The following is a 72,089-nucleotide window of genomic DNA, read 5'->3' on the forward strand; positions in this document are numbered from 1 at the left end:
TCTGTGTAAACAGCCTCTCCTGTCCTCTCCCCTCAGCTCTGTGTAAACAGCCTCTCCTGTCCTCTCCTCTCAGCTCTGTGTAAACAGCCTCTCCTGACCTCTCCCCTCTGCTCTGTGTAAACAGCCTCTCCTGTCCTCTCCTCTCAGCTCTGTGTAAACAGCCTCTCCTGACCTCTCCTCTCTGCTCTGTGTAAACAGCCTCTCCTGTCCTCTCCTCTCTGCTCTGTGTAAACAGCCTCTCCTGTCCTCTCCTCTCAGCTCTGTGTAAACGGCCTCTCCTGTCCTCTCCTCTCTGCTCTGTGTAAAACTCAATGATAATACTTGTTTTTACAGTTTCTTTCTATGATAAAATGGATTTTTGGCGTTTTCTTGAAATAAAGAATTTGTGTTTAACGACTTTAGAAACTGAGAGAAAAAGTGGAACGAGTTGAGAATAAAAAAGAAAAGGTTCCGTGTGAGAAGGAGAGTCTGGAGGAACAAAGAGGCTCTGGAGGTTCTATGGAGGATGATTCATTTCTGGTTGCTACAATAAGTGAGAGGCTGATTAATCAGAACAAAGTGTTAGAGACGTTAATGAGCTGATTGTATTAAACTACAACATGACTCTTTGTTTATGATTCATTAATAATGCTGCAGTGGGATTTCTATAGAGGAGGAAGTCTGGAAGCATTTAGAGTCTCTGACACTGAAAACACTCGGAAACACTGAAACACTCCAGAAACTAAGAAACAAACGGTCTAATAAAGCAGATGTTGGAGAAAAAAGAAAAAATAACTCCAGCTAAGAAAGAAAGAGAAAGTAGAAAAGTAAGAAAGAAAGAAAGAAAAGACCGAAAATGATTAAAAAAGAAAGAAAGAAAAGTGAGAAAAAATAAAAGGAAAATGGGACGTACGAATTAAAAAATGAAATAATAAAATAGAAAACAAGAAAAAAATGAAAGAAAACAAAATAAGAAACAAATAAAAAATAAAGAGAATAGGAAATAAGTAAAAAGAAAGAAAGAAAAAACATAAATTGAAAATAAAGGAAGAAAATACTAGAGAAAGAAAGAAAAAACTAATAAAAGAAAAAGATATAAGAAATAAAAAAATGTAATAAGAAAAAAAGAAAAAAAATGAAAGAAAGAAAATAGGTAATAAGTCAGAAAAAGAAAGAAAATAAAAAAGAAAGAAAAACATTAAATAGAAAAGAAAAGAAAAGAAAAGAAAGAAAACAAGAAAAAACAAAGAATTGACAGAAAGGAAGAAACCAGTAAAAAAGAAAGGAAATAAAAATAAATAAATAAATAAAAACATTAAATAGAAAATAGGAAAAATAAAAACTAATAAAAAAGAAAGAAAGAAAAAACTAATAATGATAATAAAATAAGTAAAATGGGAAATAAAGACATAACTAATAAAATAGAAAACAATAAAATAAGAGACCAATAAAGAAAAAGAAAAAGAAAAACATTAAATAGAAAATAAAGGAAGAAAATAGGAAAAATAAAAACTAATAAAAAATAAAGAAAGAAAAAACTAATAATGATAATAAAAATAAAAATAAGGAAAATGGGAAATAAAGACATAACTAAAAACATTAAATAGAAAATAAAGGAAGAAAAAAGGAAAAATAGAAATCGTTAAAAATAAAAATAATAAAAAAGAAAGACAGAAAGCTGTTGGTGACCTCCTCTGTTGAATCTGGTGAAATGCATTGTGGGTTCTTGTTCAGACGCTGATAGCATAAATAAATAAATAAATAATACATAAAATGTCCCCACTGAGATAAATAAAGTCTGATCTTATATTCAGAGAGCTGCGACTGTAACAGGTCAGTCATGTTTCAACAGAAATATTGTATTTTCTGAAAATGTACTGAATTTTTTGTCTTGAATTCAGTATTTTTTATTTTAAATTCAGTATTTTCTGCCTTAAATTCAGTATTTTGTCCTAAATTCTGTATTTTTTGTATTGAATTCAGTATTTTCTTTCTTAAATTCAGCATATTTGTCCTAAATTCAGTATTGTCTCCCTTAAATTCAGTATTTTTTTTTATCAAAAAATCTGTATTTTTGTCTTAAGTTCAGTATTTCATCCTACAAAAAATGTGTTATTCCTCACCCAGCCTTTTCCTTTCCTCTTTTTTAAATATTCCTTCTTCTTCCCTTTCTTCTCCTCTTCTTCCTCTTCATCCTCTTATGTCCCCTCATTTGTTTTCCTCCTTTCCTTTCCTCTCCTTTCCTTTCCTTGATGGAAAATATACCATATAACTGATCACTGTTCAACAGTTCTAACTATGTAACAGAGACATAAACATCATTCCTGTGAAAGTGTCTCAGGGATGAAACTCTTCACTTCAGACGGTAAAAACTTCAACAAAACTTCAGAGAGATGTTTGTTTTTATCTCCACTGGACACTGACTTTTGTCCCGTCTCCATGGTAACAGCAGCATCAGACTTCCTCATCATTACTCATCTCCATGTGCTCCTCCAGCAGCTCTCTGGGGGTTTCTAACCTGTGACCCTCTGGGTGAGGACCCACGGACCCTCCAACAGGTTGATCACAGTGAGGATTAAACCTGAAACAGCCTGGTTTACAGCCAAGGAGACAGGAGAAACAAGCCACCCAAACTCAACCAAACTCCATAGGTAAACTTACTAATTTTATGTTTTTGAGCTCACCGGCAAAACTACCAAGGTTGTGCAACAAATTAAACCATTTGTGTCGATTAAGTAAAGGCAAGTCTACTGTTCGGCATGTAAATAAATGTTATATCACCCCGTGATTTAATAAAATATTTCATTTTAGACCGAACTACTCCCCAGAACGGTGGATTCGGCGATAGAGAGAGTGATAGGAAAAGCTGTAATATTGTTAAAATGAGAACAGCTTGGTGGATGTGACTCAAGCCGAATTTGTTGGTAGATAATAAAGAGTCAAAGTGAAGTTTTAAAATGTGTCCAGACGCGACACAGAGTTGACAGGAGCCCAAAACAAACCAAACTCCATTGGTAAACTTTCTAATTTTATGTTTTTGTGGCTCACTGGTCAAATTACCAAGGTTGTGAAACAAATAAAACATTTTGTCTTGATTAAGTAAGGGCAAGTCTACAGTTCGGCATGAAAATAAATGTTATATCACCCCGTGATTTAATAAAATATCTGATATTAGACCGAACTACTCCCCAGAGCGGCGCATTCAGCGGAGGAGAGAATGATAGGAAAGTTAGCCGGAGAGGCAAAAAAAGCTGTAATATTGTTAAAATGAGAGCAGCTCGGTGGATGTGAATCAAGCCGAATGTGTTGGTAGATGATAAAGAGTCAAAGTTAAGTTTTAAAACGGGTCCATAAGCGACACAGAGTTGACAGGAGCCCAAAACCGAGAATTAGTGGTTTTCCTAAGGGAGTCCGGCATGGCGGAGCATCGTTCCTCCACTTCCTGGCACTCAGCGTGGTCTCCTAAAAACAAAAGCTAACCCGGCTAACAGAGCCTCTGAGGGGACTTACAGATGTGAGGAGCGGTCTCATCTGCTCGCTGTGGTCCTCCTCCATCCCTCCGTCAACGTGATGAACTCCTCTTGCTCCTTTTCTCCTCCAGGAGCAGTTACTTCATCCAGACTAGCCTCTAGTCTAAAGATAACCGTCTCCTTCTTCTCCTCCACTACTTTCTAACTGCCTGGAATATATTAACTCCAGCTGCAGGCCACGCCCCCTTTTTGACTGACAGCTAAGTCGTCCATTGACGTGGCAGGGATCATTTAGCTTCCACCAATCATCGAGCCGGAAAGTCTGATGGGCGGGGCCAACCGTTAACAAGGCTTTAGAGCTTTTTATTTCTTTATAATTTTTGTTCTATAATTACAGTATTTGAAATGAAGTGAAGCAGACATATACTTTTATTTTTTTATTTTTATTTATAATTTTTGTTCTATAATAACAGCATTTGAACCAAAGTGAGGCAAACATATACTTTTATTTATTTATTTATTTTTATTTATAATTTTTGTTCTATAATAACAGCATTTGAAACAAAGTGAAGCAAACATATACTTTTATTTATTTATTTATTTTTATTTATAATTTTTGTTCTATAATAGCAGTATTTGAAACGAAGTGAAGCAGACATACATTTTTTTATTTATTTATTTATTTTATTTATAATTTTTGTTGTATAATAACAGTATTTGAAATGAAGTGAAGCAAACATATACTTTTATTTATTTATTTATTTATTTTTATTTATAATTTTTGTTCTATAATAACAGCATTTGAAACAAAGTGAAGCAAACATATACTTTTATTTATTTATTTATTTTTATTTATAATTTTTGTTCTATAATAACAGTATTTGAAACGAAGTGAAGCAGACATACATTTTTATTTATTTATTTTTATTTATTTATAATTTTTGTTCTATAATAACAGTATTTGAAATGAAGTGAAGCAAACATATACTTTTATTTATTTATTTATTATTTTTGTTCTATAATAACAGTATTTGAAATGAAGTGAAGCAGACATACATTTTTATTTATTTATTTATTTTTATTTATAATTTTTGTTCTATAATAACAGTATTTGAAACGAAGTGAAGCAGACATACATTTTTATTTATTTATTTTTATTTATTTATAATTTTTGTTCTATAATAACAGTATTTGAAATGAAGTGAAGCAGACATACATTTTTATTTATTTATTTATTTTTATTTATTTATAATTTTTGTTCTATAATAACAGTATTTGAAATGAAGTGAAGCAGACATACATTTTTATTCATTTATTTTTATGTATTTATGTTTCTTAATTCTGCTGTTTCACTTTTTCGTTTTTATTTATTTATTATTATAATAATATTATTTTTAAACAGCAACAAAGTGAAGCAGATGTACATTTTAATTTATTTATCTATTTTTATTTATTTTTCTATTTTTATTTATTTATATTTTTGGCCTATAATACCAGTATTTGAAAAACAAATTGTAGCAGATGTAAATTTTATTTCTTTATTTTTATTTATTTATTTTTGTTTATTCATTTATTATATTTGGCCTGTGTTATAACAATATTAAAAACGAAGTGAAGCAGACGTGTATTTTTATTCATTTATTTTTATGTATCTATGTTTCTAAATTCTGCTGCTGAACTTTGTCATTTTTATTTTTTATTTATTGCTCTGGCTGAAAATCAAAGCAGCATTGTGGGACATTGTGTAAAAGATGAATATCGTATTATTGGTGGATGAGGAGCAGGAAGCTGCTTCGTCCCACTCTGAGAGGGCCCTGAACGCCCCTCTGTGGGAACTCTCAGAGGCTTTTTGTCTGATGATGGAAAACTGAATAATAATTGTTGAAAATGGGTGTAAATCATGTGAAGGAGGCTCATGGAGAGTTTGGGAGCTTTTGAAGAGCTTATCGCTGATTAACAGCTTCTTGTTTCTCCTGCTGAGACAATAATCCTCCAATAATCACTCAGATTATTATTTCATTACACTGGATCATTGTTGTTTCAGAGCAGACCTCCAGACTCTGGCTGCCCCCCAACACTGCTAATAACACGTCAGGAGGGTTATTAACGTTATACAGACAGCTATAACTACATCATCTCTCAAATATATATAATATATGACATTCTGGTCAGGAGATTATTACACATATGGAATGAAAGTTTGAGAATATGGACTTAAAACCTGAGAATATGGATTTAAAAGTTGAAAATATGGATTTAAAACCTGAGAATATGGTCTTAAACCTGATCTACACCACCAGGATCTACAGCTGATCATAAACAAACCAGCATGGCTAATTATGCACAGCGTCTCCGCTGATCATAAACATAGTGATGGTGAATTAGATAGATAGATAGATAGATAGCACATACACACTGTACTGCTACAGAGCTAACTGTTAGCTTGTTAGCACATACACACTGTACTGCTACAGAGCTAACTGTTAGCCTGTTAGCACATACACACTGTACTGCTACAGAGCTAACTGTAAGCCTGTTAGCACATACACACTGTACTGCTACAGAGCTAACTGTTAGCCTGTTAGCACATACACACTGTACTGCTACAGAGCTAACTGTTAGCTTGTTAGCACATACACACTGTACTGCTACAGAGCTAACTGTTAGCCTGTTAGCACATACACACTGTACTGCTACAGAGCTAACTGTTAGCCTGTTAGCACATACACACTGTACTGCTACAGAGCTAACTGTTAGCCTGTTAGCACATACACACTGTACTGCTACAGAGCTAACTGTTAGCTTGTTAGCACATACACACTGTACTGCTACAGAGCTAACTGTTAGCCTGTTAGCACATACACACTGTACTGCTACAGAGCTAACTGTTAGCTTGTTAGCACATACACACTGTACTGCTACAGAGCTAACTGTTAGCCTGTTAGCACATACACACTGTACTGCTACAGAGCTAACTGTTAGCCTGTTAGCACATACACACTGTACTGCTACAGAGCTAACTGTTAGCCTGTTAGCACATACACACTGTACTGCTACAGAGCTAACTGTTAGCCTGTTAGCACATACACACTGTACTGCTACAGAGCTAACTGTTAGCTTGTTAGCACATACACACTGTACTGCTACAGAGCTAACTGTTAGCCTGTTAGCACATACACACTGTACTGCTACAGAGCTAACTGTTAGCTTGTTAGCACATACACACTGTACTGCTACAGAGCTAACTGTTAGCCTGTTAGCACATACACACTGTACTGCTACAGAGCTAACTGTTAGCCTGTTAGCACATACACACTGTACTGCTACAGAGCTAACTGTTAGCCTGTTAGCACATACACACTGTACTGCTACAGAGATAACTGTTAGCCTGTTAGCACATACACACTGTACTGCTACAGAGCTAACTGTTAGCCTGTTAGCACATACACACTGTACTGCTACAGAGCTAACTGTTAGCCTGTTAGCACATACACACTGTACTGCTACAGAGCTAACTGTTAGCCTCTTAGCACATACACACTCTACTGCTACAGAGCTAACTGTTAGCCTGTTAGCACATACACACTCTACTGCTACAGAGCTAACTGTTTGCCTGTTAGCACATACACACTGTACTGTTACAGAGCTAACTGTTAGCCTGTTAGCACATACACACTGTACTGTTACAGAGCTAACTGTTAGCCTGTTAGCACATACACACTGTACTGCTACAGAGCTAACTGTTAGCCTGTTAGCACATACACACTGTACTGCTACAGAGCTAACTGTTAGCCTGTTAGCACATACACACTGTACTGCTACAGAGCTAACTGTTAGCCTGTTAGCACATACACACTGTACTGCTACAGAGCTAACTGCTAGCCTGTTACCACATACACACTGTACTGCTACAGAGCTAACTGTTAGCCTGTTAGCACATACACACTGTACTGCTACAGAGCTAACTGTTAGCCTGTTAGCACATACACACTGTACTGCTACAGAGCTAACTGTTAGCCTGTTAGCACATACACACTGTACTGCTACAGAGCTAACTGTTAGCCTGTTAGCACATACACACTGTACTGCTACAGAGATAACTGTTAGCCTGTTAGCACATACACACTGTACTGCTACAGAGCTAACTGTTAGCCTGTTAGCACATACACACTGTACTGCTACAGAGCTAACTGTTAGCCTGTTAGCACATACACACTGTACTGCTACAGAGCTAACTGTTAGCTTGTTAGCACATACACACTGTACTGTTACAGAGCTAACTGTTAGCCTGTTAGCAATTTGTAGACTGGACGCTGAGGGGTTAAAATCCCCTCTGGCTCTGCAGCTGGGAGAGACTGCTGCAGGAGGACTGGGCCGATTTGACTCGTTCGTTGAGAAGAGTAAGAACGAGTCTCCAAAAGTCTCCAATAACACCAGAAAAAGTGCTGGATTTGTCTCCAGTCGCTTTAAAAAAATAGTCTCTAAGGTGGTCGGAAAAGTCGCTAAATATAGCAACAAAGTCACTAAGTTGGCAACACTGCTTCACCAGCTTTTACAAATAGTGCGTGTTGCGGTGTAGAGTATACGTCACATCCTGCTTAGCGTTCTATCCAATCAGCTACCAGGCTGTTTTCAGGGGAGAAAAACGGCCCTGCTCTTCTGCAGGGACGAAAAAAGTATTTTTTAGCCTGGTTGCTGATTGGATAGAACGCTAAGCAGGATGTGACGTAATACTCTACATGACAACAACTTAGCGACTTTGTTGCTGAGTTTAGTGGTCGACTGATACGGTTTTTTAAGGCCGATGCCGACATCAGTCTTAACTGATCCCTGATATGTGCTGCCGATTTTTTTGGGCCGATTCTTGAAGCCGATATTTCCTTTTCTCCTCCATTTACATGATAAAAATCCCACAATGATAACAAATGTTACACAAGTCTCAATTTAAACAACAAAATCAACATTTATTGACAAAACAAACAAAGCATATAAACAGTTGGATAGTAAACAATGTGTATGTTGCACGCACGTATCGGCCGATTCTGATACAAGTAAAAGATATATATATATCTGTGAATATATATATATATATATATATATATATATATGAGTATAATTCAATTGTTTAATGGTCTTGAATGTTAAATTACAGTGAATTTTATGTAAAAATACAAAAAATACACATCATGTTGTTTTCTGACAGTAAAACTTTAAATCTTAAAGTCCAAAAGCAAAAAGTTGCAGCATCATGAAGACATGAGTCAGTGTGTGTGTGTGTGTGTGTGTGTGTGTGTCTGTGTGTCTGTGTGTGTGTGTGTGTGTGTGTGAGTGTGTGTGTGTGTGTGTGTGTGTGTGTGTGTCTGTGTGTGTGTGTGTGTGTCTGTGTGTCTGTGTGTCTGTGTGTCTGTGTGTATGTGTGTGTATGTGTGTGTGTGTGTGAGTGTGTGTGTGTGTGTGTGTGTGTGTGTGTGTGTGTGTGTGTGTGTGAGTGTGTGTGTGTGTGTGTGTGTGTGTGTGTGTGTTTCATTAACAGCAGATTAAACTCTGATCCGTCAGCAGGAGACGAGGATCTAATTAATATTTCAGACGACCTTTGACCTCTCTTACATAACGTTAATATCTGCTCGACGTGTTTCTCTTTAATCTAAACTTCAGACAACAAACTCACACATTTATTACTAATTATATTCAATCATTCATAATCTGATTTATGAACATTTTCTTCCTAAAAACATGAAGAAAATTAACCTTTTTAATGTCTTTTCACTGTATTTTCTGATTTATGAAATGATAAAATGAGACATACAAATTTCTTTCTGTCACTTTTTTTAAATTTAATATATCAACAAAATAAAATAATAACTTTATAATTTACTTTATCCAATATTTGGACAGTTTATGTCCTGGAAATATCTGCAAATTAATAATCACAGCGTCAAAACTGCACAAATTAAAAATAAATAAAAATACAAGAAAACAAGAAAACAAATAGAAACAATATGATGCAGAGAAATCAGATGCCAGACAAAACTGCTGCATCAATATGTGATAAATAAATAAATAAAACCAGAAAAAATATAAAATAATAATAATAATAAATAAATAAAAGTTGAAATATTCTAGTTAAATAAATATTTAAAAAGATAAATAACAAAAATATGTAGAAACATCAATCAGTGCCAATAAATGAAGAATAAAGAAATAAAAAATAAAAATAAAAACTGAAATAATATGAAATGAAAATAGATGAATAAATAAAGACAGAAATATTAAAATAAAATAAGATACAAAAATTAATAACAGAAGAAAATGCAAAAAAATAAAGATCGATATGATATGACTTAATAAAAATATTTATTAAAATATGATAGCAATAAAACTATGAAACAATAATAATACTGTATCTATGATAAAATACATAATAAAATAATACATCTTTGTTAATTTGAAGATTGCAATAATATATTATGAATGAATAAAATATTAATGAATCGATTCATAATAAAATACATTTATAAACTTGAAAAACAAAACAGATAAGTAATAAAAAATTAATACATTAAAAAAACTGAGAAATACCATAATAATAGTTCTTACAAACATGAATCATCTTTTTTTTTATTACAAAGTTTTTGTTAAATAACTTTTTTACTTTAAATGAATACCTCTATTATAATTTATTTACCTTTGTATTAACTGCTTGTTTAAATGCAAGAATAAATGAAAATAAAATAAAAATGTATAGAAAAATAACTAAATAAATTTAAATTTGAATAAATAAAGAGTTTTAACAAAAAAGAAATGCATTTTTAAAAGAATAAAAAAATCATTCAAAAATATTAAAATTAAGTATTTTTGTTGATACTGTCATTCTTGTAATTTTACATTTATTGTAATATATTTATTTTAATAATTTATATTTTTGCATTTATTTTAAAATGTATTTTAAATTAATTATTTTTCATCCTATATTACATTTTTTTATTATTTCATTATATTTTTATTTTTTCTAATTTTAATTTTACTTTGTATTTATTGCAGTTATTTGTTTTAAATTCATTTTTAAAATGCAAGAAGAAATGTAAAGAAAAATAACACAGAATAAAAAAAATAAAAACTATAAAATACATTGAAACAAAAATTTTTATATCTTCTGGAGGAAATAAAAAAAATAATGCAAAATTATTAAAATAATAAAGAACATGTTTCCGGTACTTTTACTCTCGTTAAATTGAATGCAGTATTTTTACATTTAATGGAGTATTTGTGGTTTTTATGAATTTTTCCTCCACTGAGAATAAACAGATTAATAATAATGGAAACAGCGCCCTCTGCTGCTCCATCATCATCATCATCCTCCTGCTCCTCCTGCTCCTCCTCCTCCTCCTGCTCCTCCTGCTCCTCCTCCTCCTCCTGCTCCTCCTCTCCTCCTGCTCCTCCTCCTCCTCCTGCTCCTCCTCTCCTCCTGCTCCTCCTGCTCCTCCTCAGAAGGAGGCGGGCAGGCTGAGGCGCCTGTGGTGGGCGTGGCCCAGCAGGATCCTCCTCAGGTGATCCAGCAGCAGGTGTTTGATGGTGTCGGGCGGCTGGCAGCGAGCCAGAGCAAAGCATTCTGGGAGTTCACGCCTGAGAGTCAGAGGGAGAAGAAGAAGAAACGTTTCTGATTAAAACGTCTAAAAACAACCAGAGATGAAATATTAAGTTGTTTTCTTACTTTATAAATGTCTCAAACACAGAAAAATCATTTTAATGTTATTCAAGTTTGTTTCTATGGAGGACAGAAACAGACGAAATTAAAAAAAAACAACACAGAAATAACTCAATAAATAAATTAATGTCATTAAACGTACCAAAAATAATATCAAAAATAAATGTAGACATTTAATAATTGATACAATGTGAAATAATTTAATAATTCCTCTATTTATATACTTTTATATTTAATTTTCCCCTATTTATTTATTTTAATCTTTAGTCTTTTTTTGGTAATTTTGTGTCTTTTTTAAAAATAATTTTGTGTCTTTTTTTAAATAATTTTTCTGTCTTTTTGGTAATAAAAAATTAATACTGTGTATCTTTTGGTCAGTTTGTGTTTTTTTGTCATTTTAATGTCTTTTTAAAGTAATTTAGTGTTTTTTCAGTTATTTTGTGTCTTTTTTGGTCATTTTGTGTCTTTTTTTAGACATTAATTAAATGATAAAATGTGAAATAATTTAAAAATTCCTCTACTTAAAGACTTTCATATTTAATTTTCCCTATTTATTTATTTTTATATGTATTTCTTTCATTTCTAAAAAATGTAATACATATTATTTTTACATTTTTACATTAATATCTCTATTTTATTTTATTAACCTCTGTATTTATTGCTTTTATTTAATTTAAATGTACTTTTTTAAATGCAAGAAGAAGAAATGTAAAGAAACGTTTAGAGAAAATAATAAAACAATACAGAAATAAATTAAAGCATTCAACAAAGACTAAACAGATTTTAATATCAATTAAAACAAATAATGCAAAAGTATTAAAATGATTGAATAAAGGGGAAAATAAATATGAAATGCAAGGTTAAAAAATATAAAAAACAGAAATATTAATTTATGTTAATGTAATTTATTTTAAATGCATTTTTCTCAAAGAAATGTAAAGAAAAATAATTCAAAAATAAACAAGTTTTAAAAATAAAGAAGCATCTTAAAATCAGAAAATTTAATTGATGTCACAGTTTGTCAATTAATTGATGCCATAATTAATTTAATCGCATATTTATTATTTAATTTTTTTATAATAAGTTTCTATAAACAGACTTTTTATGCAGTTTGAAGCCACATTTTGTGTTTCTATTTCCAATGTTCTGACAGAAAGTAAATCTTGTGTTTTCAGGTGTTTTTCAGGTGTTTTTCAGGTTTTTTTCAGGTGTTTCCAGGTGTTTCCAGGTGTTTTCAGTTGTTTTCAGGTGTTTCCAGGTGTTTTCAGGTGTTTTTCAGGTGTTTTCAGGTGTTTTTCAGGTGTTTCCAGGTGTTCTTACCTGCTGAGGTTGGCGTGCTGCAGCCGGGCGTTGGGGGGCCGGTGGGGGCCCCCGGGGGCCCTCAGGTTCCTGGACAGAGCCGACAGAGAGTCTCTGTAGATCAAACCACGGCGAGACGAGACGACGGGACAGTGAGGACACGTCGCCAGCTGAGACAGAAACATACAAATATATTAAAAATATTAAAAACTCAGAACGCTGACAGGAGAAATATCTCTGGTCTAAAATATGTTTTTATTCCTTTTAGAATCTCTATACTATAATAACATGTAATACCACTATAAAATATATAGAATAATGTAAAACATATGTTAAAATAAAAGTTTATAATAAAGTAGGAAATAACTTACAACATGTTTTATATGATTTTTATAGTGAATCAGAATAATTCTATAAATTTGGCTTTTTTTGTGGAAAAAATGTAACTTTCAAAAGCATGAAGTTTGTAGATTTTTGCTCATTATTATTATTAGGGCCTCGGGGCAATCTCCCCAGCACTGGTCCCATACAGCAATATCTGTAGGGACCAGTGCTGCTCTACTGTTATACTGTGGATTTCTTCTTCTTCCTCTTCCGGACGCAATTTCGTCCCGCTACAAAATTATTTATCAAAACGTGCGTTTTGATCGGGATCGGTGTGCTATTACTTTTCTCTATGGAATACGAAAACTGCCCAAAATTTTGCATTGAAATGAATGGGACGGCCGAAAGAAAATGAGCAAAAAAGAACATTAATTGAAGATTTTCAGACGTCTACTTCTCCGGCATAATTTCACCTAGAGACTCCATTTAAACTTTAAACAGTAGACACAAGTCTTGTGTATTGGTGTATTAATTTGCATTTCGATAGGTCATATAGTTTTTTATCAATCCCTGTTCAATGACCATGATCATTTTTGGAGAAATTCTGAGATTATAATGGGTGTGTATTGCACGGAATGTTCGTGTCACAGTGTGTGACATCATCACCAGAGTGTAGAGGGAGAGGTAAAACTGTCTAAAAATAAATTTGAAAACTGCGCTCCAGGACGCAAATTCCACTCTACAGAAATAATTTATACATAGAAATGTAGGAAAATTTGTCTTCTCACTCACAATCCTCTGGTAAAGCTGTCAGAGTTATAGTTTGGGCGTACGATGCAAAGATGCGCCACCAAAACCACCAACAGCCTCATTGGGTCCCATATTAAAAACGCAGGACGATTTCGGAAAAAGTGAGATTCAACTGTTTTTTAGATCGCTCTAACAAAGCTATTTTTTCATTTTTCTTAAAAAAAAACATATGTAGACGTTCAGGAAGAACTTGGGACGCTCAAAGTGAAGTCGGATCAATGATAGGTATTATGGTTTTGCCAAAAATGCTTTCTGTTCGAGGACAGAAATTCCAGTCCACCTCTGGCTGCTGTCACTCTTTCAGAACTTTAACAGGTGTCAGTTATTTCTGTTGATTGCTTTGATCTTTGATGTGATTACAGTTACAGATACACACACACACATGCGCGTAAGTGCGCACACTCCTCACACATACATACACCTGCTTCAAACGCACACACGCACACACACACAGGTAACTTTATGCGATTTTTGCTACACACACACACACACAAATGCGCGCGTATGCGCGCACACTCCTCCACATACATGTTTCTCTCTCTCTCACACACACACACACACACACACACACACACACACACACACACACACTTTGAGGTTAAAGGGCATAGTTTGAAATCTATGAAGAATCTCATCATAGTGTACACACACCGGCAGTAGCCCCCGTGGCCCTTTCAAAATTTCCCCAGAGGAAATTTTCTAGTTATTATTATTATTGTTGTTATTATTATTACTTTTACATTCATTATTATTATTATTATTATTATTATTATTATTATTATTATTATATAAATGATTAAATTCTTCAATGCAACAGTGAAAAAGACTTTTATAATAATATCAGAAATACCTCAGATTTCTTTCTTCTATTAAATAATATTTTTGATGGTAACTAAACATTGTTTTGTGTTTATTTACATTAAAAAGATAAAAACCTTCCTGATGGATGAAACATTAATTTAAAGTCAAACAAACATTTCCATCAACTGCAGAACAAACAAACTAAAGATTTTAATAAATCATAAAACAGATTTACTCACTGAGACGAAGGTTGCCATGGCGCTGCTGTCGATAGAGTGTGTGTCTGTGTGTCCCCGTGTGTGTCCGTGTGTAAGTGTGTGTGTGTCTGAGTGTGTGTGTGCCTTTATAGTCTCATCATGTGTGATGTCATCAGGAGGGCGGGGCTAAATCCCCCAAAAATGATGCCATTATTTCCTGCAAAATGTAATCTGGAGCCAGATTAGAGATTAGAGGACACACACACACACACACACACACACACACACACACACACACACACACACACTCTGCAGAAGGATATGATGATGTGTTATAATATTTTAGTTGACATTCCTTCTAAAACTGCTATAAACTATAGAGTGTTTTCAAAAATTTGAATATCTAACATGAGAAAAATGTAACTTTTTACTGTGTTTTTAGGATCTTTTTTACATTTTTTAAATATTATATATATTTTTTTCTCCTGTCAAAACAGAAAGTTTCCTTACTTTTTTCTTTAGGTAATATGATGTGTGTTTTCTGTTTTTATTTATTTATTTGACATAGAATTCATTGTCATTTAACATTCAAGACCAATTACCAATTATGTAATACTGTAAAAAAAATATCTATAATGTATAATGCATATTTTTAATCGAAAGATTTAAACTTTTATTTTATAGTTAATATTTGTAATAAAAGTAATTTTATTAATAATATTTATGGTATTTGCACCAGAAAAAATAAAAACAATCCGTAAAATAATACTGAATATTTCTGTAAAATAACTTTTTTTACAGTCTAGTTATTAAATATTTGGTGGGTAACAAATGCACAGTGGGTTAAACTGAAAATCAATAATAATAATAGTAATAATAATAACAATAATACTACTATTAACAATAAATGAATGATTTGAAACATCTGTATTTCCCCAGAAAATGAACAAAAAGTAGGCGACCATGACTGAACGGAGGTATTGTTGTAGAGGTCTTCAACCTGGTGGAAGATGTCTCGGCTGTCTGAGGTCCTGATGTCGGTGGGGAGCTCCTTACACCATTTGGGATCCAGGACAGAGAAAAGTCTGGAGGAGGTTTTGAGGCGAGACCCTGGACCAGGATACGAGATCCTGGATGCAGAGATACGAGCTGCTGGCTGTGTTTCAGACTGGGGAATGTGAGGATTAGCTGGGTGTCGTCGGCATAGCGATGATAGGAGAAACCATGCGAGTGGATGAGGGAGCCCAGCAAGATAGTGTAAACTGAGAAAAGGAGCGGACCAAGGACAGAGCCTTGAGGAACCCCGGTCACACGAAAGGTGTGTCCTTGAGATAAGACTAGAGTAGAGAGAGGGCGGAGACAGATACTCCCAGGGTGGAGAAGGGTGGAGATGAGGATCTGATGATCAGCAGAAAGGTCCAGTAGAACCACCACAGAAGAAGAGAGGCCGCCTTCGCCTTGTGAAGCTGTTCAGTCACAGCGAGAAGGGCAGTCTCTGTTGGGTGGCCCTTCTTAAAACCAGACTGGTGAGGGTCAAGGAGGTTGTGCCCATGCAGATAGCAGGATAGCTGATTGAAGATAGCTCGTTCCAGAGTTTTGGAGAGGAACGGCAGGAGAGAGACGGGTTGGTAGTTGTCCACTAAGGATGGGTCGAGGGTGGGTTTCTTTAGGAGAGGATTCACCCTTGCTTCCTTCAGAGAGTTAGGAAAGCAGCCAGTAGTCAAGGAAGTGTTGATAAGATGGGAGAGGAACGGGAGGAGATCCGGAGCAATAGACTGAAACAGGTGGGAGGGAATAGGATCCAGCTGACAAGTGGTAGGACGGGCAGAGGTTACAAGGCTGAGCACTTGAGGAGGAGACAGTGGAGGGAGATGATGACGAGGAAGGAGGAGAGGCGGGTTGTGGAACTGGATGGGTAAATGAGGAGCGTATGTCCTTAATCTTTTTCAAGAAATAGTTGACGAAGTGGCTCGGTAGGAGGGAGGAAGGAGGATTCGTAAAGATGGAGTAGAGCTTCTTCGGGTTGGAGAATGAGGATTGGATCTTGCTCTGATAGAAAGAGCTTTTTTCAGCGGAGATCAAAGACAAGAAGGCAGCAAGAAGAGATTGGTAGCTGCGTAGGTCTTCAGCGTGTTTAGATTGCTGCCACTTCCGTTCTGATGCCCGTAGAGAAGCTCTGGTGGCTCCACAGAGTCCGACAACCAAGTGGTGGGGCATCTTCAGGAGGACGTCAAGCTCCTCCAGAAATTCTCCAAAGGGACCAGGTGGGCGGCCGAGAACAACAATGGTTATTGGTGAGGGAGAAGTTATTGTTTCAGCATGGATTTCAAAGAACCGTGGGGAAAACTGTGGCAATGGATGGAGGAAGAACTTCCAGTTGTGGTCGATGAAAAGACCTGTTCCACACCTACCAGAGGGTCTAGGCCTCTAAGAGAAGGAGAAGGCTGCAGAAAGAGCTGCAGGAGTGGAAGAGTTGTTTGGTGTTAACAACGTCTAAGTGGGGGCAAAGAAATCCAGTGATTGTCTAAGTGGGGGCAAGGAAATCCAGCGAAGCCAGAGATGAACTCAGTCTTACGGCAGACTGGCAGTTCCAGAGTCCACCTTGACAAGGTGCTGAGTTTACGTAGAGTGAGCGGGATCTACAATTTTGTGATAAGTCCGGTAGGTTTAAAGTATCTACGAGTAGACACTCGAACCGGAAACGAGAAAGCCGTCATAGTCAAATAAAGGAGGAAGAAAGATGGAACCGAGAGCGAAGCCAGCAGCCAGCAGCCACGAAGGTTTTAGACCAGTGATTAGGATTTAAAATGTTTCCAAGTAAAGATTATAAGGTTACGTTAAATGGTCCATTATCATGGTTCTAAAAACAAAAATAACAACTGGAGCAGCACACACACACACACACACACACACACTGTCCCACATTGAACGTGTTAGTTAGATAACAGCTGAAAGTTACACAACGACAATAACCAGAATTCATAAAAGGTTTGACATAGAGCGAGGATTACTGTGTGTGTGTGTGTATGTATGTGTGTGTGTGTGTGTGTGCGTGTGTGTGTGTTATTGATCACTGAGGGTTAACAGCTCCTCCTCTGATCTGTCAGATGTGACACTAAATTATAACTTATTATAATAAGAAAAGTTATAATTCTTATTGAAAGTGTGCAGTTTTCATTTAGAGAGTTTTTTGTCCTTCTGTAGTTGTTTCTCATCTTTTTGTAGTTGTTTTCATCTTTTTGTTGTAATTTTGAAACTCTTGATACAAAAATAGATTGTGACAAGTTAAAAAGTAATATGAACATTTCCTGAAAAATAACTATATATATAACTATATATATATATATATATATATATATATATATATATATATATATATAGTTATAGTTATATATAACTATATATATGCAGATATAGTATGAAGGGCATGAAATATCTAAATTAGTATACAGAAGTTTTATACATATACATCTGAGGTATCAGATGATGGTATAAGCATAATAAATATAATGATATTACAATAAAATATAACAAAAGAAAGTTGTAAAAAGTGTTTTTCCGTCCGTCTCTTCTTCTCTTTGTTGTTTTGTTTGTCTCTTCATGCTCTTCATGTCTCTCTTAAAAGTTGTTTTTTAATATTCTGTGTTCATTTTGTGTCTCTTTAAAGCTGTTTTTGTCTCTTTCTGGTCATTGTGTGTCTCTTTTAAGTAGTTTTTAATATCCTGTTGTTTTGAGTCTTTTTGAAGCTGTTTTTGTCTCTTTCTGGTCGTTTTGTGTCTCTTTAACGCTGTTTTTGTCTCTTTCTGGTCGTTTTATGGCTCTTTAAAGCTGTTTTTGTCTCTTTCTGGTCGTTTTGTGGCTCTTTAAAGCTGTTTTTGTCTCTTTCTGGTCGTTTTGTGTCTCTTTAAAGCTGTTTTTGTCTCTTTCTGGTCGTTTTGTGTCTCTTTAAAGCTGTTTTTGTCTCTTTCTGGTTGTTTTCTGTCTCTTTAAAGCTGTTTTTGTCCCTTTCTGGTCATTTTCTGTCTCTTTAAAGCTGTTTTTGTCTCTTTCTGGTCATTGTGTGTCTCTTTTCAGTAGTTTTTTAATATCCTGTTATTTTGTGGCTCTTTAAAGCTGTTTTAGTCTCTTTCTGGTCATTTCAAGTCTTTTTGCAGCTGTTTTGTGTCTCTCTGTCTTCTCTCCTCAGTCTTCATGTTGTTGTCGTCCCTCTGCAGCTGTTTTGCATGTCTTAATGTCTCCTCTGCAGCTTTGCCTCCTTCACTGGAACACTGATGTGCATCTCATGCAAACGTCTTTCAAATCAGAGTTTGACTCACAAATGTGCAGCAGAGACGAGACGAGACGAGTCAGACGAGTCAGAGGAGACGAGTCACTCGGCTGCTGACCACCGACCAACAGGTGAGACTTCAACATTTCTCCTGAAACACAGAAAAAAGATTCAGTTTGACTGTTTGTTGTAGCTCAGATAGTTATTATTACTTATTATTATTATTATTATTATTATAATAGGAGAGAGAAGCTGGATCTTCCTCTGAGCTGACGAGCCACACCTTAAAGCTTTTCTGACTCTTTGTTCTTTTCCTGCAGATGTAATTATATTAATGATTATTATTTAGGTACAAAATGATTCATGCAGACAAACTCTCATATGTGTTTTAAATCAATTATTCCATTTTAAATGTGAGCAGGACTATAAAGTGACAATCTTGTCGAAATAAAGATGTTATTTTAAACATCAAGAAAGGATTAAATTAGATAAAAGATTAAATTTCCATTCAGACTAAATGTTTATTTGGATTTTAAACTTTTTCTTCTATGCCAAATTACATTTAAAGTAGAGCAGTTTCTGTCATATGGTCTCTTAAATAATCTATATGATTTCTAATAACATAAACAATTCTTACAAATATAATATTTGTTTTAAATAATTATCTTTATAACTTAAAAAAAAGAGTTTTCTTCAGGATTTTATTGGATGTTTATCAGGACAAGAAAGTTTCTGAAACAGCTTTGAGGTCAAATTATTAATAAGAAACATTGTAATGTTGATTGTTGTTATTATTATTATTATTATTATTATTATACTTATCATAGGAGAGAGAAGCTGTATCTTCCTCTAAACTCTGCTGTGACAGGAGACGAGCCACACCTTAAACTTTGTCTTTGTTCATGCAGACAAACTCTCATACGTATTTTAAATCAATTATTCCATTTTAAATGTGAGCAGATTTATTATTTGGACTTTAAAATGACAATCTTGTCGAAATTAAGATGTTATTATTATTATTATTATTATTATTATTATTATTATTATTATTATTATTATCATGATCATTTCATTTTAATTCCAGTTGTCTAAATTTTCTTTCAATCTTTTTTGCTCTGTTTGTTCTAAAGCTTTTATAATTTCTGATATAGTTTCTGATGTGTTTCTTGGTGACTCGGTACGGAGGACAGAACCTGACAAAACAAAATACATTAATAATGTCACATGTTTTCAATTAATTAATGCCTACAATGTAGGGAAAAAATTTCCAGGAATTTACTTTATTATTTTAGAGGGTTTTTGTCGTTCACTTTAAAAAAAGTAAATTACTTTTATTATAAATATTAACCATAAAATAAAAGTTGAAATCTGTAAATTAATATAAAGGGACATTATATTAATGTTTCTACAGTATGTTTCAGTTGCTTAATGTTCTTTATTAATAATTAAATTACAGAGAATTCTGTTTAAAAATACAATAAATACTCATCATGTTGCTGAATGTAAAATTAAGGAAAAATATCTGTAAAACATCTTTAAAAAAATCGTAAAAATATGGTAAAAAATCTGACAAAAAGTAAGTTAAGTAAGTAAAAACAAACAATTAATACAAATGTTTACTGTATATTATCTGTATTTTTAAATAAATTATCTGACGGTTGTTTAATGATATTTGACGGTAAATGTTTTGCTGTCAGACTTTTTACTTTTTAAAAAGGTTTTTTTTTACAGTGTACATTTATTTTTAGTATTATCTTTGATACATTTAATGGCATACAATAATTCATTAATGTATCATGTTTATTCATTCATTTATTTTAGATTTAGGCAGTTTTTATACTTTTCTTCATTTTTATTGCCAAATTGTTAGAAAATTGCATTTTCATTTCAACTTAAGTATTGTTTGCATATATGGAAAATTTACTCTAAACACAATTGATTTTTAATTTTAACTTTTAAATAAATGATCTGACGGTTGTTTAATGATATTTGACGGTTAATATTTTGCTGTCAGACTTTTTACTTTTCTTAAAGTTTTTTTTTTACAGTGTACATTTATTTCTAATATTATCTTTGATAATGGATGTGTTGATAACAGTGATACTTATTATTACCCTGAAACAATCAGCAGCTGTTGTTGTTTTACAGCGATAAAAGTGACCGATCCGTGAAAACGCACTAAAATAGCACTAGGCTAATTCACAGCGTTAGCATCCTTTAGCTGACTCTGGTAAACCCCAGGCTAACGTACACGGTTAAAACAATATACGGTTTGAAGATAAGAAGTAAGACTTTAGTTTCCACCACTTCATTAACTGGAAACACAACATGATCATTTATATTAGTAGTTAATGTGAAATGTTGATAATGTTAGCCAACAGCCGGCTGATGTGGGATACAGTGATGCTAGCTATTAGCACTGTACAGCCCTGTATTATGTTTAGAGCTGCAAATTATTTGATTAATTGAACAATAATCGATTATTAAATTAATCGTCAACTATTTTGATTAATGGAATAATTGGTTTGAGCAGTTTTTTAAGGACAATAAATCCAAATTCTCTGAATTCAGCTTCTTCAATGTGAATATTTATGGTTTCTTTGTTCCTTTATGATAATAAATTGAATATCTCTTTGGTTTGGGAAACACTGATTGATATTTTTCAACATTTTATTGACCAAACAACTAATGGATTAATCGTTTAAATAATTGACAGATTAATCGATAATGAAAATAATCATTAGTTGCAGCCCTGTATTATGTTAAGATCCTAGCAACATTGCTAGCTAGCTTAGCATGCTAATTTTACAGATGGTATCATTAACATTTTTTGTTGTTGGACTAGTTCTGCACCAGTAGTGGTAAGAATACTAGTTGACAGGAACCATAACTGTTAAATCTGGTTTGGGTTATCTCATCTAACAGCCAGACAATCGTTAGTTAGCTCATGTTAGCTAGCAGCTTACCTTAGTGCAGATATTTGTATCTGTTGATCTCTGAGATATTAAATTGTGAGAAGGCTGTCCCAAACTGTTTAATCCACAGCCAGCAACTCCTCTCTCCTCTCTGAACTCTGAGGGTACCTGGTGTCAGACCGGTTCACCTTGTTGCTCAGAGCTCAAAGCTTGAAGGACCGTCTTCTTCTCTTAGTAACGGTTGCTAAGGTATGATTGGACAAGGAGCGTTCGGGGGAGGAGTTTTACAAACGGTCAATTAAATAATTAGAATATTGTCTGCTGTACAAAGCTTTTCCTTTTTTATTTGAATTTGATCGCAGAGCGCCTGGAACGGAAAGGATAAAATCAGATAAAAGGTTAAATGTCCAATCAGAATACATATTTATACTTTTAATTGATGCCCAATTACATTTAAGGTAAAGCAGTTTCTGTCGTATGGTCTCTTAAATAAACTATAAAGCTTCTAATAACATGAACATTTCTTACAAAGATAATATTTATTTTTGATAATTAACTTTATAATTTAAAAAAAGAGTTTTCGTCGGGATTTTATTGGATGTTTATCAGGACAATAAAGTTTCTGAAAGGTAAAATTATTAATAATAAACATGGTAATATTAATTATTAATTCTTATTTAAATATTATTATTATTATTTACCCTGGAAGTATGGATGCAACTGGTAACACTGCAGATATAAAAGACATTTTAAAGTGATTATTAATGTTCAGTTTGAGGACATAATACATGTTAATCTTTTCCATTTCCATTTTTTTTTTTTTTTCGAAGAAGAAGAAGAATGAAAATTGTATTGTTGCTTTATAATTTTATAAAGTATTTACTGAAGTAACACATTCAGGTGTGGGGAAACTGATATAATATTTTAGAATTACATTTTAATATTCAAGTTTACTTACTTAACAAGTTTCCATAACTCCAGTTTCCAAGTTTCAGAACGAGCTGATCTACAGCTGATCGAGGCGCCGCCATGCGTGCTGCGCTGCTCCTCCTCTTCCTGTTGGCAGGTAAAACTCTCACTCAGCACATTTCCTGCAGGACTGGACTCAGTTTCTTTAGTCTGTAATAAAATAAGATGTTATCTATCACAAAGAAAGGGGGAGGAGTTACAAAGACTCAAAAACTAATATTAAACACAAAAAAAAGACACATTATATACATCAAATACTTCATTATTAATTATTAATGTATTGCACATAGGATTATTTTGTATTTTCACAGATATTGCACATTACAGAAATATAGATTGTGGCATGTTGAATAGATTGTTGTTTGTTGTAATATGATTTAATGAAAAATAACTTAAAATATATGTATATAAATGTATGAAGACGTAGTATAAGGGGCATAAAACAGATATGTAATATATACAAGTATACAGAAGTTATATATATACATATAAGGTAAAATAAGTATATTGATATTACAATATAATATGATAGTATAAAAAAGTTGTAATTGTTTTTCCATCTCTTTGTTTCTTTGTGTCTTTGTTGTCATTTTGTCTTTAAAATTGTTTGTCATATTCTGTATTCATTTCGTGTCTCTTTGCAGCTGTTTTTTTTGTATTTCTGGTCATTTTGAGTCTTTTTGTCACTTTTTTTTGTCTCTTTCTGGTCATTTTGAGTCTTTTGTAGCTGTTTTTGGTCTTTTTCTGGTCATTTTGAGTCTCTTTTGAAGCTGTTTTTGGTCTCTTTCTGGACATGTTGTGTTTTTTTCCAGCTGTTTTTTGTCTATTTCTGGTCATTTTGAGTTTTTTTGTCGCTTTTTTGTCTCTTTCTGGTCATTTTGAGTCTTTTGTAGCTGTTTTTGGTCTTTTTCTGGTCATTTTGAGTCTCTTTTGAAGCTGTTTTTGGTCTCTTTCTGGACATGGTGTGTTTTTTTCCAGCTGTTTTTTGTCTATCTCTGGTCATTTTTAGTCTCTTTGTCGCTGTTTTTTTTTGTCTATTTCTGGTCATTTTGAGTCTTTTTCTCACTCTTTTTTGTCTCTTTCTGGTCATTTTGAGTCTTTTGTAGCTGTTTTTGGTCTTTGTCTGGTTATTTTGTGTCACTTTTTTAGCTGTTTTTGGTCTCTTTCTGGTTATTTTGTGTCTCTTTATAGCTGCTTTTTGTCCCTTTCTGGATATTTTGTGTCTCTTTGCAGCTGTTTTTTTTTCCCGATTTCTGGTCATTTTGAGTCTTTTTGCCACTGTTTTTTGTCTCTTTCTGGTCATTTTGTGTCTCTTTTTTTTAAGCTGTTTTTGATCTCTTTCTGGACATTTTTTGGTCTTTTGCAGCAGTTTTTTGTCTATTTCTGGCCATTTTTTGACTTTTTGTCGCTGTTTTTGGTCTCTTTCTGGACATGTTGTGTTTTTTTCCAGCTGTTTTTTGTCTATTTCTGGTCATTTTTAGTCTCTTTGTCGCTGTTTTTTTGTCTATTTCTGGTAATTTTGAGTTTTTTGTCGCTGTTTTTTTGTCTATTTCTGGTAATTTTGAATTTTTTTGTCGCTTTTTTGTCTCTTTCTGGTCATTTTGAGTCTTTTTCTCACTTTTTTTTGTCTCTTTCTGGTCATTTTGAGTCTTTTTGCCACTATTTTTTGTCTCTTTCTGGTCATTTTGTGTCTCTTCTTTTAGCTGTTTTTGATCTCTTTCTAGTCATTTTTAGTCTTTTTGTTGCTGTTTTTCGTCTCTTGCTAGTCATCTTGAGTCTCTTTGCAGCTGATTTGCATATGTTGATAATATTATAATATAATATAAGAAATACAGGACGGACGATGTGACGTAACACGGCAGGAACATGTTTTTACTTCAGATTCAGATATTTGTCTTTGTCTCCCAGCCTCTGCAGCTGTAGACAGCAGCAGCAGTGGAAAGAGCTTCATTTTTGCTTTCCTGGAGAACATCGCCATCTATCATCCCACTCAACCGGAAATCAAAGTTGTCGTCACCGCCCTGAACCCCGACACCGTGGTCACCATCACATCGCACGGCCGCAGCGACCCACCCGAGACGATGGGCAAGGCACAGACGAGGGAGTTCACAATCAATGAAGGAATGGAGCTCGGTAGGAAAGAAATGTCCAACAGAACTGTCCAGATTACGAGCACCAAGGATATCATCGTCCAGGCCATCAACTCTAAGGTCAACAGCGTGCAGACTGCTCTGGTTATCCCAACAGACAATCTCGCCTCCGAGTACCTCGTCCCGCCGGTACCAGAGATCGAAGGAACCACGGTCTCTTCAGACCTCGTCACCCTAGAAGTGACTGAGAGACAACACTTTAGACTCGTCATCATCAACACGGACAAAATAAACAAGGTGACTGTTGAAGGTGAAGAAAACACTGAGATTCATCTTCAGCCCTACGAGCTCACACAGATCTGGGTCGAGGAATCGAAGAAGTTGAAGCGCGTGACATCCAACGAGCCGGTGGCGGCCCTTTTCGGTCACGCCTGCGCCATGTGGTCCGGCTGCTTCTGCAGGCAGCTGTTCACCACGCTGCTGCCGCCAACAGAAGACAAGCTCAAGTTCTACATCCCTCCCGTTCTGGCCGACGATTTTGACGATAAATCATTTGTACTTGTGTCAAAAGAAGATTCCGGCAAAGTGGAGAAATTCAAGTCGGACTCGCCGCTGGCTGAGACAGCCGGATCAGCCATCTTCTACCGCCCGGGCTTACTCCTCAGTCTGATCCCAGAGTCGGACTTTGCCTCCTGCTACGTCGTCAGCACCATCATAGGCACCACGAGTCAGGTCATCATCCTGGTCCACAAGGACGCCACTGATGGGGTCCATGTGGAAAGAAATGCTGTGGAGAATTCAGGCTGGGAGGAGCTCAAAAAGACAGAGTTTGTCTCTAAACTTGTTAACCTGGAGTCGAACCAAAAGGTGATCTGGCACGCCTCATCCACAATGGCCGTCTACATCATGGGAAACAAAGGAAATGCAAACTTTGTGAACCCAGCGGCAGCCATCAGTAAAAACCCAGGTATGTATGTATGTATGTATGGATGTATGGATGTATGTATGTATGGATGGATGGATGGATGGATGGATGATGGATAGATGGATGGATGGCTGGATGGATAGATAGATTACTTTATTCATCCCTGAAGGGAAATTCGGTTGTCACAGCAGTCCGGTATTCAAGTACAATAAAATACAATAGAATAAAATACTGAGGTAGCATAAATAAAAACAACAATAGAAAAAGGACACTTAAGAAGATCAGTTGGTAGGATGGTTGACAAGATGAAGGTAATTATACTGGTGATATGATGGCAACAATGCTATAGTGACTAGACGGTATATAATAATAATAATAGTACAGGATCTGAGCCTCACGTTTACTGTCCCACCTGCAAGTTCATCATTCAGCTCCTTCTGCAAAATCTGATCTGGATTTCTGTATAGACAATACATTTTTACGACAGATATCAAATAATTCAACGAGTCCTCAAACATGTAACTAAACGGCTACAAAACGACTTCTCTAAAGGCGCTTTCAGGGAAATTTATGCTTTTGTTTGTTTTGTATTTAGTCTGGTTTCTCTCACAGAGCAGAAATGTAAGCAGACCAAATAAGAAAACTGATGTGTAGAGGGGTCTCAACAATGTGTTGATCCATTATTTCTGACATGCTGCGATCAGACAGCTGTAGAACCAGAGAAGGCCAGCCTCCATGCTTCTACCATGGCAGTAAATTACGTAATTCTGACTAATACGTTGATAATTCTGCTTGTAGAGCCGACCTGTGGGGTGTTTTTCGCCGCCTCCTGCTTGTCTAACCCAGCCACCACCTGTTCGCCTCCCTACATGGACTTTTTCTGTCTTTATACCACTAAAAGGCCTTCATGTGTTGGAAGGCGTGACCAGGCGGCAACCTCCGGGTCTGAGCAGGGAGGCAAACCAGGAAGTGCCTTAAACTGCATTCTACCGAAAATTCCAGCAGGGAGCGCAAAGTTTGGCCGCAAAAACATTTTTGTCCATTCATTTCAATGCAAAATTTTCAGGACAACACTATGGTCTCAATCACTAGTAAAAAATCTTCTTCAAGACAATCTGATGTTAATAGTGTAAATAATGGCCCCATTTAGAAGAAAATAGAAGATAAAGAATCATATGATTTGGGGCGGGGCTGCCTTTGGTTGACAGGTCACTAGCAAGTTAATATATAATTTTATATAAAGTTATATATAACGTTATATAGATATAAAAAAGGAAGTTTAGCGGTTTGGTCTCATAACTTTGAGCCTTTCACTGTATTTTCACTTAATGACAGTTTATTTGAACGTTTTGTTCAGTAAATGTCTTGTTCAGTGTTTGGTTGGACTAACAGACACTCCAAGGAGTCGCTGCTCAGTTTTCTGAGGTCAGTAACATACATTTTGTTTTTGTTTTTTTGCTAGCTAAACTAACATCCCAGTTAATGCTCCAGTTAATGCTAACATGAATTAGCAGCAGCTTCTCTCAGTCAGGTTGAGGTGTAGAGAGGCTGTAGTCAGTGATCAGATCCCTCTCCTCCTCCACAGTCCAAATATGGTCTGCTTCCTGTATCAGAAACAAGATGGCGACGTCACGGTCACTACTTTCATTATTTATATAAAGTCTATGGGCGTGACGACTAAACAACAAAAAAATGCGAAATACTCACTACGCTAATTGTTGCAATCAGGCGTCCACAGAATGATGCAGAAAAGTGATTTATGAGTGAATCATTTCTTATGAAACTTATCTTCTAATTTCAGTTTGTCTCTGTTCTCGCCAACAGATTTCAGGGGTTGCCCCTTGATTTCCGAGGCGGTACAAATCGGAGCAGAAGCGATCGGCTGGCGGGAATCCCTGAAGTACTGCAGAGACAAGGACATGCAGCTGGCCAGCTTCGCCGAGGCCCAATTCCAGACGCAAATCTACGGAAGAATCAAGCAGGCCAACAACGAGAGCGTGCAGGAGGTGTGGTTCGGCATGCGTCGGAGCTCCCTGACCGGGGAGTGGTACTGGTTGAACGGGGATTTGGTCAACGCCACCAACTGGGAGGAGGGCGAGCCGGGCTCGGTGGACGAAGGCCAGTGTGCCATGCTGAGTCTGCAGGAGGACAAAGAGTTCGGCTGGAGCGACGAGGACTGCTGCAAGGCTGCACGCCCCGTCTGCTACCGCAGACCCGTCTTCTTAGTCAGTAAATAATCTGCTTAGAAAGATTATCGGTAACGCTTTATTCTAAGGTCCTTGTAATTACCATTAATTAACAAGTAATAAGGCATTGTTCTCGCTTTAGATCCCTTTAACTGCAAAAAGCATAGTTAACTGTTAACAAGCGCATAGTTAACTTATAATAACGGCATAATAAATTATATTTTATTTTAGTAAAGCAAACAAAAAAAAATCTTAAAGGCTTAATAATGCATAATAAATGATTTGTTAGCTTTAATAAGGCATTGTTCTCTCTTTAGATCCCTTTAGCTGCAAAAAGCATAGTTAACTGTTAACAAGTGCATAGTTAACTTATAATAGATGAGCAATAAAGTATATTTTAATATGAATAAGCAAACAAAAGATTAATAAAGGCATGGCAAAGACATAATGGGTGGGTTATGGGTGTTTGTAATGCTATTATGAAGAATTATAAGATACTCATGAGGCTTTTATTAATGTTCTTATTATACATCTCTTATAGCCTGCTATTAGCTGTATTATAATGCCATTATCAACACTTATATAGGCGTATAAACACACAGTAATGTTAATAAGCATCTTGTAAGGACTTACAAGGGCCTTATTACTTGTTAATTAATGGTTATTACAAGGACCTTAATATAAAGCGTAAAACCATTTTTTTTCCATGTTAAACAGTCTGGACCAAGGTTATTATAGTTAACGAACGAAATAACAAATTGAAAAAACATTTTCGTTAACTGAAATAAAAATAAAAACGAGAGGTTTTTAAAAAAAACGATAACTAGCTGAAACTGTATTTTTTGGTTACAAAACTAACTAAAATTATAGTGAAAATGTCCTTCGTTTTCCTCTTTGTCAACTTTTTTCATCCGTAAACCTTTTTCGTTGATATGAAATCTATTTCATCTATCTGGTTTTATGACTTAATAAACTTATTGGGGCTGAGATGGATCAGACAAAGGAAATAAAGGAAACATTTATTGGGACCTTATTGAATCTGGACCCAACAAATACCCCATTACAAAACAACTACAACTAACACTGAAACTAATTTTAAAAAAATCACAAATTTACAAGAAAAAAAACACAAATTTACAAGAAAAAAACAAACACAAATTTACAAGAAAAAAGTGACAAATTAACGAGAAAAAAGTGATGAATTTACGGGGGAAAAAATTGTCAAATTTACAAGAAAAAATCGTCAAATTTACAAGAAAAAAGTGACACATTTTTTAAGAAAAAAGTGACAAATTAACGAGAAAAAAGTGATGAATTTACGGGGGAAAAAAATTTTCAAATTTACAAGAAAAAAGTGACAAATTTACAAGAAAAAATCGACAAACAGGCAACATTTATTGTGACCAAAAAAACCTAAAACTAATAAAAACTAAACTAAAACTAAGCATTTTCCAAAAAATAAAAAATAATTAAAACTAGCAAACTCACTCAAAAAACTAGCTAAAACTAACTGAATTTGAAAACAAAAAATCACAACAAAATTAAAACTAAAACTAATGAAAAATAAAAACCTATTATAACCTTGGTCTGGACCTGGTTCAGCTTGTTTCAGCGTGTTTTGTCTTGTTTCTCTGGGTTTTCGTAGATCTCGTGAAGATAACTGTCGATATCTCACCAGCTGCCTTATTTTAATGGTAGAGTTTTGTCTTGCATATGGAATAAGTAAAAATAATACGAGTGAAATAAATATAAACATCTCAGATTCTAGTTTGACTCAAGATGTATGTTCTGATATTTAGCTTTGTTTTTGTTCATTGAGTAGATTATTAGGAATTAATTGATTGTTTAACCCCAACGAGGCGTTTCAGAGCATTTTTTTGCTCTTTTTACATTTTCCTCTGTGTCCTCGTGTTTCACTGCAACATATATAAATCTCTATAAATCTATAAGTCCTGCAGCTCTGTGGAATCAGCAGAACCAGAATAATCCAAACAGTTTTAGTGCAGAATAACTCAGATAGAATGACAGAAATCAGATAAATCAGATAAATTGTGTCCTGAACGTTGTAAAATCAGTTTTCTCCACATATTGACGTATTGTCATGTTCCCAGCCTCTCCTGTCCTCTCCTCTCTGCTCTGTGTAAACAGATTCTAGATGAATATTTGTCAATTTGATGTTTTTTTTTAACAGGATCTGGTTTATTTTAAATGACACATGGAGAATAAAGAGATTCTGACACTAATCTCAACATTTAGCACAAGTTTTGGTCACTTTGATCCATTGTATCACTTTTCTGTCATACTGAACTGAATTTAATCTCTGATTTTATTAATAAATCTGTTATTATGTGTGAAACTGGACTGCTGTTGTTTTTATTCCTCACAGGTTCAACAAACATTTAAATATGACTTTATTACCTTGATGCATTTCATAACTTTTAACATTATTTCACCCATTTCAACAGCAAAAAAACAGGAAAACCAGCAGGAACTTGTGCAGAAATTTTGGAGGGAAAATCAACAAAAATAGTTCCAGTAATGCTTTTATTTACAGTGTGAATTTATAATATTTTATAAAACAATTTTAAGAAATGTAAAATCTGTCTGCAGGCAAGAAAACAATTGAATGTAACTATAAATGTCCAATCAGAAATGGATAAAGGATACATATTAAACTTTTCTTTTGTGCCAAATCACATTTAAAATAAAGCAGTTTCTGTCGTATGCTCTCTTAAATAAACTGTATAATTTCTAATAACAAACGTTTCTTACAAATATATTTGTTTTAAATAATTATCTTTATCATTTAAGACAAATGGAGTTTTCTTCAGGATTTTATTGGATGTTTATCAGGACAATAACGTTTCTGAAAGGAAAAATGATTAATAATAAACATGGTCATATTAATTTTTTATTATAATTTCCCCTGGAAGTATGAAAACAACTGGTAACACTGCAGAAAAAAAAGAGATTTTAAAGTGTTTATTAATGTTTAGTTTGAGGACATAAAATTTGGTTGAAGAATGTGGAAAAGAAAATTGTATAATATTTCTTTTTAGTAATTATCTTTATAATTAAAAAAATGTTTTCAAAATTTTCTTCTGAATTTTATTGGATGTTTATCAGGACAATTAAGTTTCTGAAACAGCTTTGAGGTCAAATTATTCATCATGAAAATGTTGATATTAATTATTATAATAATAATTATTATTTCCCCTGAAAGTATGAAAACAACTGGTAACACTGCAGATATAAAATGCATTTTAAAGTGTTTATTAATGTTGAGTTTGAGGACTTAAAATTTGGTTGAAGAAGAGTGTGGAAATGAAAATTGTATAATATTTATTTTTAGTAATTATCTTTATAATTAAAAAAAATGTTTCAGAGTTTTTTTCAGAATTTTATTGGATGTTTATCAGGACAATGAAGTTTCTGAAACAGCTTTGAGGTCAAATTATTAATAATAAACATGTTGACATTATGATATTATTATTATTATTATTATTATGATTTCCCCTGAAGGTATGGGTACAACTGGTAACACAGCAGGAGTTATAAGCAGATATAAAGACATTTTAAATTGTTTTATTGTTTTTTTTATATAAACCCAAAATAACAAATCACAGATTTGCCTCAAAGGGCTTTACAGCATGAATTTATAACATTATTAATGTTCAGTATGGGGACATAATATATGTTATTATGATATTTTTTTATTATATTATCCTTCACTCTTTGTTCATGAAGCCGCCTCCACCTGCAGCTGTTCACATGTGGAGTTATAGCTTTAACCAAATACATTTATTAGCTCTAAATAATAATAAACCACAGACATCCCAGTGTGTTACTTCCCCCAGCAGCGGGCCCCCGTCAGGCCGGCCCCCTGCAGCGTCCAGACCCCCAGCGCCCCCAGCAGCAGCACCTTGGCGCCCAGCGCCAGCGCCAGCAGCAGCAGCAGCGGCGGCGAGGCGCGCTGGGCGTACGGCGGTGGCCGGGGCGGCAGCACGTAGAGCGTGGCCTGCTCCTTGCCCAGCGGGTTGGAGGCGCTGCAGGTGTACTGCTGGCCCGGAGACACGTCCCGCAGCTGGCTGACGGTGTGGTAGTGGGCCGCCGAGTCCTGGGCCAGCGGGCCGACCGGGCCGAGCGGGGAACCCTCCAGCAGCTCGTCGGGGCCGAGCCACTGGACGTCCGGCAGCGGAGAACCCTGAACCCGACACAGAGCGCTGTACCCCGAGAGCTCGCTGCCCTCCACCGACAGAGACAGGATCTTAGGGGGAGCTGCAACACACACACACACACACACACACACACACACACACACACACACAGTTTGGTTAAAGGTTTTTATGAGTTTATCCCCTCCAGCCCTTTCTACTGGATAAAACTCAGACATCTCTTGTCTTCAGTGGGTAAAGGTTCAATTACTCTGCAGCAGCCTCACTTTTTGAGGGCTCTCATTGGAATAGTGAATTCCCTGCCCCTAACCCAACCTAACCTAACCCAACCTAACCCTAACCCAACCTAACCCTAACCTAACCTAACCTAACCTAAACTAACCTAACCTAACCCAACCCAACCCAACCTAACCCTAACCTAACCTAACCTAACCTAACCCTAACCCAACCTAACCTAACCTAACCTAACCCAACCCAACCCAACCCAACCCAACCCTAACCTAACCCAACCCAACCCAACCCAACCCAACCCTACCCAACCCTAACCTAACCTAACCTAACCCTAACCCAACCTAACCTAACCTAACCCTAACCTAACCCAACCCAACCCAACCCAACCCAACCCTAACCTAACCTAACCTAACCCAACCCAACCCAACCCAACCTAACCCTAACCTAACCTAACCTAACCCTAACCCTAACCTAACCTAACCTAACCTTCACCATCACAACTACCTACCAAGACCGAGACCAAGACAAGACCAAGACTTTAAGGGTTCAGGACCAAGTCAATAGCAAGACTACGGTGTATCAAGACTGAGACAGGACCTAGACCAGTCCCAGCCGTTTCCGTTAACGTTGCTTTGCAGGATTTTCAAGTTGCTTGTTGTTGTTCTTATTTATTTATTTTTTTTAGTTGTGCACAAAAAATCTTTGTGGTTCAGGTAACCAGATTTTATTACAGACACTCACTTGCTCTTTTGTGGGGGCGTGTGAAAGGAGGCGGGAGGGGTGACAGCCGTTAAACAGTTTCAAATGATATACGAGTTATGGTCTTGGTTGAACGCGAAGCAATACGATTTACGCAAAATCACAGTAATGACATTAACAAGTAAAGCGTGGTCTAGACCGGTCTTTAGATAAAATCCTGAGTCCGCTTTGTCCGAGACGGAGACAAGACCGAGTAAAAATTCAGTCGATTCCCAGACGAGACCGAAACCTTCAAAAAGTCTTGAACCAATCTCGAGCACTACAACACTGGTGTTAAGGCATGGTGGAAAAATAAAACATCCAGAAACATTTCCCTACAGCTTCGTCCGCCCAGTTTAACCCCCCAACACCCTGAACGTACCCTCGACCCTCAGCCTGGTGCCCATCTTGTCCTCGAAGCTGACGTGTTCGCGCCCCTGGACCTCCACGCGGCAGTAGTAGCGCCCACTGTCCTGCAGGGTGGCGCTGTTGATCCTCAGCGACAGGTCGTGCTCCCTCGGGTTGCCCTCCAGCCGGTAGCGCCGGTCCTGCAGCGGCGCCGTCTCGCAGGTGGCGGCGCCGGGCCGGCTGGTGCAGCGGAACAGGACGGTGGCGGCCTGGCCGTGGCCGAGGCGCCACAGCAGCTGCAGCGAGGAATGCTGGGAGTGCTGCGGGTGGCTGAAGGTGCAGGGCAGCACCACCGGGTAACCTTCGATGGCTCGCACCTCCGCCTGCACCTTCATCGACCAGCCGTCGTCCCCGGAGCCCGCGGCCGCTGGCGGCGTAGAGCCAGAACACAACGTTAGTTTAGTGATTTATGACACAAACAAACAGAATTCATTTAACTTTTAACATTATTTCACCCATTTCTTTCAGCAAAATATCCCAGGAAAACCAGCAGGAACTTGTGCAGAAATTTTGCACGGAAAATCAACAAACAATAGTTCCAGTAACGTTTAAGGTAAATCTGTGAACAGAACTTTTATATTGGGAAACAAAATTTTTGGATTCGTAAACAAAACTTTTGATTCAGAAGCAAAACATTTATATTTGTAAACAAAACTTTTATTTCCATAAATAAAACTTTTGGATTCGTAAATTAAAAAAATTGGATTCATAAACAAAACTTTTAGATTCGTAAACAAAACTTTTAGATTGGTAAACAAAATTAGACTTGAAAAAAGCTTTTTTTGTTGCAGTTTCAGTAATAAAGATATAAATGTGTCATCTTTGTTTTAGTGTTTTAGGTTCAAAGACAGAAATATAAACAGAGAACAGAAAACTCTGATTCATTTCTCCAGTCAGTCTTTGTGTCTCCAGTTTGTCTTTCTGGATATTTTTTGGTTTCCATCTCGAACGTTTTATTTTGTCACGACTGTGTTATAAACATTATGAAGATTATAAACATTATGAAGATTATAAACATTATGAACATTATTAACATTATGAACATTATGAACATTATCTCGTGTTTAAACAGTCCAACTGGAGATTTTCTCTCTAACAGCCGTTTCTGTTGATTCGTTCTGAAATCAATAATAAATCTCTCTTATGATCTATTTTACAAATTATTAAAATATTCTATTATTAAGTGAAGTTAGCAAGGTTCAATGAATCAGACGTTAAGGCGACTTCTGAGTTTTATATAATTACATAAAGACAAACAAAACCTTGGATTTCCAAAGAAAACTTTAAACTTGTAAACAAAACTTTTTGATTTATTAACAAAACTTTTCGAATATAACTAAACTTTTCGATAACAACTTTTAGATGACAAACAAAACTTTAAATTTGTAAACAAAAGTTAGATTTAAAAACAAAACTTTTAGATTTATTAACAAAACTTAGATTTATAATCAAAACTTTTTGATTACAAACAAAACCTTAAACTTGTAAACAAAACTTTTAGATTTGTAAACAAAACTTTAAACTTGTAAACAAAACATTTACATTTATAAACAAAACATTTAGATCTATAAACAAAACATTTAGATTTATAAACAAAACATTTAGATTTATTAACAAAACTTAGATTTATAATCAAAACTTTTTGATAACAAACAAAACCTTAAACTTGTAAACAAAACTTTTAGATTTACAAACAAAACATTTAGATTTGTAAACAAGCTTTTAGATTTATAAACAAAACATTTAGATTTGTAAACAAACTTTTTTTTACATTTATAAACAGAACCTTAGACTCACCACTTAAAACAGTTAACAGCAGCAAAAAGCTGCTCCAGACGTCCATGATGCTGCTGAAGGACGAGTGTGTGTGTGTGTGTGTGTGTGTGTGTGTGTCATCCATGTGACTCAGTATCTCCCAGACACTCTGTGTGTGTGAGTGTGTTTGTCTGTTTCTACTTCCTTCAGGTCTATTTTTTGATGTTTGGATCATTTCTGTTAATCACAGGATGAGACGTGAACATCTTTTGTTCCGTCACTGAAAACAGTTCAGCAGAGTGTTTCAGCACCAGAGAACCTCACCGAAGGCCGTTTATCTCCCTGTAAACAGCCTGGTTACTGATTGGATAGAACACTAAGCAGGATGTGACGTCGTACTCTAGACCAGCTATTCTCAACCTTGGGGTCGGGACCCCAATTGGGGTCGCGAGATGATTTCTGGGGGTCGCCAAATCATTTTGGAAGTCAGCTCTGTCTCCACTGTGTTAAAGTGTTAAAGTGTTAATGTGTTTTAGTCTTTCTGGTCACTTAATGTCTTCTTTTGGTCATTTTGTGGTCAATTTGTGTCTTTTTTGGTCATTTTTTTCCCTTTCTTTGGTCATTTTGTGTCTTTTTTTTTGTCATTTTGTGTCTTTTGGGTGATTGTGTTTCTTTTTTGGGTAATTTTGTGTCTTTTTTGGTAATTTTGTGTCTTTTTGGTCATTTTGTTTCCTTTTTTTGTCATTTTGTTTCTTTTTTTCGGTGATCTGAACTGTGCGTGTGAGATTGTGTTCAGTGAGCGGGGGTCGCGGACAACATGCATGTTAAATTGGGGGTCGCGACTCAAAAAGGTTGAGAACTACTGGTGTAGATAACAACAACACGCGCCGTTGGTAAAAGCTTCATCAGAGAGCGTCAGAAATGTAAAGATCCGATGATTATTTCTGTTTTTACAGTTTGTGTTGTAATAAATGATAAGGTTATTTTGGTGATGTTTTGTTGTGAACAATTTTTAAAAATTGCTTTTAAGGACAAAACAAGTAGAGCAGTCCGATAAAAGTAAAAGGTACGTTGCAATCCAATTAAAATAATAATAATAAAAATTAAAATAATTAAATGAATAGAAAAAAAAGAAAAAAAGGTGATGTTTTAAAAGACGACATGTCTGAGTTCTGTCAGCTAAAATAATGTTTTTGTTAAAGGAGAACGTCAGATCAGCTGTTCTCTCAGTTTAAGACTTTAAAGTTTATTAAAGTTTAATAAAGGTTATTAAAGTTTATTAAAGTTTATTAAAGTTTATTAAAGTCCTCAGAGTGTTTGTGTCCTCTGGTTGATCTGAGTCTCATTTCGTCCTTCAGTCTCTGAACCATCTGGAGCTCATTTGCATTGCAAAAATAAAATAAATAAAGTAAACAAAGCAGCTGCTGTGTTTTGTGTGAAGCCTCTTTTCTTTTTACAGCTTTGAAACAACAACAACAACAACAGCAACAACAGGAGACGGAGACTTTCAGACGGACAGAACAGCTTAAAAAACCCGTTTTATAGTTCATAAATAAAACTTACTGAGCAAAAACATGTTTTAAAAAATATTGAAAATAATTTTAAAATAAGTAAGTAAATAAATAAAAATTAAATAATAAAATGATTACAATCATAATTATAGTCCTTTAATAGTAAATACATAAATACAATAAATACTATAAATTTAAATAACTATAAATTTATTAAGGACCCAAAAAATCTTGAAAAAAAAAATAAAAAAAATAAAGCATAATCATCTAAAATTCTTTAAAATGTAGAAATAAAGTACTTTAAAACCTGTGAAACTAATTATATATATATATATATATATATATATAAATATATATATTTATATATATATATATAGTTTCACAGGAATTTAAATAATATACAATTTTAAAATATGTAGAGATAATTGAAAAAACAAAAAGCCCTACAATACATAAAAAGAAGTCCTGAAAACCTTTTAATAGTAAATAAATCAATAAAAGCAGATTCATCTAAAAGACATTAAAACCTGTGAAAACAAATCAATAAATTAATGAATAAATAAATAAATAAATAAATAAATAAATAAATAAATAAATAAATAAATAAATAAATGAACAAATAAATAAATAAATAACCACCCAATTAAAAAAAAAATTATGTCGAGATGATTTAAAAACCTAAAAATCCTGACAATAAATAAATAAACAAATAAATAACCAAACAGAGGAGGGTGCAGTGCGTGGTGTCGTCCAGCAGGAGGCGCTGCAGCTCTGATTCACTCTGGAAGTTTGATTCTTTCTTTTATTATTTCTGCAGAACAAACAGGCCCAAAGCTCTCGGGGCCCCGGAGGGATCAGGGGCCCCACTGGGCCTTTATCACCACAGGGTCAGACAGGGGACACCCCGTTACCATGGAGACCAGCAGGTCAGCTGACAGAGAGGACACTGAAGGGAAACTATTCATGAGTCTGTTATTATTATTATTATTATTATTATTAGTCCTAAAAACCTTTAACCCTAAATAAATAAATAAAAAAGACAAAAAAAAATATTTTAGACAGTATAATTCTTCATATAAGACCTACAAACTTTTAAAATGAATAAATAAATGAATAAATAAATAAAATAAAAAAGTCCTGAAAATCTATAACAGCAAATAAATAAAAAAAAGGACCAAGGAATGTTTTGAAAAAATATTGAAATTAAGCAATGAACAAAAATAAATAAATGAATAAATAAATACAAATCAAATTTAATGAAAGATCTAAGAATCTTAAAAATTTAAATAAATTAATGAATAAAAACATAAATAAATAAGAGTCCTGAAAATCTTAAAAGTAATAAGTAAACAAATAAATAAAAACAAACAAGGACTAAAGAATGATTTGAAAAAATATTGAAAATAATTAAAGAACATAAATAAAAAGCTAATAAAGAGTCCTGAAAACCTTAAATGTAAAATAAATAATTATTATATATTAATTAATGAAAGACCTAAAAACCTTAAAAATAAATAAAAACACGTCTAAATGTTTTTTTCTGTCTTACAACATAAACTCCATATTTACTATTTTCATCCTGTAAATTCTTGTAAATATTTTAATATTTGTTTTATTATTGTTTCTGTCTCTGAACTTTGTGCTGCGTGTCTTCTATGAAATAAAGTTTATTCTTCAGTTATTATTTAACTCTCTGAAACACTTTGAACTCATAAAGTGAAGTTTGTTTTCAGACCTCAGCGGTTTGAGGTTTCACCTCGACTCAAACTGACAGGAAACACAAGAACCGCCTGGAAACACAGAAACTTTTCAGCTTTGTGACCTTTTCTACCTGATACAAGAGGCTTTAAAAAAATAGAAAAATTAATTTAATTAATTAAAACAAAAACAAAAAACAAACAATAGTTACCTAAAAATCTTTTGAAAAATAATTAAAAAAACAAAACAACTAAAACCTTTAAAAATAAATATATAAAATGTTTTAGGCACCTACAAATATAAATAAAGAAGGACTTATGAAAACCTTGAACATAAACAAATGAATAAATGAATAAAGAAAGAATGAATAAATAAAATATAAATACATATATATGTGTGTATATTTTTTACTTTATAGTATAAAAACTGTGAAAAATACCAAAAAAACATGTTAAAAATGGAAAAAAACATACGTGAAATTAAAAAAAACAAAACAAAATATGCCAAAGAAAGACGTAAAGAGATACGTAAAAAATACCAAAAAATACTAAAAAGAACATGTAAAAAATTCCAGAAAACATATGTAAAATTCCAAAAAACTTTAAAAAAATATGTTGAAAATACCCCCAAAATCCGTAAAAAGATCTGTAAAAAATACACAAAAATAACCCCAAAAAGAGCACATTAAATAAATACAAAAAAACATATAAAAAAATGCCAAAAACATTTAAAAATAAAAACAAAAAGTTTTAAGGTCCTAAAAATACAACAAAAATAATTAATGAATTAAAAGACCAGAAGACCTTTAATAGTAAATAAATTAATATATAAAAAAACAAATGGATCAAAATATGTTTGTTTTTCTAAATATATAAATTAAACACCAAAATAAATAAATAAAAAATGCCACAAACCTTTAAAAACAAAAATATAATTTCTAAGGGACCAAAAAATATATAAATGAATAAAAGACCTAAAAATATTGAAAATCAAAAAATAGGTAAGAGTCCTAAAAACCTTTGATATTTAATAAAAAATTGAAGCAATGAAAGACTGAAAAAAATGTGTTTAAATAATTAAAATAAAAATTAAATAATCTTAAATTCTTTAAAAAGCCTTAACCCCCCCCCCCTAAAAAAAAAATAAAATGAAAAAAATAAATAAAAAAATAAAAAAATAAAAAATAAACAAATGAATGAATAAATAAATTAAAACATTAAAAAATTAAAAATGAATGTAATGAATAAATATGTTAAATCTTGAGGTTGATTTTAATCTGCTCGATTTATCTTCAGATCTGCTGAAGGTTTCAGCTTCACTTCCTCTCTGTGTGTGTGTGTGTGTGTGTGTGTGTGTGTGTGTGTGTGTGTGTGTGTGTGTGTGTAACCTCAGGATGTGGTGTCTGTGGGAAGTCCCTGTCGGTTTCTCTCTGTTGAACGATATTAAAGCTGCTGAAAACATTTCTGCTCTGAAGCTTTTATCATAATCAATAACTCTCTGTGTGTTTATGGATCAATGTTGATTCAGATTTGATCAGCTTTTAACTCTTTTAACTGTTTGAACTGTTGTAACTGTTTTAACTCTTTTAACTGTTTAAACTGTTTTAACTGTTTTAACGAGCTGCAGGAGAAACATCAAAGGATTTAAACATTTTGATCAACCAAGTCAAAAAGAAAAAAGGTCAAATGTAGTACAAGCTGTGTTTCATGTTGAGGATCTGAACAGGAAATAAATGATGTAAATGGTGAAGTGAAGTTGTTACCATGACGACGTGACTACAGGAAGTGACATCGTTCAGTAAAAACCTGATGCAGGAAGTTAAGAGATGTTTGGTGGACACCAACACTGATCTGCTTTAATGAAAGTTTGTGTCTTTTTCTGCTCATTTTTTGTGTTCAAAGTTGATTTTAAGTCGTTTTTTGGCCATTTAACTTATTTTTGGGTCACCTAATGTTTTTTTGAGGTATTTAACATTTTTTGGGGAATTTTTTAACATGTTCTCTTTATAATTTTTTTAAAAGGTATTTTCTACATATTTTTTGGTACTTTACATATGTTTCTTGGGCACTTTTAAACATGTTCTTTTTGGTAATTTTACCAATTTTTTACTGATCTTTTGACGAATTTCGAGGGTATTTTTTTTTGTATATTTTTGAGATTTTTACGTATGTTTTTTGGCATTTCTTGACATCTTATTTTTTGTATTTTTAAGTTTTTTTTTTTTTTTTTTCAATTTTTATGGATCTTTTTTGGTATTTTTACATGTCTTTTCTGGCATTTTTTTTTTTTAACTTTTTGGTATTTCTTACGGATCTTTTTACAGATTTTGGGGGTATTTACTACATATGTTTTGCATCTTTTTTGTATTTTTCTGTATGTTTTTTGGCATTTTTGTTAACATGTTCTATTTGGAATTTTTTAGGTATTTCTTGTAATGATTTTTCACAGATCTTTTTATTGAATTTGGGGGTACTTTATACATATTTTTTACATATATTTTTGGTACTTTTACTTACGTTTTCTGGCATTTTTTACCATATTCTTTTTGGTATTATTTACAGACCTTTTTACATATTTTGGGGGTATTTTCTACAGATTCTTTACCTTTTTTTTTGGTATTTTTACGTATGTTTTCTGGCATTTTTTCAGATTTTTTACAGATCTTGTTACGGACTTTTGGGGTATTTTTCACATATTTTAACACATTTTTTTGGGTATTTTACATATGTTTTTGGCCATTTTTAAACATGTTCTTCTTGGTATTTTTTTACATTTTTTAAAGGTATTTTTTACTGACTTTTTCTCTCTGCAGCTGCTGGAGTCGCCTCCTGCTGGACGTTTCGCAGAATGCAGCTTTCAGCTTCTTCTCCAAACAGAAATGTACTTATAGTAACTTAAAAACGTTTTTTTTTTTTTTTTTACATGTTTCATGCCTCTGAAAAATAAAAAATATATATTTAATGCTCTTCAACTCTGATTACTATTATAATCTATAGATAATAGACGACAGCTGAACATCGTCACCGTCAGGATTTCTCTCCTGTCCTCTGGAACAGTCTGCTGTGTGTGTGTGTGTGTGTGTGTGTGTGTGTGTGTGTGTGTGTGTGTGTGTCCTGACAGCAGCTCTGTGTTTCAGAACAATCGTGTGTTTGGTCTGGAAGCTTTCTGCTGCTGCTGCAGTGTTTCCTGACAGAGACCACACCTGCTCACACACACACACACACACACCAGCACACAGGATGTCACCTTCAAAATAAAAGCACGGAAACGCTGCTCGCGGGTCTGATCCATGCAGCTGCAGATCATGTTTCTCTGGTTTCCAGATTAACAAATGAACACGAGGTTCAATAAACTATAAGAACAGAAAAGACCAGAATAAACAAAAAGCACAAAAGAAAGTGATGAATATAAGTTGTATAAATTAATATAAATAAATGTAAACTGTTAATACAATAAACAGTAAAAGCATGAATCCAAAGTAATACATTTTGATTTTGAACATGAAATTATTTTTGCATTAGTAACATTTAAAATGTTTAAATTTAATAGTATGATAAAGTACTTACTACTACTACATATTGTCTATTTATATATTTTTAAATATATTTTTTTGTCTTTGTCTTTGGTCTTTTTTTGGCATATTTTAGGTTTTTTTTTTTTTACATTTTTTTGGTATTTTACGTATGTTTTTGGGCATTTCTTAACGTGTTCTTTTTGGTATTTTTTAGGCATTTTTTTATGGTTCTTGGGGGTATTTTCTACATATTTTGCATTAGTTACATTTAAAATGTTTAAAACACAAATAATCTAATAGTAAGATAAACTACTTACTACTACTACTACTACATCTTGTCTATTTATATATTATTAAATATATATTTTAGTTTGACTAATATATTAATATATTTGAAATGTATCACTGAATTGGTTAGGTTAAAAATATGAAATTATAAAAATAGTTCAATTAAGATTTGGATAATGAAAATGCAATATTAATGACTTGCTTCATATAGCAGGTTTTTTTTTGGCCATTTAACTTTTTTTTTGTCTTTTTTTGGCATATTTCAGGTTTGGTTTTTTTTACACATTTTTTGTATGTTTTCTGGCATTTTTTTCAATGTGTTCTTTTTGGTATTTTTTTTAGTTTTTTTACGGATCTTGGGCGTATTTTCTACATATTTTTTTTTATGTATTTTTAATTTAAAAAAAAAAAATAAGCTCCATATTTCGCAGCCCTGCCGGGTCTTTTATTGTGAAAGGCCTGACCGGAAGCGGCCGTGTGATCCGGGGTGTCTCTCCGGTGGACCGACTCACTCTGAACCGATCCGGTCGGCAGCTTTGACTTTGCTGCAGCTAAACTCTGTAAACAATCATCTCGTGTTGTTGTTTACCGGATTGTTTACCGTCAACATGTCGCACACCGTCATCACAACAACAACAACCAGCAGGACGTCCGGAGAGAGCGTCCTGAACACCGGCTACACCCGGACCATCCCGGGGCTGCTCAAGATAGGACAGCTGGTGAGAAAACACCGGACCCGGGTCAGAACCGGGTCTGATCCGGGTCTGAACCGGGTCTGAACCGGGTCTGAACCGGACAGCTGAATATATTCAGTGTTTACATTAACAGTAAATAAACAGAAATATCCTCTTATGACAGCAAATAAGTGATATTTCCCTCTAGTGAACTAGTGTTTTAGCTGGTAAATATTGGGCTTATTTTAATAAAAAAAAAGACATAATATATGTAGAAAATACTTTGGTAAAATACCAAAAAATGCGTTAAAAAAGTATTTTTTACCAATGTTTTTTTGGTATTTTTTAGGTATTTTTTTTACAGATCTTGGGGGAATTTTCTACATATTTTTTATGTCTTTTTTTTTAAATGTAAAAAAAGACATAAAAATATATTGATCCGGGACATCAGAGCATAATGTGTTAAATTGCTGATTATGTGAATGGAGTCTGGCTGGAGATGTTGATCAGGATATTATTATTTTTTACTGTTATTTTAAACATAAAACACTGAATATTTTCTGCTGCTCAGTTCTCTAAAGTTACTGTACTGTACTACAGTTATTTGACTATAAATAATAACATTTTTTGGTCATTTTACATTTTTTTCTGTGCATATTTTAGGTATTTTTTTACACTTTTTTTGGTATTTTACATATGTATTTGGGCATTTTTTTATTAAGTATTTTTTTAAATAAGCCCTGTATTTACCAGCTAAAATATTAGTTTACTAGAAAAAAACCCCACTTATTTGCTGTCATAAGAGGATATTTTTGTGTATTTACTGTTATTTTAAACATAAAACACTGAATATTTTCTGCTGCTAGTTCTGTAAAGTAACTAGTAAATACTGTAACTCTACTAACGGACTAAAGTATGATTTTGAGGTACTAAAACTTAAATATTTAAATTTTTCTGCTACCTGATACTAGGCCTGTCCCGATAATTACTACATGGATTTATCGTTCAATATATAAAAATGAACACAATATTTATTTTTCTGGACTCGATATATTGACTTTTTGTGCTTTTTGTGTTTAAAGTAAAGCTGCAAATGTTTAACAGCCAAAAACAAACTATTATATTTCCCAAGCAGCCGTTCCAGCTGTTTATATGTTATTTAAAAAATAAGATAATATGATACATAATGATTATCTCAGTGCAATGTTTTGCCTGAAAGTCTATTTTATTTGTGTTGGTTGTAGTTTATTTATGTTTTATTTATCTAGGATATTTTAATATTTCTTTTCCACATTTCAATTCCAATGTTTAATATTCTCCATAATATATATGTATATATAAATAAATATAATGGTGTTATAATGTATCTTAAAATAAGCTCCATCTTTACCAGCTACAACAATATATGATATGTACATAATATACAACATATACTACATATTACACTAAAATGTGCCGTTTACTTTCACGACCTAAAGTTTCTTATAATAGTTGAAACGTTTGTCCTGTTGACTGTAACTCTACTGGAACGAGTTCACTAGAAATAAAAAATAAAATATCTGTCTGAAATATCACTTATTTACTGTCATAAGAGGATATTTCTGTTTATTTACTGTTATTTTAAACATAAAACACTGAATATTTTCTGCTGCTCAGCTCTGTAAACTAGCTAGTAAATACTTTAGGTACTAATACTTTTATCTACATTTATTTGAAAATAAAACTTTATCTTTTAAATCTTATAATAAGCCCCATATTTACCAGCTAACACTGAAATAATGAACACATTGATGCATTTATGATTATAATCCAATAATATTATATATATTATATTTAAATAGTCGGTTCTGCAGAATGAATACTTTAACTTTGTTATTTCAAGTTTATTTCAGTCGTGTTTGTCCTTTTACCTGCAGGACATTTACTAGTAACAGAAGTTATTTAATATTTAGGTTGAACTAGTTTAATAAAATATGTGAACACTTGTTTGTTGCTGCTGTGAGATTAAAATCATCACAGAAACAACTGAATGCTGTAAAAACGGACCAGAGAAAGTTGTTTTCCTCTTGTAATGTAACATACTAGTACTTCCTGCAGCGTTTCACTTCATGTTGAAACTTCTGCAGGAAATCCTGTCGATTCCACTTCTCACTGTACTAAAGGTGACACCAGTCAGTAGATCAGAGCTCTCTAACTCACATTACCAGGGGCCGGACCACAACGACACGAAAATGACACAAAACTACTAGAAAAAGACACAAAATTACTAGAAAAAGACACAAAATTACTAAAAAAAAGACACAAAATGACAGAAGAAAACTAAATTACTTAAAAAAGATACAAAATGACAAAAAAAAAGACAAATTTACTAAAAAAAGACTCAAATTTACTAATATTAAATAATAATATTAAACAGCCTCTCCTGTCCTCTCCCCTCTGCTCTGTGTAAACAGCCTGCATGTTTATAACACTTAATGTTTTTTTTACAGGATCTGCTTTGTGCATTAGTTTTAATTGTGGATACATTTTAAGCCTTTAAATTAAAGTGATATTGATTTGTTTTAACCCTTTATAAGGCACTCATTGAAAATGTCAACCCTGAAGTGTTATTGGAGGATATTACAAGAGTTTTTGCAAAATGTTTCATTTTTATATTGCAAATCTAGACAGACAGGCAGGCCGGTATTCAAGTACAATAAAATACAATAAAATACTGACGTAGAATAAATAAAAACAATAGAAAAAAAAACACAGAATAGAACAAGGAGACTTAAGAAGTTAAAAAAATAAATAAATAAAATAAGATCAGTTGGTAGGATGGCAAGATGAAGGTAATTATACTGATGATATGATGGCAACAATGCTATAGTGACTAGACAGTATATAATAATAATAATAATAATAGTACAGTATATAATATATAATATAATAATAAATAGTAACAATATAAAATAAATGAAATAATTATAAATAAAATATGATATATAATATATAATAACAGTAATAATAATAATAATAAGGCCTGTAAGGCCGGTATTATAATAATAATCATAATAATAGTAATAATATTAATAACATAGCAATGTGTCGTAGATTTAGTGCATTTCAGTAATGTTGATTCTGGCAGAGGTAGATGAGTTATAGAGTGAGTCATTATTATTATTATTATATTTATTATAGTCTCTTTCCCACAGCAACCCGAAATAGACAATAACACATCATCTGCATACATCAACACTTTATCTTTTACCTTTAAACTATTTCTTATCTTTTTAGACTACTTATTACATATGCTTAATGTCTCAATGTCGTTTTTTTGTTATTTAAGTTTTTATTCAATTTCTTACAGGTCAAACATCATACAAAAGACATCAAACTTCCACACAAACAAATCGACCATATTAAACAAAAATACATAAAATAAAAAATAAAAATGCATATACATGCAAATACACATACATACACAAATCCCAGCATATAAACAGCGCAGCCCATTTCCCAACACTAAACACTATGTTCGCAAAGTTAGTATATGATAAAATATATACACGCATACATACACGCATATATACACGTACTTATATACATATACTTATATACACTACAGGCCAAAAGTTTGGACACACCTTCTCATTCAATGCGTTTTTCTTTATTTTCATGACTATTTACATTGTAGATTCTCACTGAAGGCATCAAAACTATGAATGAACACATATGGAATTATGTACTTAACAAAAAAAGTGTGAAATAACTGAAAACATGTCTTGTATTTTAGATTCCTCAAAGTAACCACCCTTTGATTACTAGAATATAAGACATGTTTTCAGTTATTTCACACTTTTTTGTTAAGTACATAATTCCACATGTGTTCATTAATAGTTTTGATTAATCTACAATGTAAATAGTCATGAAAATAAAGGAAACGCATTGAATGAGAAGGTGTGTCCAAACTTTTGGCCTGTACTGTATATTTACACACACACACACACACACACGCGCGAGTCGTCCTCTCCTTATATGTTGTAGGCACCTATTCCCCTCTTATATGAGTCAGAAAATGAGCCCAGACCTGGTTAAATTTCCCTTTGTTATCATTGTCAATGTGTTTTTTAAAGTGAGGAGACCTGTTATAGATGTCCGCTCAAGTTACCAAATATGGTCATTTGCCTGATGAAGGGTTGAATCTCTTTATTAAGCTTCAGTTTGGTTATTTTTCCTTTAAAAACGCCAGTTATCACACGACTCCTCCGAGGCTGCTCTGAAGCTCTGAGAACAGTTTGACCAGTTTTAACGTCTCGCTGGTTTGTTCCTCCTCCTCCTCCTCCTCCTCCTCCTCCTCCTCCTCCTCCTCCTCCTCCAGCTGGCGCTCCTGGTGGCGTTCCTGTGCGTGCGCTGTGCGCGCGGCTGGCCCAGCTGGGCGGCCTTCCAGTACTTTGAGGTGGTGACGCTGTGGTTCCTCATCGCCTTCCTCATCTTCTTCCTCATGCACCTGTTCAGGCTGCAGGCCAAGATGCCCTGCATCAACTGGCCTCTGACGGTGAGAACATCTGGCTCACTCAACATCTGGAACCTTTCTCCCTCCACCAGAGTCTTTAAGAGGGTTTAGTCCTCTGGGCTCTGTGGCTTGTTTGACGTTCTGAGGTGTAAAACCAAAGATATAATCCAGTGTTTCCCACACATGGACCATTCTGTGGCGCACCCCCACATAATGGAGACCGACCGCCACAAAATGATTCTCTTATTTTTTTCCCTCTCTAGGACATTAAAAAAACTTAGCCTACGCACAGAAGACACCGCATTCACATCAATAAATAAATGTTTTATAATGAACCGGGCCGGTCTCAGAGCTGTTAAGACTCTCCGGTAACGTTACGGCGTATTTAATGGTTTCCGCAAATGCCGTTAACGGGACGAGAGCAGTCAAAACGGCTGCTTCAAGCTAGCTACATCGAGGGTAGGTTCGCTTCCTGTTTTCAAAGTAAAAGCACAAATTCTATCGTTATCAAGGGCAACGGGCGTTTTATTTTTGTAAATGTAACCGGAAGTGCGTTGCTCACGATGGCTAGCTTGAGTAGCGCCGAATTCGTCCGGGCAAAAGTGTAAACAGCTGGTATTTAGACAAATTAACGACGCACTGGGGATCTAAGTGGCTACTTTCTCGCCTAAAAATGTTTGAAATGTCAATAAAGTGATATATTTTTTTTATATATCTATAATTTAGGACTTTACCGGTGTCAGTGGAGCACCACAAATTGCTATCTGGTCTGTGGGAAACACTGTAATCGTTTTAATTTCATAGTACAAAATTATTTATTCAAGTATAAAAGTAGGATGGACGAGGCAGACGTGGTATTTAGTAAAAATGGAAAAAAAGGCTCTAATCATCCAACACTTCTCCTTTAAATAAACATGTTTTTATGGTCATTTTTTGTTTATAGTTTTATATTATGTATGTACATAATATACAACATATACTACATATTACACTAAAAAGTGCCGTTTACTTTCACTACCTAAAGTTTATTATAATAGTTGAAACGTTTGTCCTGTTGACTGTAACTCTACTGGAACGAGTTCACTAGAAATAAAAAATAAAATATCTGTCTAAAATATCACTTATTTGCTGTCATAAGAGGATGTTTATTTACTGTTATTTTAAACATAAAACACTGAATATTTTCTGCTGCTCAGCTCTGTAAAGTAACTAGTAAATACTTTAGGTACTAATGCTTTTATCTACATTTATTTGAAAATAAAACTATCTTATAATAAGCCCCATATTTACCAGCTAACACTGAAATAATGATCACATTGATGCATTTATGATTATAATCCAATAATATTATATATATTATACTTAAATAGTTGGTTCTGCAGAATGGATACTTTACTTTTGTTATTTAAAGTTTATTTCAGTCGTGTTTGTCCTTTTACCTGCAGGACATTGACGATTTTATGGTCATTTTTTGTGTATAGTTTTAGGATATTTGAATTTTACCTTTATATGTTCATATTTGCAACCTATGTTTACATTTTTTTTAGGTCCGAAACAGTTAATTGGGCATATTTGTGGTTTTTATTGTCTTAAATAGTATAATTTTACTTCAGATTTCATGATTTTTGTGTATTTTTGGGCTTAATATGTTAATTAAGTGAAAAAATAATTGTCAGATCATGTTGAAGTTGTGCTGGGAAAGTACCAAATACCAAACATGGGTATAGTTAATATAATGTGGTATATGAAGAGCAGACAGGCTCAGAGCCCAGAGGGTTAAAAACGAAAGGAAGTGCAGCTGCTCGCTACACTTGATTCACTTTGTAATAAATTATGATTCTTATTTGTTTATCAGAAACCAAAACCCTGATGTTTCCTTCTTCAGCTCTCTGTGCACTCAGCCGGGACATGACTGAGTTTCATATTAATAATTACAGTAATAACTTCATAATCACAGAGGAAAATGAAGCCTTAAGGCCAGCAGAGCTGAGGAACGGCCTAAAAAAACATTTCTTACATAAATAAGACAGCAAGGATCAATCAGGACCATCTCAGATTCAGAAAAAAAAGTCTAAATGTCTAGAATAAAGTCTAAATGTAGAGAATAAAGTCTAAATGTCTAGAATAAAGTCTAAATGTCTAGAATAAAGTCTAAATGTAGAGAATAAAGTCTAAATGTAGAGAATAAAGTCTAAATGTAGAGAATAAAGTCTAAATGTCTAGAATAAAGTCTAAATATAGAGAATAAAGTCTAAATGTAGAGAATAAAGTCTAAATGTAGAGAATAAAGTCTAAATGTAGAGAATAAAGTCTAAATGTCTAGAATAAAGTCTAAATGTAGAGAATAAAGTCTAAATGTCTAGAATAAAGTCTAAATGTAGAGAATAAAGTCTAAATGTCTAGAATAAAGTCTAAATATAGAGAATAAAGTCTAAATGTAGAGAATAAAGTCTAAATGTAGAGAATAAAGTCTAAATGTAGAGAATAAAGTCTAAATGTCTAGAATAAAGTCTAAATATAGAGAATAAAGTCTAAATGTAGAGAATAAAGTCTAAATGTCTAGAATAAAGTCTAAATGTCTAGAATAAAGTCTAAATGTAGAGAATAAAGTCTAAATGTAGAGAATAAAGTCTAAACGTCTAGAATAAAGTCTAAATATAGAGAATAAAGTCTAAATGTCTAGAATAAAGTCTAAATGTCTAGAATAAAGTCTAAATGTAGAGAATAAAGTCTAAATGTCTAGAATAAAGTCTAAATGTAGAGAATAAAGTCTAAATATAGAGAATAAAGTCTAAATGTCTAGAATAAAGTCTAAATGTCTAGAATAAAGTCTAAATGTGGAGAATAAAGTCTGAATGTCTAGAATAAAGTCTAAATGTAGAGAATAAAGTCTAAATATAGAGAATAAAGTCTAAATGTCTAGAATAAAGTCTAAATGTCTAGAATAAAGTCTAAATGTCTAGAATAAAGTCTAAATGTAGAGAATAAAGTCTAAATATAGAGAATAAAGTCTAAATGTCTAGAATAAAGTCTAAATGTCTAGAATAAAGTCTAAATGTCTAGAATAAAGTCTAAATGTAGAGAATAAAGTCTAAATATAGAGAATAAAGTCTAAATGTCTAGAATAAAGTCTAAATGTCTAGAATAAAGTCTAAATGTAGAGAATAAAGTCTAAATGTCTAGAATAAAGTCTAAATATAGAGAATAAAGTCTAAATATTGAGAATAAAGTCTAAATATAGAGAATAAAGTCTAAATGTCTAGAATAAAGTCTAAATGTCTAGAATAAAGTCTAAATGTCTAGAATAAAGTCTAAATGTCTAGGATAAAGTCTAAATGTAGAGAATAAAGTCTAAATGTCTAGGATAAAGTCTAAATGTAGAGAATAAAGTCTAAATGTCTAGAATAAAGTCTAAATGTAGAGAATAAAGTCTAAATATAGAGAATAAAGTCTAAATATAGAGAATAAAGTCTAAATATAGAGAATAAAGTCTAAATGTCTAGAATAAAGTCTAAATGTCTAGAATAAAGTCTAAATGTGGAGAATAAAGTCTAAATGTCTAGAATAAAGTCTAAATATAGAGAATAAAGTCTAAATGTCTAGAATAAAGTCTAAATGTAGAGAATAAAGTCTAAATGTAGAGAATAAAGTCTAAATATAGAGAATAAAGTCTAAATGTCTAGAATAAAGTCTAAGTGTAGAGAATAAAGTCTAAATGTCTAGAATAAAGTCTAAATGTAGAGAATAAAGTCTAAATGTCTAGAATAAAGTCTAAATGTAGAGAATAAAGTCTAAATGTCTAGAATAAAGTCTAAATGTAGAGAATAAAGTCTAAATGTAGAGAATAAAGTCTAAATATAGAGAATAAAGTCTAAATGTCTAGAATAAAGTCTAAGTGTAGAGAATAAAGTCGAAACGTCTAGAATAAAGTCTAAATATAGAGAATAAAGTCTAAATGTCTAGAATAAAGTCTAAATGTCTAGAATAAAGTCTAAATGTAGAGAATAAAGTCTAAATGTCTAGAATAAAGTCTAAATGTAGAGAATAAAGTCTAAATGTCTAGAATAAAGTCTAAATGTAGAGAATAAAGTCTAAATATAGAGAATAAAGTCTAAATGTCTAGAATAAAGTCTAAATGTAGAGAATAAAGTCTAAATATAGAGAATAAAGTCTAAATGTCTAGAATAAAGTCTAAATGTCTAGAATAAAGTCTAAATGTGGAGAATAAAGTCTAAATGTCTAGAATAAAGTCTAAATGTAGAGAATAAAGTCTAAATGTCTAGAATAAAGTCTAAATGTCTAGAATAAAGTCTAAATGTAGAGAATAAAGTCTAAATGTCTAGAATAAAGTCTAAATGTAGAGAATAAAGTCTAAATATAGAGAATAAAGTCTAAATGTCTAGAATAAAGTCTAAATGTCTAGAATAAAGTCTAAATGTAGAGAATAAAGTCTAAATATAGAGAATAAAGTCTAAATGTCTAGAATAAAGTCTAAATGTAGAGAATAAAGTCTAAATATAGAGAATAAAGTCTAAATGTCTAGAATAAAGTCTAAATGTCTAGAATAAAGTCTAAATGTAGAGAATAAAGTCTAAATGTCTAGAATAAAGTCTAAATGTAGAGAATAAAGTCTAAATATAGAGAATAAAGTCTAAATATAGAGAATAAAGTCTAAATATAGAAAATAAAGTCTAAATGTCTAGAATAAAGTCTAAATGTGGAGAATAAAGTGTAAATGTCTAGAATAAAGTCTAAATGTAGAGAATAAAGTCTAAATATAGAGAATAAAGTCTAAATATAGAGAATAAAGTCTAAATGTCTAGAATAAAGTCTAAATGTCTAGAATAAAGTCTAAATATAGAGAATAAAGTCTAAATGTCTAGAATAAAATCTAAATATAGAGAATAAAGTCTAAATGTAGAGAATAAAGTCTAAATGTCTAGAATAAAGTCTAAATGTCTAGAATAAAGTCTAAATGTCTAGAATAAAGTCTAAATATAGAGAATAAAGTCTAAATGTCTAGAATAAAGTCTAAATGTCTAGAATAAAGTCTAAATGTCTAGAATAAAGTCTAAATGTAGAGAATAAAGTCTAAATGTAGAGAATAAAGTCTAAATGTCTAGAATAAAGTCTAAATGTAGAGAATAAAGTCTAAATGTCTAGAATAAAGTCTAAATATAGAGAATAAAGTCTAAATGTCTAGAATAAAGTCTAAATGTAGAGAATAAAGTCTAAATGTAGAGAATAAAGTCTAAATGTGTAGAATAAAGTCTAAATGTAGAGAATAAAGTCTAAATATAGAGAATAAAGTCTAAATGTCTAGAATAAAGTCTAAATGTCTAGAATAAAGTCTAAATGTCTAGAATAAAGTCTAAATGTGGAGAATAAAGTCTAAATGTCTAGAATAAAGTCTAAATGTAGAGAATAAAGTCTAAATGTCTAGAATAAAGTCTAAATGTAGAGAATAAAGTCTAAATATAGAGAATAAAGTCTAAATGTCTAGAATAAAGTCTAAATGTCTAGAATAAAGTCTAAATGTAGAGAATAAAGTCTAAATGTCTAGAATAAAGTCTAAATGTAGAGAATAAAGTCCAAATATAGAGAATAAAGTCTAAATATAGAGAATAAAGTCTAAATGTCTAGAATAAAGTCTAAATGTCTAGAATAAAGTCTAAATATAGAGAATAAAGTCTAAATGTGGATAATAAAGTCTAAATGTCTAGAATAAAGTCTAAATGTCTAGTATGAAGTCTAAATGTGGAGAATAAAGTCTAAATGTGGAGAATAAAGTCTAAATATAGAGAATAAAGTCTAAATATAGAGAATAAAGTCTAAATGTCTAGAATAAAGTCTAAATGTAGAGAATAAAGTCTAAATGTCTAGAATAAAGTCTAAATATAGAGAATAAAGTCTAAATGTCTAGAATAAAGTCTAAATGTGGAGAATAAAGTCTAAATATAGAGAATAAAGTCTAAATGTGGATAATAAAGTCTAAATATAGAGAATAAAGTCTAAATATAGAGAATAAAGTCTAATAAGCTCAAAGCTCCATAAAGTGCACATTTAAATAAAACAAATATCTTAAATAAAAATAGCCTATGAAATAAAATAGGCCAATCTTTTTCTGAAATAAATATTTACATGAGAAAAGAATAACGAACATTACAAAATTACAAAATAACTTAATATGACAACCCCTAGTAAGGGCAGCATTTATAGAGAAAGAAAGAAAAAAACTGAACTATATCGATATATGTGATATGGTCTAATTCTACATCACATTAAAAAATACATCAATATATTTTTTAATGTGATATGTATCGCCCAGCCCTAGAATAGAATCAAACAGCGTGAGATGGACAACAACATGAAGCAGGTCTATAAATGGAAGAAGTTTCACATTAAAGCCTGACTGGAGACTTCTGATCATGTGATCGTGTTAATTAGCTTCTTACGACTCATGAACAACATGAATAAAGAGTTCTGCTGCAGCTCCTTAAAGGGACAGACGGGTGTGATGCAGTGAGGTTCTTAAAGGAAACCGACGAACTGAAACCATTAAACCACCTGAACCACAGAACGTCCACGTTCCTACCACTCAGAGCTGCAGATCAGCTGCTTGGTCCCACTGGGGAGAATTAGTTTCATGGTTCCGTTCGGTTTGAAACAAAAGACCAATTTTAAAAAGTGTTTTAAATGTAAATGTTGGCCTCCGAACAATATGTCATCTATAGCAGCTGTTCTCAACCTGGGGGTCCCGGCCCCAATTAGGGTCGCGAGATGATTTCTGGGGGTCGCCAAATCATTTTGGAAGTCAGCTCTGTCTCCACTGTGTTAAAGTGTTCATGTGTTAATGTGTTTTAGTCTTTTTGGTCATTTAATGTCTTTTTTGGTCATTTAGTGTCTTTTTTTAAGCATTTTGTGGTCATTTTGTGTCTTTTTTTGGTCAATTTGTGTCTTTTTTGGTAATTTTGTGTCTTTTTTTTGTCATTTTGTGTCTTTCTTTAAGCATTTTGTGGTCATTTTGTGTCTTTTTTGGGTCAATTTGTGTCTTTTTTTAATAACTTTGTGGTCAATTTGTGTCCTTTTTGGTCATTTTGTGTCTTTTTTTAAGCATTTTGTGGTCAATTTGTGTCTTTTTTTGGTCAATTTGTGTCTTTTTTTGGTCATTTTGTGTCTTTTTTGGTCATTTTGGGTCTTTTTTGGTCATTTTGGGTCTTTTTTTAAGCATTTTGGGTCTTTTTTGGTCATTTTGTGTCTTTTTTTAAGCATTTTGTGTCTTTTTTTAAGCATTTTGTGGTCATTATGGGTCTTTTTTTTGGGTCATTATGTGTCTTTTTTGGTCATTTTGTGTCTTTTTTTTGTCATTTTGTGTCTTTTTTGGTCAATTTGTGTCTTTTTGTGGTAATTTTTTGTCATTTTTGTGGTCGATTTGAGCCCTTTTTTTTGCTCATTATCTATATTATTGTGCTAAATATTGTATATTTGTTACGATTTCTGGCGTCTTCTTGTTGATTTTTAGTATTGGTTGTAATTTTTGGACAGTGATATGTTTTTGTTATGGTTTAGTTTAATAATGAAGTTCATATATATATATATATATATATATATATATATATATATATCAATGCACAGACAGAGAGATGTTTTTATGTTGTTGTCTGCTTCTTTATTTGTCCAAAATTCATCGTATCAACTGAGTTTGTCTGATCTGAACTGAGATGTACTTCCATCATATTTTAACACATTGAGATGATCCTGTATGCTGTAGTAAAGTGTGTGTGTGTGTGTGTGTGTGTGTGTGATGTGTTTCAGGAGTTCTTTCATTACGCTGTCGGGGCCGTCCTCATCTTCATCGCCTCCATCGTCGCCGCGGTGAACAGCGGAGGAGTTTCAGCGCTGGTGGCGGGATCGGTACGTCAACACGCCACCACACAGCTGTTACTGAGACAAAACAGATCAGAGTCCACTTCAAAACAGGAATAATCAGATAAGATGATCTCACATGATGACTGTAAAACACAGTTACACCGTGACGTTTCTGTCAAAGGTCTTCCTCTTTCAAGTTTTAACATTATTTCACCCATTTCAACAGCAAAAAAAACAGGAAAACCAGGAACTTGTGCAGAAATTTTGCACTGAAAATCAACAAACAATAGTTCCAGTAACACTTTCATTTACAGCGTGAATCTATAATATTTTTTATCCCTTTGATGTTCAACATATAAACACCTTCTAATGCACAACATGGGTCAAAAATGACCTGGTGTATTAGAAGCGTAGTGATTAAAAAAGGGTTTTTATTCAAAAAGTAAGACATTAAAACAAAAAGCTAGGATGTATGATGATCAAAAACAAGTTATTTGAGGAAAACATGAAATACTGAACGATGAAATTAATTTATTGCAAAGATATAGAATATAAAAACTTAGTCGGGTCACTTTAGACCCATGTTGTGCATCAAAGGGTTAAGAGCAGATGACAGAGAGCATTTTGTTGTTGTTGTTCTTGTGAGTCTTTGTTTGTTTGTTTGTTTTGTCCTGAATCGGCTCATAGCGCAGGACAAAACAAGGGAGACCACACACCAAGGTTATTATAATCAACGAAAACTAACGAAAACTAGACTTGAAAAAACATTTTCTTTAACTGAAATAAAAATAAAAATGTTTTTTATAAAACGATAACTTACTGAAACTGTATTTTGTGGTTACAAAACTAACTAAAATTATAGTGAAAATGTCCTTCGTTTTCGTCTTTGTCAACTTTTTTCATCCGTAAACCTTTTTGGTTGTTATTAAATCTATTTCATCTATCTGGTTTTATGACTTAATAAACTTATTGGGGCTGAGATGGATCAGACAAAGGAAATAAAGGAAACATTTATTGTGACCTTATTGAATCTGGACCCAACAAATACCCCATTACAAAAAAACTACAACTAATAAAAACTAAACTACAACTAATAAAAACTAAACTACAACTAATAAAAACTAAACTACAACTAATAAAAACTAAACTAAAACTAATAAAAACTAAACTAAAACTAATAAAAACTAAACTAAAACTAATAAAAACTAAACTACAACTAATAAAAACTAAACTAATAAAACTAAACTACAACTAATAAAAACTAAACTACAACTAATAAAAACTAAACTAAAACTAATAAAAACTAAACTACAACTAATAAAAACTAAACTACAACTAATAAAAACTAAACTACAACTAATAAAAACTAAACTAAAACTAATAAAAACTAAACTACAACTAATAAAAACTAAAATACAACTAATAAAAACTAAACTACAACTAATAAAAACTAAACTACAGCTAATAAAAACTAAACTTCAGCTAATAAAAACTAAACTACAACTAATAAAAACTAAAATACAACTAATAAAAACTAAACTACAACTAATAAAAACTAAACTAAAACTAATAAAAACTAAACTACAACTAATAAAAACTAAACTACAACTAATAAAAACTAAACTACAACTAATAAAAACTAAACTAAAACTAATAAAAACTAAACTACAACTAATAAAAACTAAACTAAAACTAATAAAAACTAAACTAAAACTAATAAAAACTAAACTACAACTAATAAAAACTAAACTAATAAAAACTAAACTACAACTAATAAAAACTAAACTACAACTAATAAAAACTAAACTAAAACTAATAAAAGCTAAACTACAACTAATAAAAACTAAACTACAACTAATAAAAGCTAAACTACAACTAATAAAAACTAAACTACAACTAATAAAAACTAAACTAAAACTAATAAAAGCTAAACTACAACTAATAAAAACTAAACTACAACTAATAAAAACTAAACTACAACTAATAAAAACTAAACTAAAACTAATAAAAACTAAACTACAACTAATAAAAACTAAACTACAACTGATAAAAACTAAACTAAAACTAATAAAAGCTAAACTACAACTAATAAAAACTAAACTACAACTAATAAAAACTAAACTAAAACTAATAAAAACTAAACTACAACTAATAAAAACTAAACTACAACTAATAAAAACTAAACTACAACTAATAAAAACTAAACTAAAACTAATAAAAGCTAAACTACAACTAATAAAAACTAAACTACAACTAATAAAAGCTAAACTACAACTAATAAAAACTAAACTACAACTAATAAAAGCTAAACTACAACTAATAAAAACTAAACTACAACTAATAAAAACTAAACTAAAACTAATAAAAGCTAAACTACAACTAATAAAAACTAAACTACAACTAATAAAAACTAAACTACAACTAATAAAAACTAAACTAATAAAAACTAAACTACAACTAATAAAAACTAAACTACAACTAATAAAAACTAAACTAAAACTAATAAAAGCTAAACTACAACTAATAAAAACTAAACTACAACTAATAAAAGCTAAACTACAACTAATAAAAACTAAACTACAACTAATAAAAACTAAACTAAAACTAATAAAAGCTAAACTACAACTAATAAAAACTAAACTACAACTAATAAAAACTAAACTACAACTAATAAAAACTAAACTACAACTAATAAAAACTAAACTACAACTAATAAAAACTAAACTAAAACTAATAAAAGCTAAACTAATACTAATAAAAACTAAACTACAACTAATAAAAGCTAAACTACAACTAATAAAAACTAAACTACAACTAATAAAAGCTAAACTACAACTAATAAAAACTAAACTACAACTAATAAAAACTAAACTACAACTAATAAAAACTAAACTACAACTAATAAAAACTAAACTAAAACTAATAAAAGCTAAACTACAACTAATAAAAACTAAACTAAAACTAATAAAAACTAAACTACAACTAATAAAAACTAAACTAAAACTAATAAAAACTAAACTACAACTAATAAAAACTAAACTAAAACTAATAAAAACTAAACTACAACTAATAAAAACTAAACTACAACTAATAAAAACTAAACTACAACTAATAAAAACTAAACTAAAACTAATAAAAACTAAACTTCAACTAATAAAAACTAAACTAAAACTAATAAAAACTAAACTACAACTAATAAAAACTAAACTAAAACTAATAAAAACTAAACTAAAACTAATAAAAACTAAACTACAACTAATAAAAACTAAACTAAAACTAATAAAAACTAAACTACAACTAATAAAAACTAAACTAAAACTAATAAAAACTAAACTAAAACTAATAAAAACTAAACTACAACTAATAAAAACTAAACTAAAACTAAGCATTTTCAAAAAAAAATCAAAACTAACTAAAACTAGCAAACTCACTTTAAAACTGACTGCATTTCAAAACAAAAAAATCACAACGAAATTAAAACTAAAAGTAATGAAAAACTATTATAACTTTGGTGTCAGCATCATTTTCCAGCATGGTGTATGCATGCTTGTGTGGTTTTTGTGTGGATCGAGGATCACCACAGGTTTTATTTAAATTTTCAGTTAATTTTCCGACTCTGCTGTGTGTCTGCAGGTGTTCGGCTTCATCACGACGTTCCTGATGGTCGTCAGTCTGTGGACGTCCTACAGCGTGACCTGCGGCTCTCATCAGACCGGTACGTCCTGCCGCTCTCACTTATTATCAATAATAATAATAATAAATGTTTTATCTACAGCAGCAGCTGCTCCTCAGTGTAAACAGTCTGTTGGTTTCAGTGAGGAATGCTAACGATGCTAACATGCTAACGAGCCGTTGTGACATCACAGATGTGAACACTGAGACGGCTGTTTCTGATGACATCACAGTCACATGATAGAAACTATTTTTACTGCAGCCAAAGTCTCATTTTTCTCTTTTTCCTTCATCTGTCCTTCCCTCGTTTGTTGTCCTTCATTTTTTATTTCCATCTTTCCCTCCTGTTATCTCTCCTTCATCCTGTCTTCTTTTCCCCTGTTCCCTCCCCCTCACTCTTCTCCTCTCCTCTCCTCCTTCACCTCCTCTCCTCTCTTCTCTTCTCCTCCTTTCATCTGTCCTTCCCTTTTCTTTCCATCTTTACCTCTTTTGTGTCCTTCATCCTGTCTTGTTTATTACCTCTTTTCCATCCTTCTGTCCTCCTCTCCTCTCCTCTCGTCCTTCACCTCCTCTCCTCTTCCTCTGCTCCTTCACCTCCTCCTCTCCTCTCTTCACCTCCTTTTCCCCCCTCCCTCTCTTCTCCTCTCCTTCTCCTCCTCCACCTCTCCTTTCTTCCTCTCCTCCTCCTCTCCTCCTTCATCTTCACCTCCTCTCCTTTCCTCCACCTCTCCTCTGTTCACCTCCTCCTCCTCTCCTCCCTCCTCCTCTCCTCTCCTTTCTTCCTCCTCCTCCTCCTCTCCTTTCTTCCTCCTCCTCCTCCTCCCCTCTCCTTTCTTCCTCCTCCTCCTCTCTCCTCTTCTCCTCCTCCTCCTCCTCCTCTCCAGGTGCAGCGGTGTAATAATCGCCGTGTTGAGCGAATCAGGCGTCTGTTGGCGGCTCGCTGTGTCCTGTCACTTTTTCTGCCTAGCGACCGCCTGGATAATCAACCTGATTGGATAATAGATTTGAACATCTGATGGGGGACCAGCCGACAGGACAGCATCACAGTATTTATTTCTCTTCATGTTAACGGTGCTCAGTCACATTGTAACCATCGACACAAACTCTCCTCCGCCTGGGGGACTACATTTCCCATCATGCCTCCTGCTCCCCGCCCAGACTTTCCCTCCTCTCAGAGCTTAATTCTTTCCCTCCTTCATCCTCCTACTATCAGAGATGTAGAGACGCTTCTTAGAACAGTTTTAGCGGCGTTAGCTCTGACCAACAGCGCCCTCTTCCTGCCGTGTGCCATAGCGCAGATTTCCCGCCAAAATCCCACGAGTGTGCCGCCAAAATCCCACCAGTCGCCTTTTTGTTGCACTGCTGCTGTTTACAGTTTGATTCCAATATTTCATTCATTCCAGCTTGTTTTAAATGTTTTTATTCTACTTTATAACTTCCGCATTCAACTCTTTTTAAAAAAAAAATCACGTTTCTTAAACGCCCAGCAGAGACTCGACGCACAGTATAGCCCTGTTAGCCTGCTATGCTAATGTCTGCTAGCTCACTGTGCGTCATCATCCCAGTGTGCATCATCCCAGTGTGCTGACAAACATTCACAGGCTGATATTTCTACAGGAAACGACCTGCATGCTAATGACTCTGTTAGCATGCTAAAACATAACTCAGGGGCTAAATGTGTGCTAAAGACAACAATAGCATGCTAACACGAATTCTGTGAATTGAAACAAAAGAGCAAACATTAGCATGCTATCAATGCAAAACAAACACCGATGAAAAAGAGCTGCATCTTTCTGTGATTAAAACAAAAGTCTGGTGATAATCTTTGTTTTTGTTATTGTCAACAAACCCCTCGTGCACAAACAAAACAAACGGCTCCTGACGGCTAATCTGCTGATTGTTTGGTTCAGAACGACAAAACAACAGAAACGACACTGAGCAGATGAGACTTTCTTCAAAAAACAAACACAGTATTTGTGTTTTAACCCCTTGTGTTGTCTGATGTCTGTTCTCTGTTGTTGTCCTGAAGTTTAAAACTGACCCGCCTTCACTGAATCCTTAAATAAAGCAGCTTGATTGAATTATAAAACCCAAATCTATTTTGCATGAAGAAACAAACTGTCACTCATCGCAAACTCTATGAATAACAAGGTTTTCTCTCTTTACAGAGCAGAAAAACTGGATTTAATCAGTAAAATCCACTCGTTTTTATTACAGCACACCTTTGTAATTTACTGTTTTACTAAAGTAGAGGTTTATTTTAATTGCTAAAGTTTTATTGCTAAAGATTCTGCACAGGTGTCAACATCATTTTTTTAGCAAGCGTGCATGCATACGTGCAAGTTTGCATGCATGGTTTTTATGGTTTTTACGTTTTTTTTGGTCAAAAATGACCCTGAAGGCCAAATTTGTCCCCTGTTGGTGTTCAGCTTTCATGGAAATATGTAGAAAGTGTTTGGGGTCATTCTGGGAAAAGTCCAGTTGAAAACAGATCATTGGGGGGTTTCCTCTGCTGGTAAACACTCAGACAACTGAAGGGTTAAAGATGTTTGTGGATCAGTCAGTCAGAGAGACTCACATGTTTGTTGACAAGAATAAAAGCAGAGCAGCATCAGCCACAGTAATGTACTGTGTTCAAAATAAAGCGTGCCATTGATTTGAGACATTAATGGTCACGTTACCATGACGAAATGTTCACGAGGACGCCGTCTGTTCCAGTTTCACTCCCACACGCTGTCACACGGACCGGTACGACGCGCCGCGGTGCTTTTTAAAACAAAATATGTTATATCATTTCAGTTCAAATTCAATCTGAGTTTCACAAAGCACATCACTGATCAGAGAGCAGTTCAACTAAAACAGGATCATGATTTATTCTGAGTCAAATGGTGGAAAAATACTGCTGTGGAAATCTGTTTGCACAAATCAATAAACTTTATACGCTCACAGACGAGTGAAGATAATAAACATATCCATGTTGATGTTGAAAGTGTGAACATGGATTTATAAAGTTTATGCACAGATAAATATGTACACATGGATTATTGAAACATACGCACGGAATCAGAAACATTTATGCATGATTATAAAAACTCAAATCTGTGTTTTTAATAATAAAACACACAGATTATTACAGGCTTCGTGCAGACGGATCAATAAAACGTTTGCATGAGTTCATAAAAAATGTTTGAAACTTCAACATTTATATATACACATACATATATATGTGTGTGTGTTAAAAGAATAATGAAACGTACAGACGTAAACATGGATTTATAAAATGTACACATGGATAAAAATCTATATCTGCAGATCAATTCAAACGTGTATATAGATTTATTAATTGAATGTAAAGATTAAAAAACATATGCATGGATTCATAAATTAAACTTTGAAGCAAGACTTCTGGAAAATGCTTTCAGATTAAAAGCGTGCAGTTATTATTGTTCTGAGAAGCTTTAAACTAACGCAGCGTTGACTCGTTCTGCAGCTGGATGAAAGCACAAAAACTGACGTCAGAAAAAAATCTTGAAAAAACTCCAACAAATATCCAGAACGATGCACTTAATGTAAACAATCAGGAGTCACGACTCTGTTCGACTGTTAAAGCACAAAACATCTGAGACGCCTCGCCACCATCACATGCTGGAGGATTTTCACTATTTGTCTGTGATTATTATGAACATTTGCTTTCATTCAGTGACTGTAAACACTTTATTGATCCGTGCTCAGGTTTCCACAGCGTTCAGCCCCACAGTGTCTGTCACATTAAAGCCAAAGTTCACCAGTGGATTCAAATGCAGTTTGTCTTTTAGTTCTACAAACATTTCTGAAGGACTGAACCTCGACAGTGAAGAGAAGTCTGTTATTGTCTCTCTAAGTTTGGTCTGTTTCAGTCCAACACTGCCGCCGTTAAATCTTTGTTCTGGTTAATTCAAGCGGACCAAAACACAGTCTGAGGTCGCTGATATTGTTATTTACTAGCCGTGTTTCCATTGAATCAAAAGCAAAATCCTGAAATGTAGCATTAACCCTGGTGTTGTCTTAAGAAACATAAATCACGATATTCCCCAACCAAAAACAAAAACAAGTACTAAATGATCTTTCTTTATGGCGAAATTTGACGACTTTTCCTACATTTCTATCTTATTTATTTGGTCGGGGAAATGTTTCGTATTTTGTTGCTTATCTGTAAAATTATAACGTCAAAGTAGTTCAAGTCATTTTTTCCCTTCAGTTTTTCTGGAAAATCCAAATATTCACAGAATTTTCAGTGAAAGACAGGTTGTTTCTTCGTGGGAAAATATATTTGAGGTTTTAAATACAATAATTCTGCTTTATTTTAGGAGTAATGAGTCATTTTTTTTACCTCAGGACAAGGGGAGAGCATAGAATATTAAGACTGCACAAGGGTTAAAGAAAATGGGAATCAGTGAGTTTCCATCAAATAAACAAAGCTGCAGTAATGTCCTTTGGTCAGCAGGGGGCAGTGTGACTGCAGGCTGAGAGAGAAAACAACAACAAAAGGAGAAAAAAAATGGAGAGATGTTTTCAGAGGAATCAGCTGATCAGAATTCAGAGATTCAGAAAAAAAGTTTCCATCTCCTGTTTAGCAATTTAACTATTTTTCAGAAATGACAAAAACACCTCAAGCCAGCGGAAAAACTTTTCTGTGAATTTTAACTAACTAACTCGTTTATTTCATAGTTTAACTTAACACATGCTAACCTCGAAACATCCTAGTTTATGTGGGGAACTCTGAAACACTGACTTTAATTTTTTTCTGATCTAAACAAATTAATTCTAAGAGCTCGGCCTCATTGTTTCTAACAACAACAACAACAACAACGCAGCCTGACCGGTTGGTCACGAAAACATCTACCCGTTAATTTATAGGAAGTTCTGCTTTAACTCAACCAACCAACCAACCAACCGAAGTGTTTGTACGTCTGAGAAATGTTTGTAGAACTAAGACCATGCTGATCCGGGTCCTGGAGGACAGAGGGGGGGTTCTGAAACTTTGCTGCCATTCCTTGTTACAAAAAACTCTCGACGGTGTGAAACTGAACTGTTAATCCTCAGATTACTGCCTTACTGTCCATCAGATGCCAAAAATCCTCGTGCGACGCTTCTGATTTTTTGCACTGAACGCGAAGCGGCTCCGAGTACAGACTGAAGGATTTGTGTCTAATCGGATCATAAATTGAATGTTTCACTTTGACCGCGTGGAAGTTTAGGTTTACCGGACAAACAACAGTGGATATAAATACAGATTATTGTCTTAACTCTGGTGCGTCCCTCAAAGCCCCGACACACGGCGAGGTCACAGCGGGCCGACAGCTTCACTGCTGCGAGACACGTTCAACATGCAAAAACGTCCTGCTAGTGAAGAACATTAAACTGAAAACTTGAACCAAGTGTGCAGAAACGGTCGACGCTAAGGCACCAAGTGCAGAATAATTCATGCATCCTCTGGTGATTCTTCCCCTGCAACATTTACTGGGTTGGTACTCGGCCCACAGTCCACCCTCACACCAAGTTAATCAATACCAGGTCAGAAAACGTTATAAGAAGAAGACCTGATCCACCAAGTTCCAACAAATTCATGTTCCAACGCAGAACACATAATTAATAATGTTCATTCACGGTGCCAGAGACGAGCTAAAGTTGCTGTTACTGTTAGTACTGTTGCAGCTGCATTTTACAAACCAAACTTGTCCTCAAGTTTTCCATTTGTGGTGCTGAATCCAGAATAGTTTCTTACTCGTCTCTGAAGCGCAAACCAGCGTTCCAGTTATCCTGGAGACACGGGTGGAGGTAGTTCAGTGGGAATGTTGCAGGTTTGACAAGTTTCTGGAGTTCCATAACAAGAGCCGTCAGCATCTCGATATCATGGCAACTAATATGGCTGCAGACAGCCTTCAGTCTCTGTCGCCGTTTGGTAACCGCTAAGAATTAAAAAGATTTGTATTGGGGCAAGAAAAAATGAACCTCGGGCAAGCAGAGTTCTGACGGGCAGGTCAAATAAATCCTGAACCGTCACGTTTGTCCATCTGTTTTCTATACAGTGGCGTAGCAAATTAAGTTGTTTGACTTTGGAGTGAAAATGCAAACAAATAAATGTGAAAATTGATCAAACGGACAAAGAATCGGATGAACCTGAACGATAGAGAAAGTGTTCGGCTACAAAGTATCCGTCATCAGCCGGATGGAAATTAAAAGCAGCTCGATGAGACAAAGGCTTCTACTTCTTCTTTTACGCCAATTTTGAATCATAAATATGGTATGATAACGGCACAGTATCTTATTATGTGTAGAGTCCGTGCTGAGCGGAGTGGCGGAAGTTGTTGGACGTGTCTCGCGGTGAGATCTCCGAGCACCATTTTAGATTCTCAGCCAAAGATTTCATCACGTCTTCTTCACGATCGTCAGCTTTTATCGAGGCCGTGCAGGATCTTGCGGTGTGTCGGGTCGTTCCTCTGTAACTCCTGTTACACTCACAACTATTCAAAAGCTCTTTTCTACAAACTATCATCACTGCATTTCACTTTCAAATGTTTTTTTTTTTTTAAACTTTCTGTGATGGTCCAAGATGTTCACACGCTGTGTATTTGCTGCTTACCGTACTGTATTTAGTTTTTGTTCTGGACCAGTTGGACTTATGAAAGCTTGTTATTGGTGCACTGATAAAACTTCTTGCTGATACCATTGTAGCTGAGCATAATGAAATGATCCTGTCTGATGTAAATGAACATCAGGAGCTGAAGCTTTAGTTTAGTCTTACCGGACAAAATGAAGTGAGATCTTTGAGATTTAGTCTGCGTGCGTTGATTTGTTTCCAGATTTTTAGTATTTCTATTGTTGAACTTTTGATAAACAGAGTTTTTCCATCAGTATCTGCTCAGCTTCCAGTTTTGGTATCAAATTTAGATCTTTTTTATTGGTGCATCTTGTTATTTTTTGACCCCAAAGCTGGGTTTTATATTGCTGCCTGGACGTTTTGTCTGGAACCAGAATGAATCTGTCCACCAAGTCAGAGTTTCAGAAGGTTTCAGCTTTTAAACTCCGATCAAATATTCATTCTGGCTCCAGGCCGGACAGAACCAGACTGTTTACATTATTTATTTTGGCATGAATGTACTTTCTGATGCTTAATGATGCTTTCTATTCTCACTGAGGCAAAGTGGCCTGATGCCTGTCCACTGGGAGAAACAGTAGACTGTAGATTGTACTGATCCAGGACCGTACGACCTGCATGGACACTTTCACTTTTAGTGACTTGACTAGGATTTCTTTCTTGATTTTCGGGGTTCATTGATGTTCTCTTAATGTCCCTTAAAGTTCAGTGTTCATGTTTTAACCTCGTTATCAGAGGTTAGCATAAACCTGCAGCTCCTTTCAGTTGCTGTTCTGGACCTTTCGATTGGTCTTCCGATCTCTTTCTGAATTGACAACAATCTGCTGGTGGAGAGACGTAGAGCGGTGCGATGGAAAGGCTCGGATCAGCGACTGACTGGAGCCTGAAGTGGAATTGTTCTGTTTCCAAGGCCAAAAATAAACTTTGAAGTTCAGATTTAGAGGTTAAATTAAAGGTGTGAGGTGGGTGAAAAACAGAAAAACAAAACAAAACGAGATTTTTCCAGACTGAGAAAAGTGCCATGAAAGTCCGTCCGAACCATGTGGAAACAAGAAGTTCTGCACCATGTTTGGTTTCATGAGGTTTGATTGGATTGTAATGGAACTGAGGACTCTTTGGTCCAATGTCCCAATAGTTCCACAAATTTCCCATTGAACTGAAATCCCATCAGTCGAATGGCCAATAACTCCGAAAACAAAACCCAAAGAAATAAAAAAAAATACAATCCACGTTTACATTGCAACACTATGGTATATAAGAAATTTTACATAATTTGTCAAAACTTTAGAAAAAATGGTTGTATTTAGAATATGTTCTGCTCAATATGGATGAAAATGTGTAAATGTAGAAATGGTAAAAAAAAATGATAATAATAATTTGTTTGAAAATGAAGTAATTATATGTATAAGTCCACTAATATATAAAAAATAATATAAAATACAATGTAGGTGGATTAAGTATTTAATATAAAACATTTTTTTTTGTGGTTACACCATTTGACATCTTGCCAACCCTTATTTGTCACTGACCCAAATACAGGATTTAGGTTCAATGAGTAGATTTCCAGGCTGTTGGGACATGGAAGAGACTTTTCTCAGTCAAAGTAAATCATGTTTTTTGTCACTTTACACCAATCTGACATAATTTTTATCACCTAGAAGTTGAGGTAATAGCCGGTGATCGCTTCCTTCAAACTTCTGAATGTCCAGGTTTCCGTCACGGTTCTCGATCAGTGCTCGTTACTAGCGAGCTAAAACATGAACAAAACAGAAAAGAGCCCAGTGGACTCGGACGCCCTGATAGTTCAGATGATTTGGGTTTTTCTCCAAAGTGCCTTAATGTTGTGTTGTTTGGATCGGTCCGTCAACCTGCGATCAGCGAGCTGACGGAGCGACGGGGTTTCAGCGAGGAGAGAAACTGAAGTGTGTCTTAGGGTTTGAGCTGGTGGGGTGAAGAAATGAAGTGATTTTATTCTGTTTTAGAAGAAAAGATGTCCACCACAGTATTATTATAAGCCACATCACAAAGAGCTCACATGACTTGTGTTGTTTTTCTACATTTTTTAAAAGTGTGTTTAAACTACAAGTTGTGATTTGTTGCATGTTGTAAATTAAAGGCTCATTGCACCATTTCTGTCTCATTTCAAGTTTGTACTAAATGCAACCAGTACTAAAAAGGATGGATTTGATTTTGTAAACTACACATAAGAAACTTAGCAAAATAAACAAAATCAGGGGGCGAAAGTTACCTCCCCAAAGAGTATAATCCTGCATACAAAGAAATATGAAATACATTAAAAAAACAAACAGAAAGTTTGTACGTAGCATGAACCACAAGTTGAAAATGTTAAAACACAGATTTTCAAACATTATAGATTTTGAAGTGTGCACGTTTAATTATCATTATACATTTTCTAAAATCTGAAGAACCTTCACTCATCTCTGACTTCTCTCATTACACCTTTTTAAAAAAAAAAACTAAAACGGATTCAGAGTGAAGCTGCCGTTAAAATAAATACATCTAAAATAACTTTGGACCAGATTCTCATTAAATAACCCGACCAAATGAGGCCACAGTGGTTTGCCATTTAACCGAGCTGCACCAAAAAAACTATCAAATCTGGGACAAACACTTTTACTATTTCCTGCAAATAAAATAGTTTCAGTCTTCACTAGATGTAGTATTTTTTTGTATCAAAGACACATTTTGCATCTGCTTACAAAGCTCATCATCAGCATACAGTTAAAAAAACAAACACCCAGTTTATATTATTTACATATTAGAAAGTGTAGTGGTCCTAACATCAATCCCTGTGGAACGCCGCATGATGGATCCTGCATCCTGCGTTTGTCTAAACACTGAACATGACGTCTTAAAAAGTTGTAAAGAGCGTCACTTTAATACAACAGATGAATGTGATTGTTGCTGACTCCTGCTATAAAACATCTGTAGAGCAGGACTCGGCAACCTCAGGCTCAGGTTGCCACGATTGGCAGCAGGAGCAAAAACTGTGCAAGAGTTTTTGAAAATGTTGCAGTGCTCTCTCATGTGCACACCAAATGACCTCTGGGATATTCTTGCACAGTGCTCATATTTCTGTTACACTCATTTCTTCCTTTTTTTGACATTTGCTGCTATTGCAACATTTTGTAAATTAGTGAAAGTCATTGAAAGCAGCCGAAACAGGAACTGTGCATTTAATTTGTAACCACGGCGGGTAAAAACAAAGTACAAGTAATTGTTAAAGTTTATTCCTGATGAACAAGATGGCTGGAAGGTTGGTAGGGTTAATGGTTTCAGCTCTGATATTATTTTTGCAAAACATTTTAGTACCTTTAGGCAAGGCAAGGCAAGTTTATTTGTATTGCACAATTCAACACAAGGTGATTCAAAGTGCTTTACATACACATTAAAAACAGCAAGACACAGTTGAAAACAGTAAAAACAGTCAATTAAAACAGGGAAATAGAAATAAAAATACAAATAAGATAAAATAAGATACAGCAGGATAAAAAAAGAGATAAAATAATAAAAAGCACAAGTCAAACATTGCGTAGTTAAAAAGTAAGGGCAGTAGAGTAGAGCAGATAAGTGTTAAAGTTAAGAGTACGCTGCAGTAAACTATAGTGTTTTTAGTCCTGATTTAAAGGAGCTGACCTTACATCTACAGGTAGACGTACCAGACAGACTTATTAGCTGCTCATTTTTTGGTCAAAATGCAGCTTTACAGCCCTAAAATCCAGAATCCCTCCTGACGCTGTGAAGCTTTGCTGAGACCTAGTCAGGGTTGGGACGAAGTGTCAAAATTAAACTTCATGGTAACAATATCTAAACAGTTTCTGACCCCAGATCTGCATGTTTACAGACTGGATGGTGACGCAGAACAGAACTAAATAGTTGCAGACGAGACTTTGTTAAAAATAAATGTCTGCAGCTGAGACTCTGTGTGAGCAGCAGCTCTGCAGAGAGAAAGTGTGTGTGTGTGTGTGTGTGTGTGTGTGTGTGTGTGTGTGTGTTTGGCTGAAGGAGGGGGGTGCATCATGGGAAGTATGAGTCACAGCGGCCTCCCGTGAGGACGCTTCATTTCCTGCACTCAGCAGCTGCTAACACCAGCAGAACCTTTTATTATAATAAAATATAGTAAAAGTCGGTTTGATACGATTGACAGGATTCACATTATTATTATTATTATAACAATATTAACAGTAAACATGTGGTTGTTTGGGGCGTCGTCTTGTTGGTCTTTCCTTTCAAGGTTCTTTAATTCAAACTGTGATGACGTGTTTGAATTTAAATATTTATATTAACTATTTCAAGGCCGACTCCAGCTGGCTGATTGTCATGAAGCCAGTCTAAGTTCTGTCTGTGAAGATTATAAGGACAAACTTTATTAAACTAAATATATTTCACTTTTATATGAACGAACAATATAGCCATAATGAGGCATTGTTTTGTGTTGAAATAATATTTTCTATATTTTTTAACATATTTTTGATTCACAATTTCATTACTGTAATGGATCCAGATATAAATGTCATGTTTTCCCCTCACTTATATACAATAAAAATTGAATAAACTTTATAAAAATACATACTTTAACAGAATATAATCAAACATAATGGTTTTTAACAATGTATAAAGAGCAAAATCTGAATGAAAACTGAAGAAAAATGGTTATATGTTATGGTAATGATAGAATTGTTTGCATTAAAATATGTGTATATTTTAATAAAATACATGTTGGTGCTACCAGCTACCTTTGAGCATATTTAAGTGCTTGCCAAGTGAAGAACCAGAATCTAAACTTTCATCTGTAATTAATATATCTGAGATGAGTTTTACCTCTGAACTGTTACTGGAGTTTGAATTGTTTCTCTGCAGGTTTCCTCAGAATATAAAGTAAAGGGAACAGCGCCGCCTGCTGGACAAACCTCGACACAAAACAGCCACAAATATGTGATGAATTTAATTTAAAAACAGAAATAATATGAACAAAAATACACTTTTAATAGGATTTGACTTAGAATGGGTTATAGACACGTATTAGATTATTTTGGTCTCTTTATTGTGTTTATGTTGTAGTTTTAATCAGCAAATTTTTAAAATTATATTTATTAACTTATTTGTAATTTGTTGATTTTCTATGTATTTTATCTAGTTTTTAGTGTAACTTTTATCTTTGTGTATACAAATATATGTTCTTTTATTATTTGTATTCATTAATTCATTCATATTTATTTTGCACATACAAACCTTGACACAAAACAGCCACAAATGTGATGAATTGAATTTAAAAACAGAAATAATATGAAAAAAAAACTTTTAACAGGCTTTGATTTAGAATGGGTTATAGATACTGTTTATATTTTGTTTGTTATATTGTATTATACGGTTTTGATCAATTTTAGTTAATTCTGTTACATTTATATACATAGTTTTTGGGGTTATATTTACTTATTTAAAATTTCTCGATTTTTATGTCTTTTATATATTTTATCTAATTTTTCGTCTCTTATTATATCTACACGTTATTTTATTTATCATCATGTATCCATTCATTTATTCATTCATATTTATTTTGCACATCAGGGCTTTGACACAGTTGTAAAATGACACTAGAACTCCTGGTTCAATTGAGGAAAGATAAAGAATATATAGAAGATATATAGAAGATAAAGATAAAATAACAGACGTGAGATGCTGGCGAGGCTGATCACAGATTTACTGATGTAATGATGACAGCACAACCATAAAAAAAACACAGTCAGATTAAAAGTGTTAAAGTAGTTTATTCAGTGAGCTCAATACAAATACAAACTAAGGCTCTGAGAAGGTGAGGGAGGATGGGGCATGTGGTTGTGCCAAAGAAAAGAAACAAATGACCAAACCAGACTGAACTTAACCCCTCCCTCTGAAACAGAAACCAACCATTCATTCAGGCCACGTTTATACATAGCAGTTATTTAGAGAAACAAATATTCTCCTCCTCCGTTTTCAAAAATAACATTGTGCACACATCATCGTTTTCAAAAAAGTTGTCATTTACATCAACCCGCATAAATACGCCGTCGAGCGCCATTATAACTACCGTATTTCCTCAAATAGTAGCCGGGGCTTCTATTAATAAAAAATCAGTTTGGGACCCGGCTAATAATAGGGGCAGGCTATTATTTGAAGGAGGCTTTTATTCAAAAAAAGAAAATCAGAGCAGCTCTGACTGGCACTTTTTAGAGTGTTTTACACAGCACATTGGAGCCAGTTACCCGGATGTCGGCCATATTGGAAGTACTGGGATGTAAACAAACAATAAACAGCTGAATGTTCCTTTTAACAGGATTTAAAATGTCTAAACTAGTAAAAAGCCCAGAAGAACGTGCGTAAACGGCTGGACTTTACAGAGAATGACTAGGACAGCAGGAGAAACAACCATATTTACCTACAGGACTAACTCGTGTGGCCAAACTTCTAAATACAGAAATCTGTTACC

At 33.7% G+C, this 72,089-nt stretch overlaps 3 protein-coding genes across 3 annotated transcripts in view; 1 reads left to right on the forward strand and 2 right to left on the reverse strand.

Annotated features, from left to right (window-relative positions):
- Nucleotides 1-31,781: 31,781 nt before the first annotated feature.
- On the reverse strand, nt 31,782-35,389 carry si:dkey-11p23.7 (V-set and Ig domain-containing protein). Its single transcript, XM_059339984.1, has 3 exons — nt 35,290-35,389; nt 33,464-33,856; nt 31,782-32,215 (listed from the first exon to the last, which is right to left on the reverse strand). Exons 1-3 carry the CDS (start codon nt 35,387-35,389, stop codon nt 31,782-31,784), a joined length of 927 nt encoding a protein of 308 aa, XP_059195967.1.
- A 7,306-nt stretch (nt 35,390-42,695) lies between these two features.
- cmtm7 (CKLF-like MARVEL transmembrane domain containing 7) lies at nt 42,696-60,413 on the forward strand. The gene is made up of 5 exons (XM_059338992.1): nt 42,696-42,974; nt 47,290-47,466; nt 55,240-55,338; nt 58,927-59,008; nt 59,850-60,413. Exons 1-5 carry the CDS (start codon nt 42,864-42,866, stop codon nt 59,861-59,863), a joined length of 483 nt encoding a protein of 160 aa, XP_059194975.1. The 5' UTR covers nt 42,696-42,863; the 3' UTR covers nt 59,864-60,413.
- A 10,958-nt stretch (nt 60,414-71,371) lies between these two features.
- Nucleotides 71,372-72,089, reverse strand: part of LOC131976326 (protein NLRC3-like) — an 18,569-nt gene continuing 17,851 nt past the window's right edge. The window contains exon 15 of the mRNA XM_059339307.1: nt 71,372-72,089. This exon is cut by the window's right edge and continues 1,584 nt beyond it. The gene's annotated coding sequence lies outside the window, so the exon portion shown is untranslated.

This window comes from Centropristis striata, chromosome 8 (genome assembly GCF_030273125.1).
Source record: "Centropristis striata isolate RG_2023a ecotype Rhode Island chromosome 8, C.striata_1.0, whole genome shotgun sequence".
In the NCBI taxonomy this organism is placed as follows: Eukaryota; Metazoa; Chordata; class Actinopteri; order Perciformes; family Serranidae; genus Centropristis; species Centropristis striata.

What these genes read in the sequence shown, in the direction of transcription:
- cmtm7 (XM_059338992.1), top strand. Translation starts at nt 42,864, where the DNA reads ATGTCGCACACCGTCATCACAACAACAACAACCAGCAGGACGTCCGGA. An exon ending in TGCTCAAGATAGGACAGCTG is followed by an intron (nt 42,975 to 47,289) that starts GTGAGAAAACAC and finishes CTCCTCCTCCAG; the next exon opens with CTGGCGCTCCTGGTGGCGTT. An exon ending in GCATCAACTGGCCTCTGACG is followed by an intron (nt 47,467 to 55,239) that starts GTGAGAACATCT and finishes GATGTGTTTCAG; the next exon opens with GAGTTCTTTCATTACGCTGT.
- si:dkey-11p23.7 (XM_059339984.1), bottom strand. Translation starts at nt 35,389, where the DNA reads ATGGATGACACACACACACACACACACACACACACACACTCGTCCTTC. An exon ending in GCTGCTGTTAACTGTTTTAA is followed by an intron (nt 33,857 to 35,289) that starts GTGGTGAGTCTA and finishes CTACGCCGCCAG; the next exon opens with CGGCCGCGGGCTCCGGGGAC. An exon ending in CACCAGGCTGAGGGTCGAGG is followed by an intron (nt 32,216 to 33,463) that starts GTACGTTCAGGG and finishes TGTGTGTTGCAG; the next exon opens with CTCCCCCTAAGATCCTGTCT.